This window comes from Diceros bicornis, chromosome 11 (assembly GCF_020826845.1).
Source record: "Diceros bicornis minor isolate mBicDic1 chromosome 11, mDicBic1.mat.cur, whole genome shotgun sequence".
Lineage (NCBI taxonomy): Eukaryota > Metazoa > Chordata > Mammalia > Perissodactyla > Rhinocerotidae > Diceros > Diceros bicornis.
Window position 1 is genome coordinate 81,008,362 of NC_080750.1, and position 71,071 is coordinate 81,079,432.

The window sequence follows — 71,071 nt, forward strand, 5'->3', positions numbered from 1 at the left end:
GGATGCTTTCAGGGTCATGTGAGTTAAGATATGTTCCAGCACAGAGTTTACATTCAGGGTGCAGTCCTTGGCTCAGTAGAAGTGTTCGCCGCTGTTCTTATGATTTTCATTATTTCACGTCCTTATCTTCCTCGTGAGTTCCCTGTCAAACCAACCACGATCCACGGTGTCAGCAGTTTGATTCCAGGTCCCTGCTTCAAGGCCTGCAGAGGGAACCTCGTGCTCATAACCTCCTGTTTTTCTCCCAGTCTCTGGAGGGATGCATTGACCTCTAGCTTGTCTGCACTGAGGCACGGAATGGGGTCCCACACCCAACCCCGCGTCTCCTCCTTTTCATATCTGATGCTTTGGGAAGACTGCTTACTGTTCACTCGGTGGACTATACTCCCTGACATGAGCAACGCACGGGAGAGAGGCGGCAGGAAACACTGATCCATGTAGGGCTCTGAGTTGACCATAACACAGAGTACAGTTGATCAAGGGCCGAGGTAGGGTTCTTTAAGGCAAAGATCTGCCGAGATGAGGGTGTTCTGATGTGACGCCACCTGAAAATAAAGCAAACACATAAAAGCATATGTAGTGGTCAAAGGGAAAGCACGCCACTAAAAGAATTGATCCCATGAAATACACTATTCTATTTGTTTATGTATCAAATGACTGATAGGAAAGAGCCAGGCGTAGAGATAGTAGACTTGATCAATGTCATAGAGAATTCTTTTAACAGTTGTTCATGCCTTGTGTTTTACATCATTGATTAGGGGAGTATTTTCGTCTTTTCCTTTCCTAGTGTCTCCATCTTTCTCAACTTTTCCAGGAGACATATTTACATTATCCTCTAAAATGTTAGGGAAATTTTAAAAAAGTTATGACACATTGGAAGTTGTTGATTTTGTATATGGGAGGAGCACTAGATTGCAAGTGAATTAGTGATCATTAGAGTTTTAGTTTGGTAAAAGACGGTAGTTGGAGTTGATACCAGGATGTTTGTAACCCAGTTTTTACTTCCTTATTTGATGTAGTTTTCCAAATGCCAGAGCCGGTCATTTTTAATGTAATAACTTGTCTCATTTTAGAATATGTGTTCTTGGAGAGGGTGATGCAGGTAAGTAGAAAATAATTTAATGTAGTGACTTGTTTTTCTCCAATGGATCTCTTATAAACCCAACAGCCATATAGCATTCTTTTGTCCAAATGACCTGATGGCACTTTCTTAACTTTTCTTGCTGTGACTCTAGCAATCTAGGGTCACACCGCCTTCTCTCTCCTAGTCATGCTTTCAGTTGTAAGAGTGATATTGTCAATAGTACAGTGAGCAATTGGCACACACTCTACTCTTTTCTTACATGTATATATATGTATATGTGTGTTTGTCTATATTTCTCAACTGCGAACTTTGGTAACATAATTGTTAAGGTGTGAACTATTTGCAGTGCACTTAACAACTGATGGCTACACATGATTGTGTAGTGACATCACGGTTAAAACCCTTCTTTGCAACATGTGGCCCCTTTCAGTTTTATTTTCAAGGAAAGGGTTCAATGACTTTTTTCTTTTGGAAGAAGAAAGACTTGCATTTCCATCTTAGAAAATCGAGAACTGGTTTCTTGCCTTTTTTCTTTTTTTGTCTTCAGCTCCTCGTCCTACTGGTTACTAATTCACATGTCCAGTCACTTCAGATTCATGGTGCTAACCCTTTGCCTTGTTCAAGGCTCTGACTTTAATTATTCCATAATCCCTTCTGTGAAGGAGGTTTCTCTCCACGCTCATCTAGCGAGGAAGGAACCGACCCTCCTTTATGTGAACTTGGAGACAGAGGCCAAGGTGAAGCCTCGGTGCCCCTCCACACCAGTGAGCTGCAGAAGGGCTGCAGAGTCCTGTGAATCTTTGGCTCCCCTCCTGGCTCCCTCCGGAGTTGGCATTGCCTGCACGGAGGAGCCCAGCTCCTTACAATCGAATTGGTGAAGTCTCCTGAAGCCGGCTGAAGGATAAGACTGGCCGGAAAGGACATCAGCAAGCAGTGTGCTCCAAAAGTGGGTGGCAGAAACACTCAGAAGAAGAAAACCTTTCCGTTTCTCTTGTTTTCTCTTTATCTTCTCTCCCTTCCTTTTCCTTTCCTTAGATGGTACAGAGCCTGTCCACCCCCCCATGGTGGCTGTTTTTCTCCTCAGAGCCCCAGGACAGAGCTGTATCTCTTAGTTGTAGGTCAACCCATGGGGGTTCTTTGCCTGGAGTCCCACGGCAGTTTATTCACATCTCTTTCATTCAAATGATTTCAGTAGTGTAATTTATCTGTTTAGGCATATCTGTCTTCCTTGCAGACCCCCAACATTTCAAGACCTTTGGGCACATAGTAGATGCTTAAGTACTTGAGTGAATCCGTGAAGATCTTTTGTTGAATACGATCTAAATAAATACAATACCTACTCAGCACACGAATGCAGGCACTTGAGAGAGAGTTTGGTGTCTGCTGAAGCAGGCTGTGGACCAGCTTAGGGGCTCAGTGCCAAAGTGACCCAATAGATTTAGACAAAATGAACGAGATAATTAACTTCAATTTTGCAATTCATGGAGAACAGGAGCAGGATATCTAGGTGTGAATCGGGACTTGATCATTCTTGTTGCATCTTTGGAAAATCCAGTCCTTTTTCTTTCTATGGAAACGTGACTGGCCAAGAGAGTGAACGGAGGACTGGCTTTTAGAAAGGCAATTTTGTCACAGGAAGTCCTGGAGGAAAATATATGGAAGGAGAGCTGCTAGAAACATGGCAGAGACGTTTTGTGTAGAAACCCTAAAATGTGGGTTTACATGCTGTCTGAAAGAGTTGTAACCCAACTTTTCTCCACTACAGATTTGAGCAGCTTTTAAATATCTAGGTATACAAAAGGATTAGAAAGGAAAATAGATCCAACTGAAAGGAATTTCGGATGGAACAATGAAATGATGCTGAAGTAAGCCAGCGCACTGAAAAGAGTTTCAGAAAGACCTGCAGTCTCTAAAGGCAGTGGGCAATGTATCCATCAGGTTTCAAGTAGAAAGGGAAATGGGAACAATTGTCTGTCATCTCATGTCCAGGAGATGACAAGCAACAGTCTCTCAGAGAAGAAAAAGATTTCTTTCCAACCGGTCGAACCAGCCACCTGGGCCAGGCCCCTTTCAAGTGGACGAGTTCCAGAGGAGAGAGCCCCGGGGCCTGCCCTGCCGCCAAGTTTCCTGGGGCGTGTGCTGGGCCCCCTCAGAGGACCAGGCAGCCTGGCAGCCTGTGTGCCAGAGCTGAGATCTGGCGGCCTCCCACACCCGGTTCCCTGTCCTGCCCCGTCCTCCCGAGGGAGGCCGATGGTCCTGGCAGTGGCGAGTGGGGTGGGGCTGGCTGTGAAGCTTTCCTGGGATGCCCCGGGAGAGGGCGCCGGGGGATGGGCTGCCCCTGGCCAGGTCTGAGGCACTGACCCAGCTCAGGGCTGTCGGGGGCGGAGAGAGAAGCCCCTCCGCCTCTTCCCTGAAGCTTCTTATGGCTGGCCAAATCCTTCACAAGACAGGTTCGCTGGAGAAAATAATACCCAGCTTAAGAACACGTGTACAGGGGAGAAACCCGCGAAACTGAGTCTCTCAACACAATGGCAGAGATTCTCCTCCTATCTCCAGCTGCAGACAAAGGAGGATGTTGGGGGTGCGGTTTGGGCATGTGAGACTGGAGAAGACAATTGTCATGGAGAGGGACATGTAGACGATTGGATTGTCTGAACCGGTTCCCCTGCAGTGGGGTCAGGCCCGGAAGGGACAGCACGGAGGTGACCACGAAGGGGCCTCTCCGTGGTGTGGCTGGCCCCGGGGGGCCGCGCCTGGGGATGGGGATGGAGGGGGGGAAGTGGGATGGCCTGTGAGTTGGCAGCAGTGGTGGATGCAGATACTCAGAGGTCAGGGATCTCTCACTCTTTCCCTGCCTGTCTGTCTGTCTGTCTCTCACTCTCTCTCTCTCTCTCTCTCTCTCTTTCTCTCTCGGGGACCTGAGGAGAAGAGGTGGGCGAGCCCCGCCCGCCTCGCCTACCTGCCTTCCTCTCCCCTGGCCCCTTCTTTCTCCGGCTGCTTTGAGTGCCCTGTGGGCTTGGGTTCAACCCCTGAGGCCAAGGGCGCATGCGCCACCCGCCACCGCCAGGGCCTAGGGCGGGCCTCGGGGGTCCTCAGTGAAGGCCCCGCCCGCCCGCCAGGCCAGGCCAGTCCCAGCTGAAGAAGGAACGCCAACGCCCTGCTGGACTTGGCTTCAGCTGTTGTCTCCCTCCCATCCCCCACTTGCAATCAGCTGGCCGGCCGCTTCCCTTCTTTGGAAGCGGTGGTCTGGACCTGGTGGCCAAAGGCCGACTGGGGTGCCAGGTCAAGGCTCTGCCTCGGCCAGCTGCTTTTGCCCGGGCCTCATTTCTTCCTGGAAAGGCAAAACCACGGCCTCACCCCACGCCCGCACTTGTCGACTCCAGCCAGGTGGAGGAAAGGCTCTGTGGAATCCGAAGGGCCGAGACAGGCTTATGGCCAAGCAGTGAGTGAGGCCCCAGCAGGCCGCCGGCTTGGGGAGCCGCTGCCACACGGGCAGGCCCTTCCGGCGACGGGTCCCAGCATCATCTCTGGAGTCGGGAGGGCCTGGCCTTCCTAGTGCCCAGGCCACGGCTCTGAGGAGAAATCCGCGTTGGAGGGCACGCGTGAGGCCCTCGGCCTGAGGGCGCTGGTGCCACGCCGGGGGCGACTGGAAGGCTGGCTGGGCTCGCCTGCTTTGTCCAAAGGAGGCTGGCCAACCAGCCCAACCGGCCACCTGGGCCAGGCCCCTTTCAAGTGGACAAGATCCGGGGGAAAGGGCCCTGGGGCCTGCCGCCAAGTCCCCTGGGGCGTGTGCTGGGCCCCCTCAGAGGAGGGAGCCACCTGGCAACCTGTGTGCCAGACCTTAGATCTGGCGGCCTGCCACACCCGGCTCCCTGCCCTGCCCACGCCTGCCTCCATCCACTCCACGGAGGACGATGGTGTTGGCAGTGCGAGCGGAGATAGTCGTTAGAGACTTCACTTGGAGTTGTAGTCCAAGAGCATCACAGAGGAGCACTGAGCTTGGGCTCGGCCATTTATCCGCTTTGTAACCTGGCTGAGTTTTCTAGCCACTGTACCCAGTCTCTTCATCTAGCAAATGGTGCAAAGAACAACATTGACTACGTCGGGATGCTTTCAGGGTCATGTGAGTTAAGATATGTTCCAGCACAGAGTTTACATTCAGGGTCCAGTCCTTGGCTCAGTAGAAGTGTTCGCTGCTGTTCTTATGATTTTCATTATTTCACGTCCTTATCTTCCTCGTGAGTTCCCTGTCAAACCAACCACGATCCACGGTGTCAGCAGTTTGATTCCAGGTCCCTGCTTCAAGGCCTGCAGAGGGAACCTCGTGCTCATAACCTCCTGTTTTTCTCCCAGTCTCTGGAGGGATGCATTGACCTCTAGCTTGTCTGCACTGAGGCACGGAATGGGGTCCCACACCCAACCCCGCGTCTCCTCCTTTTCATATCTGATGCTTTGGGAAGACTGCTTACTGTTCACTCGGTGGACTATACTCCCTGACATGAGCAACGCACGGGAGAGAGGCGGCAGGAAACACTGATCCATGTAGGGCTCTGAGTTGACCATAACACAGAGTACAGTTGATCAAGGGCCGAGGTAGGGTTCTTTAAGGCAAAGATCTGCCGAGATGAGGGTGTTCTGATGTGACGCCGCCTGAAAATAAAGCAAACACATAAAAGCATATGTAGTGGTCAAAGGGAAAGCACGCCACTAAAAGAATTGATCCCATGAAATACACTATTCTATTTGTTTATGTATCAAATGACTGATAGGAAAGAGCCAGGCGTAGAGATAGTAGACTTGATCAATGTCATAGAGAATTCTTTTAACAGTTGTTCATGCCTTGTGTTTTACATCATTGATTAGGGGAGTATTTTCGTCTTTTCCTTTCCTAGTGTCTCCATCTTTCTCAACTTTTCCAGGAGACATATTTACATTATCCTCTAAAATGTTAGGGAAATTTTAAAAAAGTTATGACACATTGGAAGTTGTTGATTTTGTATATGGGAGGAGCACTAGATTGCAAGTGAATTAGTGATCATTAGAGTTTTAGTTTGGTAAAAGACGGTAGTTGGAGTTGATACCAGGATGTTTGTAACCCAGTTTTTACTTCCTTATTTGGTGTAGTTTTCCAAATGCCAGAGCCGGTCATTTTTAATGTAATAACTTGTCTCATTTTAGAATATGTGTTCTTGGAGAGGGTGATGCAGGTAAGTAGAAAATAATTTAATGTAGTGACTTGTTTTTCTCCAATGGATCTCTTATAAACCCAACAGCCATATAGCATTCTTTTGTCCAAATGACCTGATGGCACTTTCTTAACTTTTCTTGCTGTGACTCTAGCAATCTAGGGTCACACCGCCTTCTCTCTCCTAGTCATGCTTTCAGTTGTAAGAGTGATATTGTCAATAGTACAGTGAGCAATTGGCACACACTCTACTCTTTTCTTACATGTATATATATGTATATGTGTGTGTGTCTATATTTCTCAACTGCGAACTTTGGTAACATAATTGTTAAGGTGTGAACTATTTGCAGTGCACTTAACAACTGATGGCTACACATGATTGTGTAGTGACATCACGGTTAAAACCCTTCTTTGCAACATGTGGCCCCTTTCAGTTTTATTTTCAAGGAAAGGGTTCAATGACTTTTTTCTTTTGGAAGAAGAAAGACTTGCATTTCCATCTTAGAAAATCGAGAACTGGTTTCTTGCCTTTTTTCTTTTTTTGTCTTCAGCTCCTCGTCCTACTGGTTACTAATTCACATGTCCAGTCACTTCAGATTCATGGTGCTAACCCTTTGCCTTGTTCAAGGCTCTGACTTTAATTATTCCATAATCCCTTCTGTGAAGGAGGTTTCTCTCCACGCTCATCTAGCGAGGAAGGAACCGACCCTCCTTTATGTGAACTTGGAGACAGAGGCCAAGGTGAAGCCTCGGTGCCCCTCCACACCAGTGAGCTGCAGAAGGGCTGCAGAGTCCTGTGAATCTTTGGCTCCCCTCCTGGCTCCCTCCGGAGTTGGCATTGCCTGCACGGAGGAGCCCAGCTCCTTACAATCGAATTGGTGAAGTCTCCTGAAGCCGGCTGAAGGATAAGACTGGCCGGAAAGGACATCAGCAAGCAGTGTGCTCCAAAAGTGGGTGGCAGAAACACTCAGAAGAAGAAAACCTTTCCGTTTCTCTTGTTTTCTCTTTATCTTCTCTCCCTTCCTTTTCCTTTCCTTAGATGGTACAGAGCCTGTCCACCCCCCCATGGTGGCTGTTTTTCTCCTCAGAGCCCCAGGACAGAGCTGTATCTCTTAGTTGTAGGTCAACCCATGGGGGTTCTTTGCCTGGAGTCCCACGGCAGTTTATTCACATCTCTTTCATTCAAATGATTTCAGTAGTGTAATTTATCTGTTTAGGCATATCTGTCTTCCTTGCAGACCCCCAACATTTCAAGACCTTTGGGCACATAGTAGATGCTTAAGTACTTGAGTGAATCCGTGAAGATCTTTTGTTGAATACGATCTAAATAAATACAATACCTACTCAGCACACGAATGCAGGCACTTGAGAGAGAGTTTGGTGTCTGCTGAAGCAGGCTGTGGACCAGCTTAGGGGCTCAGTGCCAAAGTGACCCAATAGATTTAGACAAAATGAACGAGATAATTAACTTCAATTTTGCAATTCATGGAGAACAGGAGCAGGATATCTAGGTGTGAATCGGGACTTGATCATTCTTGTTGCATCTTTGGAAAATCCAGTCCTTTTTCTTTCTATGGAAACGTGACTGGCCAAGAGAGTGAACGGAGGACTGGCTTTTAGAAAGGCAATTTTGTCACAGGAAGTCCTGGAGGAAAATATATGGAAGGAGAGCTGCTAGAAACATGGCAGAGACGTTTTGTGTAGAAACCCTAAAATGTGGGTTTACATGCTGTCTGAAAGAGTTGTAACCCAACTTTTCTCCACTACAGATTTGAGCAGCTTTTAAATATCTAGGTATACAAAAGGATTAGAAAGGAAAATAGATCCAACTGAAAGGAATTTCGGATGGAACAATGAAATGATGCTGAAGTAAGCCAGCGCACTGAAAAGAGTTTCAGAAAGACCTGCAGTCTCTAAAGGCAGTGGGCAATGTATCCATCAGGTTTCAAGTAGAAAGGGAAATGGGAACAATTGTCTGTCATCTCATGTCCAGGAGATGACAAGCAACAGTCTCTCAGAGAAGAAAAAGATTTCTTTCCAACCGGTCGAACCAGCCACCTGGGCCAGGCCCCTTTCAAGTGGACGAGTTCCAGAGGAGAGAGCCCCGGGGCCTGCCCTGCCGCCAAGTTTCCTGGGGCGTGTGCTGGGCCCCCTCAGAGGACCAGGCAGCCTGGCAGCCTGTGTGCCAGAGCTGAGATCTGGCGGCCTCCCACACCCGGTTCCCTGTCCTGCCCCGTCCTCCCGAGGGAGGCCGATGGTCCTGGCAGTGGCGAGTGGGGTGGGGCTGGCTGTGAAGCTTTCCTGGGATGCCCCGGGAGAGGGCGCCGGGGTATGGGCTGCCCCTGGCCAGGTCTGAGGCACTGACCCAGCTCAGGGCTGTCGGGGGCGGAGAGAGAAGCCCCTCCGCCTCTTCCCTGAAGCTTCTTATGGCTGGCCAAATCCTTCACAAGACAGGTTCGCTGGAGAAAATAATACCCAGCTTAAGAACACGTGTACAGGGGAGAAACCCGCGAAACTGAGTCTCTCAACACAATGGCAGAGATTCTCCTCCTATCTCCAGCTGCAGACAAAGGAGGATGTTGGGGGTGCGGTTTGGGCATGTGAGACTGGAGAAGACAATTGTCATGGAGAGGGACATGTAGACGATTGGATTGTCTGAACCGGTTCCCCTGCAGTGGGGTCAGGCCCGGAAGGGACAGCACGGAGGTGACCATGAAGGGGCCTCTCCGTGGTGTGGCTGGCCCCGGGGGGCCGCGCCTGGGGATGGGGATGGAGGGGGGGAAGTGGGATGGCCTGTGAGTTGGCAGCAGTGGTGGATGCAGATACTCAGAGGTCAGGGATCTCTCACTCTTTCCCTGCCTGTCTGTCTGTCTGTCTCTCACTCTCTCTCTCTCTCTCTCTCTCTTTCTCTCTCGGGGACCTGAGGAGAAGAGGTGGGCGAGCCCCGCCCGCCTCGCCTACCTGCCTTCCTCTCCCCTGGCCCCTTCTTTCTCCGGCTGCTTTGAGTGCCCTGTGGGCTTGGGTTCAACCCCTGAGGCCAAGGGCGCATGCGCCACCCGCCACCGCCAGGGCCTAGGGCGGGCCTCGGGGGTCCTCAGTGAAGGCCCCGCCCGCCCGCCAGGCCAGGCCAGTCCCAGCTGAAGAAGGAACGCCAACGCCCTGCTGGACTTGGCTTCAGCTGTTGTCTCCCTCCCATCCCCCACTTGCAATCAGCTGGCCGGCCGCTTCCCTTCTTTGGAAGCGGTGGTCTGGACCTGGTGGCCAAAGGCCGACTGGGGTGCCAGGTCAAGGCTCTGCCTCAGCAAGCTGCTTTTGCCCGGGCCTCATTTCTTCCTGGAAAGGCAAAACCACGGCCTCACCCCACGCCCGCACTTGTCGACTCCAGCCAGGTGGAGGAAAGGCTCTGTGGAATCCGAAGGGCCGAGACAGGCTTATGGCCAAGCAGTGAGTGAGGCCCCAGCAGGCCGCCGGCTTGGGGAGCCGCTGCCACACGGGCAGGCCCTTCCGGCGACGGGTCCCAGCATCATCTCTGGAGTCGGGAGGGCCTGGCCTTCCTAGTGCCCAGGCCACGGCTCTGAGGAGAAATCCGCGTTGGAGGGCACGCGTGAGGCCCTCGGCCTGAGGGCGCTGGTGCCACGCCGGGGGCGACTGGAAGGCTGGCTGGGCTCGCCTGCTTTGTCCAAAGGAGGCTGGCCAACCAGCCCAACCGGCCACCTGGGCCAGGCCCCTTTCAAGTGGACAAGATCCGGGGGAAAGGGCCCTGGGGCCTGCCGCCAAGTCCCCTGGGGCGTGTGCTGGGCCCCCTCAGAGGAGGGAGCCACCTGGCAACCTGTGTGCCAGACCTTAGATCTGGCGGCCTGCCACACCCGGCTCCCTGCCCTGCCCACGCCTGCCTCCATCCACTCCACGGAGGACGATGGTGTTGGCAGTGCGAGCGGAGATAGTCGTTAGAGACTTCACTTGGAGTTGTAGTCCAAGAGCATCACAGAGGAGCACTGAGCTTGGGCTCGGCCATTTATCCGCTTTGTAACCTGGCTGAGTTTTCTAGCCACTGTACCCAGTCTCTTCATCTAGCAAATGGTGCAAAGAACAACATTGACTACGTCGGGATGCTTTCAGGGTCATGTGAGTTAAGATATGTTCCAGCACAGAGTTTACATTCAGGGTGCAGTCCTTGGCTCAGTAGAAGTGTTCGCTGCTGTTCTTATGATTTTCATTATTTCACGTCCTTATCTTCCTCGTGAGTTCCCTGTCAAACCAACCACGATCCACGGTGTCAGCAGTTTGATTCCAGGTCCCTGCTTCAAGGCCTGCAGAGGGAACCTCGTGCTCATAACCTCCTGTTTTTCTCCCAGTCTCTGGAGGGATGCATTGACCTCTAGCTTGTCTGCACTGAGGCACGGAATGGGGTCCCACACCCAACCCCGCGTCTCCTCCTTTTCATATCTGATGCTTTGGGAAGACTGCTTACTGTTCACTCGGTGGACTATACTCCCTGACATGAGCAACGCACGGGAGAGAGGCGGCAGGAAACACTGATCCATGTAGGGCTCTGAGTTGACCATAACACAGAGTACAGTTGATCAAGGGCCGAGGTAGGGTTCTTTAAGGCAAAGATCTGCCGAGATGAGGGTGTTCTGATGTGACGCCGCCTGAAAATAAAGCAAACACATAAAAGCATATGTAGTGGTCAAAGGGAAAGCACGCCACTAAAAGAATTGATCCCATGAAATACACTATTCTATTTGTTTATGTATCAAATGACTGATAGGAAAGAGCCAGGCGTAGAGATAGTAGACTTGATCAATGTCATAGAGAATTCTTTTAACAGTTGTTCATGCCTTGTGTTTTACATCATTGATTAGGGGAGTATTTTCCTCTTTTCCTTTCCTAGTGTCTCCATCTTTCTCAACTTTTCCAGGAGACATATTTACATTATCCTCTAAAATGTTAGGGAAATTTTAAAAAAGTTATGACACATTGGAAGTTGTTGATTTTGTATATGGGAGGAGCACTAGATTGCAAGTGAATTAGTGATCATTAGAGTTTTAGTTTGGTAAAAGACGGTAGTTGGAGTTGATACCAGGATGTTTGTAACCCAGTTTTTACTTCCTTATTTGGTGTAGTTTTCCAAATGCCAGAGCCGGTCATTTTTAATGTAATAACTTGTCTCATTTTAGAATATGTGTTCTTGGAGAGGGTGATGCAGGTAAGTAGAAAATAATTTAATGTAGTGACTTGTTTTTCTCCAATGGATCTCTTATAAACCCAACAGCCATATAGCATTCTTTTGTCCAAATGACCTGATGGCACTTTCTTAACTTTTCTTGCTGTGACTCTAGCAATCTAGGGTCACACCGCCTTCTCTCTCCTAGTCATGCTTTCAGTTGTAAGAGTGATATTGTCAATAGTACAGTGAGCAATTGGCACACACTCTACTCTTTTCTTACATGTATATATATGTATATGTGTGTGTGTCTATATTTCTCAACTGCGAACTTTGGTAACATAATTGTTAAGGTGTGAACTATTTGCAGTGCACTTAACAACTGATGGCTACACATGATTGTGTAGTGACATCACGGTTAAAACCCTTCTTTGCAACATGTGGCCCCTTTCAGTTTTATTTTCAAGGAAAGGGTTCAATGACTTTTTTCTTTTGGAAGAAGAAAGACTTGCATTTCCATCTTAGAAAATCGAGAACTGGTTTCTTGCCTTTTTTCTTTTTTTGTCTTCAGCTCCTCGTCCTACTGGTTACTAATTCACATGTCCAGTCACTTCAGATTCATGGTGCTAACCCTTTGCCGTGTTCAAGGCTCTGACTTTAATTATTCCATAATCCCTTCTGTGAAGGAGGTTTCTCTCCACGCTCATCTAGCGAGGAAGGAACCGACCCTCCTTTATGTGAACTTGGAGACAGAGGCCAAGGTGAAGCCTCGGTGCCCCTCCACACCAGTGAGCTGCAGAAGGGCTGCAGAGTCCTGTGAATCTTTGGCTCCCCTCCTGGCTCCCTCCGGAGTTGGCATTGCCTGCACGGAGGAGCCCAGCTCCTTACAATCGAATTGGTGAAGTCTCCTGAAGCCGGCTGAAGGATAAGACTGGCCGGAAAGGACATCAGCAAGCAGTGTGCTCCAAAAGTGGGTGGCAGAAACACTCAGAAGAAGAAAACCTTTCCGTTTCTCTTGTTTTCTCTTTATCTTCTCTCCCTTCCTTTTCCTTTCCTTAGATGGTACAGAGCCTGTCCACCCCCCCATGGTGGCTGTTTTTCTCCTCAGAGCCCCAGGACAGAGCTGTATCTCTTAGTTGTAGGTCAACCCATGGGGGTTCTTTGCCTGGAGTCCCACGGCAGTTTATTCACATCTCTTTCATTCAAATGATTTCAGTAGTGTAATTTATCTGTTTAGGCATATCTGTCTTCCTTGCAGACCCCCAACATTTCAAGACCTTTGGGCACATAGTAGATGCTTAAGTACTTGAGTGAATCCGTGAAGATCTTTTGTTGAATACGATCTAAATAAATACAATACCTACTCAGCACACGAATGCAGGCACTTGAGAGAGAGTTTGGTGTCTGCTGAAGCAGGCTGTGGACCAGCTTAGGGGCTCAGTGCCAAAGTGACCCAATAGATTTAGACAAAATGAACGAGATAATTAACTTCAATTTTGCAATTCATGGAGAACAGGAGCAGGATATCTAGGTGTGAATCGGGACTTGATCATTCTTGTTGCATCTTTGGAAAATCCAGTCCTTTTTCTTTCTATGGAAACGTGACTGGCCAAGAGAGTGAACGGAGGACTGGCTTTTAGAAAGGCAATTTTGTCACAGGAAGTCCTGGAGGAAAATATATGGAAGGAGAGCTGCTAGAAACATGGCAGAGACGTTTTGTGTAGAAACCCTAAAATGTGGGTTTACATGCTGTCTGAAAGAGTTGTAACCCAACTTTTCTCCACTACAGATTTGAGCAGCTTTTAAATATCTAGGTATACAAAAGGATTAGAAAGGAAAATAGATCCAACTGAAAGGAATTTCGGATGGAACAATGAAATGATGCTGAAGTAAGCCAGCGCACTGAAAAGAGTTTCAGAAAGACCTGCAGTCTCTAAAGGCAGTGGGCAATGTATCCATCAGGTTTCAAGTAGAAAGGGAAATGGGAACAATTGTCTGTCATCTCATGTCCAGGAGATGACAAGCAACAGTCTCTCAGAGAAGAAAAAGATTTCTTTCCAACCGGTCGAACCAGCCACCTGGGCCAGGCCCCTTTCAAGTGGACGAGTTCCAGAGGAGAGAGCCCCGGGGCCTGCCCTGCCGCCAAGTTTCCTGGGGCGTGTGCTGGGCCCCCTCAGAGGACCAGGCAGCCTGGCAGCCTGTGTGCCAGAGCTGAGATCTGGCGGCCTCCCACACCCGGTTCCCTGTCCTGCCCCGTCCTCCCGAGGGAGGCCGATGGTCCTGGCAGTGGCGAGTGGGGTGGGGCTGGCTGTGAAGCTTTCCTGGGATGCCCCGGGAGAGGGCGCCGGGGGATGGGCTGCCCCTGGCCAGGTCTGAGGCACTGACCCAGCTCAGGGCTGTCGGGGGCGGAGAGAGAAGCCCCTCCGCCTCTTCCCTGAAGCTTCTTATGGCTGGCCAAATCCTTCACAAGACAGGTTCGCTGGAGAAAATAATACCCAGCTTAAGAACACGTGTACAGGGGAGAAACCCGCGAAACTGAGTCTCTCAACACAATGGCAGAGATTCTCCTCCTATCTCCAGCTGCAGACAAAGGAGGATGTTGGGGGTGCGGTTTGGGCATGTGAGACTGGAGAAGACAATTGTCATGGAGAGGGACATGTAGACGATTGGATTGTCTGAACCGGTTCCCCTGCAGTGGGGTCAGGCCCGGAAGGGACAGCACGGAGGTGACCATGAAGGGGCCTCTCCGTGGTGTGGCTGGCCCCGGGGGGCCGCGCCTGGGGATGGGGATGGAGGGGGGGAAGTGGGATGGCCTGTGAGTTGGCAGCAGTGGTGGATGCAGATACTCAGAGGTCAGGGATCTCTCACTCTTTCCCTGCCTGTCTGTCTGTCTGTCTCTCACTCTCTCTCTCTCTCTCTCTCTCTTTCTCTCTCGGGGACCTGAGGAGAAGAGGTGGGCGAGCCCCGCCCGCCTCGCCTACCTGCCTTCCTCTCCCCTGGCCCCTTCTTTCTCCGGCTGCTTTGAGTGCCCTGTGGGCTTGGGTTCAACCCCTGAGGCCAAGGGCGCATGCGCCACCCGCCACCGCCAGGGCCTAGGGCGGGCCTCGGGGGTCCTCAGTGAAGGCCCCGCCCGCCCGCCAGGCCAGGCCAGTCCCAGCTGAAGAAGGAACGCCAACGCCCTGCTGGACTTGGCTTCAGCTGTTGTCTCCCTCCCATCCCCCACTTGCAATCAGCTGGCCGGCCGCTTCCCTTCTTTGGAAGCGGTGGTCTGGACCTGGTGGCCAAAGGCCGACTGGGGTGCCAGGTCAAGGCTCTGCCTCGGCCAGCTGCTTTTGCCCGGGCCTCATTTCTTCCTGGAAAGGCAAAACCACGGCCTCACCCCACGCCCGCACTTGTCGACTCCAGCCAGGTGGAGGAAAGGCTCTGTGGAATCCGAAGGGCCGAGACAGGCTTATGGCCAAGCAGTGAGTGAGGCCCCAGCAGGCCGCCGGCTTGGGGAGCCGCTGCCACACGGGCAGGCCCTTCCGGCGACGGGTCCCAGCATCATCTCTGGAGTCGGGAGGGCCTGGCCTTCCTAGTGCCCAGGCCACGGCTCTGAGGAGAAATCCGCGTTGGAGGGCACGCGTGAGGCCCTCGGCCTGAGGGCGCTGGTGCCACGCCGGGGGCGACTGGAAGGCTGGCTGGGCTCGCCTGCTTTGTCCAAAGGAGGCTGGCCAACCAGCCCAACCGGCCACCTGGGCCAGGCCCCTTTCAAGTGGACAAGATCCGGGGGAAAGGGCCCTGGGGCCTGCCGCCAAGTCCCCTGGGGCGTGTGCTGGGGCCCCCTCAGAGGAGGGAGCCACCTGGCAACCTGTGTGCCAGACCTTAGATCTGGCGGCCTGCCACACCCGGCTCCCTGCCCTGCCCACGCCTGCCTCCATCCACTCCACGGAGGACGATGGTGTTGGCAGTGCGAGCGGAGATAGTCGTTAGAGACTTCACTTGGAGTTGTAGTCCAAGAGCATCACAGAGGAGCACTGAGCTTGGGCTCGGCCATTTATCCGCTTTGTAACCTGGCTGAGTTTTCTAGCCACTGTACCCAGTCTCTTCATCTAGCAAATGGTGCAAAGAACAACATTGACTACGTCGGGATGCTTTCAGGGTCATGTGAGTTAAGATATGTTCCAGCACAGAGTTTACATTCAGGGTGCAGTCCTTGGCTCAGTAGAAGTGTTCGCTGCTGTTCTTATGATTTTCATTATTTCACGTCCTTATCTTCCTCGTGAGTTCCCTGTCAAACCAACCACGATCCACGGTGTCAGCAGTTTGATTCCAGGTCCCTGCTTCAAGGCCTGCAGAGGGAACCTCGTGCTCATAACCTCCTGTTTTTCTCCCAGTCTCTGGAGGGATGCATTGACCTCTAGCTTGTCTGCACTGAGGCACGGAATGGGGTCCCACACCCAACCCCGCGTCTCCTCCTTTTCATATCTGATGCTTTGGGAAGACTGCTTACTGTTCACTCGGTGGACTATACTCCCTGACATGAGCAACGCACGGGAGAGAGGCGGCAGGAAACACTGATCCATGTAGGGCTCTGAGTTGACCATAACACAGAGTACAGTTGATCAAGGGCCGAGGTAGGGTTCTTTAAGGCAAAGATCTGCCGAGATGAGGGTGTTCTGATGTGACGCCGCCTGAAAATAAAGCAAACACATAAAAGCATATGTAGTGGTCAAAGGGAAAGCACGCCACTAAAAGAATTGATCCCATGAAATACACTATTCTATTTGTTTATGTATCAAATGACTGATAGGAAAGAGCCAGGCGTAGAGATAGTAGACTTGATCAATGTCATAGAGAATTCTTTTAACAGTTGTTCATGCCTTGTGTTTTACATCATTGATTAGGGGAGTATTTTCGTCTTTTCCTTTCCTAGTGTCTCCATCTTTCTCAACTTTTCCAGGAGACATATTTACATTATCCTCTAAAATGTTAGGGAAATTTTAAAAAAGTTATGACACATTGGAAGTTGTTGATTTTGTATATGGGAGGAGCACTAGATTGCAAGTGAATTAGTGATCATTAGAGTTTTAGTTTGGTAAAAGACGGTAGTTGGAGTTGATACCAGGATGTTTGTAACCCAGTTTTTACTTCCTTATTTGATGTAGTTTTCCAAATGCCAGAGCCGGTCATTTTTAATGTAATAACTTGTCTCATTTTAGAATATGTGTTCTTGGAGAGGGTGATGCAGGTAAGTAGAAAATAATTTAATGTAGTGACTTGTTTTTCTCCAATGGATCTCTTATAAACCCAACAGCTATATAGCATTCTTTTGTCCAAATGACCTGATGGCACTTTCTTAACTTTTCTTGCTGTGACTCTAGCAATCTAGGGTCACACCGCCTTCTCTCTCCTAGTCATGCTTTCAGTTGTAAGAGTGATATTGTCAATAGTACAGTGAGCAATTGGCACACACTCTACTCTTTTCTTACATGTATATATATGTATATGTGTGTGTGTCTATATTTCTCAACTGCGAACTTTGGTAACATAATTGTTAAGGTGTGAACTATTTGCAGTGCACTTAACAACTGATGGCTACACATGATTGTGTAGTGACATCACGGTTAAAACCCTTCTTTGCAACATGTGGCCCCTTTCAGTTTTATTTTCAAGGAAAGGGTTCAATGACTTTTTTCTTTTGGAAGAAGAAAGACTTGCATTTCCATCTTAGAAAATCGAGAACTGGTTTCTTGCCTTTTTTCTTTTTTTGTCTTCAGCTCCTCGTCCTACTGGTTACTAATTCACATGTCCAGTCACTTCAGATTCATGGTGCTAACCCTTTGCCGTGTTCAAGGCTCTGACTTTAATTATTCCATAATCCCTTCTGTGAAGGAGGTTTCTCTCCACGCTCATCTAGCGAGGAAGGAACCGACCCTCCTTTATGTGAACTTGGAGACAGAGGCCAAGGTGAAGCCTCGGTGCCCCTCCACACCAGTGAGCTGCAGAAGGGCTGCAGAGTCCTGTGAATCTTTGGCTCCCCTCCTGGCTCCCTCCGGAGTTGGCATTGCCTGCACGGAGGAGCCCAGCTCCTTACAATCGAATTGGTGAAGTCTCCTGAAGCCGGCTGAAGGATAAGACTGGCCGGAAAGGACATCAGCAAGCAGTGTGCTCCAAAAGTGGGTGGCAGAAACACTCAGAAGAAGAAAACCTTTCCGTTTCTCTTGTTTTCTCTTTATCTTCTCTCCCTTCCTTTTCCTTTCCTTAGATGGTACAGAGCCTGTCCACCCCCCCATGGTGGCTGTTTTTCTCCTCAGAGCCCCAGGACAGAGCTGTATCTCTTAGTTGTAGGTCAACCCATGGGGGTTCTTTGCCTGGAGTCCCACGGCAGTTTATTCACATCTCTTTCATTCAAATGATTTCAGTAGTGTAATTTATCTGTTTAGGCATATCTGTCTTCCTTGCAGACCCCCAACATTTCAAGACCTTTGGGCACATAGTAGATGCTTAAGTACTTGAGTGAATCCGTGAAGATCTTTTGTTGAATACGATCTAAATAAATACAATACCTACTCAGCACACGAATGCAGGCACTTGAGAGAGAGTTTGGTGTCTGCTGAAGCAGGCTGTGGACCAGCTTAGGGGCTCAGTGCCAAAGTGACCCAATAGATTTAGACAAAATGAACGAGATAATTAACTTCAATTTTGCAATTCATGGAGAACAGGAGCAGGATATCTAGGTGTGAATCGGGACTTGATCATTCTTGTTGCATCTTTGGAAAATCCAGTCCTTTTTCTTTCTATGGAAACGTGACTGGCCAAGAGAGTGAACGGAGGACTGGCTTTTAGAAAGGCAATTTTGTCACAGGAAGTCCTGGAGGAAAATATATGGAAGGAGAGCTGCTAGAAACATGGCAGAGACGTTTTGTGTAGAAACCCTAAAATGTGGGTTTACATGCTGTCTGAAAGAGTTGTAACCCAACTTTTCTCCACTACAGATTTGAGCAGCTTTTAAATATCTAGGTATACAAAAGGATTAGAAAGGAAAATAGATCCAACTGAAAGGAATTTCGGATGGAACAATGAAATGATGCTGAAGTAAGCCAGCGCACTGAAAAGAGTTTCAGAAAGACCTGCAGTCTCTAAAGGCAGTGGGCAATGTATCCATCAGGTTTCAAGTAGAAAGGGAAATGGGAACAATTGTCTGTCATCTCATGTCCAGGAGATGACAAGCAACAGTCTCTCAGAGAAGAAAAAGATTTCTTTCCAACCGGTCGAACCAGCCACCTGGGCCAGGCCCCTTTCAAGTGGACGAGTTCCAGAGGAGAGAGCCCCGGGGCCTGCCCTGCCGCCAAGTTTCCTGGGGCGTGTGCTGGGCCCCCTCAGAGGACCAGGCAGCCTGGCAGCCTGTGTGCCAGAGCTGAGATCTGGCGGCCTCCCACACCCGGTTCCCTGTCCTGCCCCGTCCTCCCGAGGGAGGCCGATGGTCCTGGCAGTGGCGAGTGGGGTGGGGCTGGCTGTGAAGCTTTCCTGGGATGCCCCGGGAGAGGGCGCCGGGGGATGGGCTGCCCCTGGCCAGGTCTGAGGCACTGACCCAGCTCAGGGCTGTCGGGGGCGGAGAGAGAAGCCCCTCCGCCTCTTCCCTGAAGCTTCTTATGGCTGGCCAAATCCTTCACAAGACAGGTTCGCTGGAGAAAATAATACCCAGCTTAAGAACACGTGTACAGGGGAGAAACCCGCGAAACTGAGTCTCTCAACACAATGGCAGAGATTCTCCTCCTATCTCCAGCTGCAGACAAAGGAGGATGTTGGGGGTGCGGTTTGGGCATGTGAGACTGGAGAAGACAATTGTCATGGAGAGGGACATGTAGACGATTGGATTGTCTGAACCGGTTCCCCTGCAGTGGGGTCAGGCCCGGAAGGGACAGCACGGAGGTGACCATGAAGGGGCCTCTCCGTGGTGTGGCTGGCCCCGGGGGGCCGCGCCTGGGGATGGGGATGGAGGGGGGGAAGTGGGATGGCCTGTGAGTTGGCAGCAGTGGTGGATGCAGATACTCAGAGGTCAGGGATCTCTCACTCTTTCCCTGCCTGTCTGTCTGTCTGTCTCTCACTCTCTCTCTCTCTCTCTCTCTCTTTCTCTCTCGGGGACCTGAGGAGAAGAGGTGGGCGAGCCCCGCCCGCCTCGCCTACCTGCCTTCCTCTCCCCTGGCCCCTTCTTTCTCCGGCTGCTTTGAGTGCCCTGTGGGCTTGGGTTCAACCCCTGAGGCCAAGGGCGCATGCGCCACCCGCCACCGCCAGGGCCTAGGGCGGGCCTCGGGGGTCCTCAGTGAAGGCCCCGCCCGCCCGCCAGGCCAGGCCAGTCCCAGCTGAAGAAGGAACGCCAACGCCCTGCTGGACTTGGCTTCAGCTGTTGTCTCCCTCCCATCCCCCACTTGCAATCAGCTGGCCGGCCGCTTCCCTTCTTTGGAAGCGGTGGTCTGGACCTGGTGGCCAAAGGCCGACTGGGGTGCCAGGTCAAGGCTCTGCCTCGGCCAGCTGCTTTTGCCCGGGCCTCATTTCTTCCTGGAAAGGCAAAACCACGGCCTCACCCCACGCCCGCACTTGTCGACTCCAGCCAGGTGGAGGAAAGGCTCTGTGGAATCCGAAGGGCCGAGACAGGCTTATGGCCAAGCAGTGAGTGAGGCCCCAGCAGGCCGCCGGCTTGGGGAGCCGCTGCCACACGGGCAGGCCCTTCCGGCGACGGGTCCCAGCATCATCTCTGGAGTCGGGAGGGCCTGGCCTTCCTAGTGCCCAGGCCACGGCTCTGAGGAGAAATCCGCGTTGGAGGGCACGCGTGAGGCCCTCGGCCTGAGGGCGCTGGTGCCACGCCGGGGGCGACTGGAAGGCTGGCTGGGCTCGCCTGCTTTGTCCAAAGGAGGCTGGCCAACCAGCCCAACCGGCCACCTGGGCCAGGCCCCTTTCAAGTGGACAAGATCCGGGGGAAAGGGCCCTGGGGCCTGCCGCCAAGTCCCCTGGGGCGTGTGCTGGGCCCCCTCAGAGGAGGGAGCCACCTGGCAACCTGTGTGCCAGACCTTAGATCTGGCGGCCTGCCACACCCGGCTCCCTGCCCTGCCCACGCCTGCCTCCATCCACTCCACGGAGGACGATGGTGTTGGCAGTGCGAGCGGAGATAGTCGTTAGAGACTTCACTTGGAGTTGTAGTCCAAGAGCATCACAGAGGAGCACTGAGCTTGGGCTCGGCCATTTATCCGCTTTGTAACCTGGCTGAGTTTTCTAGCCACTGTACCCAGTCTCTTCATCTAGCAAATGGTGCAAAGAACAACATTGACTACGTCGGGATGCTTTCAGGGTCATGTGAGTTAAGATATGTTCCAGCACAGAGTTTACATTCAGGGTCCAGTCCTTGGCTCAGTAGAAGTGTTCGCTGCTGTTCTTATGATTTTCATTATTTCACGTCCTTATCTTCCTCGTGAGTTCCCTGTCAAACCAACCACGATCCACGGTGTCAGCAGTTTGATTCCAGGTCCCTGCTTCAAGGCCTGCAGAGGGAACCTCGTGCTCATAACCTCCTGTTTTTCTCCCAGTCTCTGGAGGGATGCATTGACCTCTAGCTTGTCTGCACTGAGGCACGGAATGGGGTCCCACACCCAACCCCGCGTCTCCTCCTTTTCATATCTGATGCTTTGGGAAGACTGCTTACTGTTCACTCGGTGGACTATACTCCCTGACATGAGCAACGCACGGGAGAGAGGCGGCAGGAAACACTGATCCATGTAGGGCTCTGAGTTGACCATAACACAGAGTACAGTTGATCAAGGGCCGAGGTAGGGTTCTTTAAGGCAAAGATCTGCCGAGATGAGGGTGTTCTGATGTGACGCCGCCTGAAAATAAAGCAAACACATAAAAGCATATGTAGTGGTCAAAGGGAAAGCACGCCACTAAAAGAATTGATCCCATGAAATACACTATTCTATTTGTTTATGTATCAAATGACTGATAGGAAAGAGCCAGGCGTAGAGATAGTAGACTTGATCAATGTCATAGAGAATTCTTTTAACAGTTGTTCATGCCTTGTGTTTTACATCATTGATTAGGGGAGTATTTTCGTCTTTTCCTTTCCTAGTGTCTCCATCTTTCTCAACTTTTCCAGGAGACATATTTACATTATCCTCTAAAATGTTAGGGAAATTTTAAAAAAGTTATGACACATTGGAAGTTGTTGATTTTGTATATGGGAGGAGCACTAGATTGCAAGTGAATTAGTGATCATTAGAGTTTTAGTTTGGTAAAAGACGGTAGTTGGAGTTGATACCAGGATGTTTGTAACCCAGTTTTTACTTCCTTATTTGATGTAGTTTTCCAAATGCCAGAGCCGGTCATTTTTAATGTAATAACTTGTCTCATTTTAGAATATGTGTTCTTGGAGAGGGTGATGCAGGTAAGTAGAAAATAATTTAATGTAGTGACTTGTTTTTCTCCAATGGATCTCTTATAAACCCAACAGCCATATAGCATTCTTTTGTCCAAATGACCTGATGGCACTTTCTTAACTTTTCTTGCTGTGACTCTAGCAATCTAGGGTCACACCGCCTTCTCTCTCCTAGTCATGCTTTCAGTTGTAAGAGTGATATTGTCAATAGTACAGTGAGCAATTGGCACACACTCTACTCTTTTCTTACATGTATATATATGTATATGTGTGTGTGTCTATATTTCTCAACTGCGAACTTTGGTAACATAATTGTTAAGGTGTGAACTATTTGCAGTGCACTTAACAACTGATGGCTACACATGATTGTGTAGTGACATCACGGTTAAAACCCTTCTTTGCAACATGTGGCCCCTTTCAGTTTTATTTTCAAGGAAAGGGTTCAATGACTTTTTTCTTTTGGAAGAAGAAAGACTTGCATTTCCATCTTAGAAAATCGAGAACTGGTTTCTTGCCTTTTTTCTTTTTTTGTCTTCAGCTCCTCGTCCTACTGGTTACTAATTCACATGTCCAGTCACTTCAGATTCATGGTGCTAACCCTTTGCCGTGTTCAAGGCTCTGACTTTAATTATTCCATAATCCCTTCTGTGAAGGAGGTTTCTCTCCACGCTCATCTAGCGAGGAAGGAACCGACCCTCCTTTATGTGAACTTGGAGACAGAGGCCAAGGTGAAGCCTCGGTGCCCCTCCACACCAGTGAGCTGCAGAAGGGCTGCAGAGTCCTGTGAATCTTTGGCTCCCCTCCTGGCTCCCTCCGGAGTTGGCATTGCCTGCACGGAGGAGCCCAGCTCCTTACAATCGAATTGGTGAAGTCTCCTGAAGCCGGCTGAAGGATAAGACTGGCCGGAAAGGACATCAGCAAGCAGTGTGCTCCAAAAGTGGGTGGCAGAAACACTCAGAAGAAGAAAACCTTTCCGTTTCTCTTGTTTTCTCTTTATCTTCTCTCCCTTCCTTTTCCTTTCCTTAGATGGTACAGAGCCTGTCCACCCCCCCATGGTGGCTGTTTTTCTCCTCAGAGCCCCAGGACAGAGCTGTATCTCTTAGTTGTAGGTCAACCCATGGGGGTTCTTTGCCTGGAGTCCCACGGCAGTTTATTCACATCTCTTTCATTCAAATGATTTCAGTAGTGTAATTTATCTGTTTAGGCATATCTGTCTTCCTTGCAGACCCCCAACATTTCAAGACCTTTGGGCACATAGTAGATGCTTAAGTACTTGAGTGAATCCGTGAAGATCTTTTGTTGAATACGATCTAAATAAATACAATACCTACTCAGCACACGAATGCAGGCACTTGAGAGAGAGTTTGGTGTCTGCTGAAGCAGGCTGTGGACCAGCTTAGGGGCTCAGTGCCAAAGTGACCCAATAGATTTAGACAAAATGAACGAGATAATTAACTTCAATTTTGCAATTCATGGAGAACAGGAGCAGGATATCTAGGTGTGAATCGGGACTTGATCATTCTTGTTGCATCTTTGGAAAATCCAGTCCTTTTTCTTTCTATGGAAACGTGACTGGCCAAGAGAGTGAACGGAGGACTGGCTTTTAGAAAGGCAATTTTGTCACAGGAAGTCCTGGAGGAAAATATATGGAAGGAGAGCTGCTAGAAACATGGCAGAGACGTTTTGTGTAGAAACCCTAAAATGTGGGTTTACATGCTGTCTGAAAGAGTTGTAACCCAACTTTTCTCCACTACAGATTTGAGCAGCTTTTAAATATCTAGGTATACAAAAGGATTAGAAAGGAAAATAGATCCAACTGAAAGGAATTTCGGATGGAACAATGAAATGATGCTGAAGTAAGCCAGCGCACTGAAAAGAGTTTCAGAAAGACCTGCAGTCTCTAAAGGCAGTGGGCAATGTATCCATCAGGTTTCAAGTAGAAAGGGAAATGGGAACAATTGTCTGTCATCTCATGTCCAGGAGATGACAAGCAACAGTCTCTCAGAGAAGAAAAAGATTTCTTTCCAACCGGTCGAACCAGCCACCTGGGCCAGGCCCCTTTCAAGTGGACGAGTTCCAGAGGAGAGAGCCCCGGGGCCTGCCCTGCCGCCAAGTTTCCTGGGGCGTGTGCTGGGCCCCCTCAGAGGACCAGGCAGCCTGGCAGCCTGTGTGCCAGAGCTGAGATCTGGCGGCCTCCCACACCCGGTTCCCTGTCCTGCCCCGTCCTCCCGAGGGAGGCCGATGGTCCTGGCAGTGGCGAGTGGGGTGGGGCTGGCTGTGAAGCTTTCCTGGGATGCCCCGGGAGAGGGCGCCGGGGGATGGGCTGCCCCTGGCCAGGTCTGAGGCACTGACCCAGCTCAGGGCTGTCGGGGGCGGAGAGAGAAGCCCCTCCGCCTCTTCCCTGAAGCTTCTTATGGCTGGCCAAATCCTTCACAAGACAGGTTCGCTGGAGAAAATAATACCCAGCTTAAGAACACGTGTACAGGGGAGAAACCCGCGAAACTGAGTCTCTCAACACAATGGCAGAGATTCTCCTCCTATCTCCAGCTGCAGACAAAGGAGGATGTTGGGGGTGCGGTTTGGGCATGTGAGACTGGAGAAGACAATTGTCATGGAGAGGGACATGTAGACGATTGGATTGTCTGAACCGGTTCCCCTGCAGTGGGGTCAGGCCCGGAAGGGACAGCACGGAGGTGACCATGAAGGGGCCTCTCCGTGGTGTGGCTGGCCCCGGGGGGCCGCGCCTGGGGATGGGGATGGAGGGGGGGAAGTGGGATGGCCTGTGAGTTGGCAGCAGTGGTGGATGCAGATACTCAGAGGTCAGGGATCTCTCACTCTTTCCCTGCCTGTCTGTCTGTCTGTCTCTCACTCTCTCTCTCTCTCTCTCTCTCTTTCTCTCTCGGGGACCTGAGGAGAAGAGGTGGGCGAGCCCCGCCCGCCTCGCCTACCTGCCTTCCTCTCCCCTGGCCCCTTCTTTCTCCGGCTGCTTTGAGTGCCCTGTGGGCTTGGGTTCAACCCCTGAGGCCAAGGGCGCATGCGCCACCCGCCACCGCCAGGGCCTAGGGCGGGCCTCGGGGGTCCTCAGTGAAGGCCCCGCCCGCCCGCCAGGCCAGGCCAGTCCCAGCTGAAGAAGGAACGCCAACGCCCTGCTGGACTTGGCTTCAGCTGTTGTCTCCCTCCCATCCCCCACTTGCAATCAGCTGGCCGGCCGCTTCCCTTCTTTGGAAGCGGTGGTCTGGACCTGGTGGCCAAAGGCCGACTGGGGTGCCAGGTCAAGGCTCTGCCTCGGCCAGCTGCTTTTGCCCGGGCCTCATTTCTTCCTGGAAAGGCAAAACCACGGCCTCACCCCACGCCCGCACTTGTCGACTCCAGCCAGGTGGAGGAAAGGCTCTGTGGAATCCGAAGGGCCGAGACAGGCTTATGGCCAAGCAGTGAGTGAGGCCCCAGCAGGCCGCCGGCTTGGGGAGCCGCTGCCACACGGGCAGGCCCTTCCGGCGACGGGTCCCAGCATCATCTCTGGAGTCGGGAGGGCCTGGCCTTCCTAGTGCCCAGGCCACGGCTCTGAGGAGAAATCCGCGTTGGAGGGCACGCGTGAGGCCCTCGGCCTGAGGGCGCTGGTGCCACGCCGGGGGCGACTGGAAGGCTGGCTGGGCTCGCCTGCTTTGTCCAAAGGAGGCTGGCCAACCAGCCCAACCGGCCACCTGGGCCAGGCCCCTTTCAAGTGGACAAGATCCGGGGGAAAGGGCCCTGGGGCCTGCCGCCAAGTCCCCTGGGGCGTGTGCTGGGCCCCCTCAGAGGAGGGAGCCACCTGGCAACCTGTGTGCCAGACCTTAGATCTGGCGGCCTGCCACACCCGGCTCCCTGCCCTGCCCACGCCTGCCTCCATCCACTCCACGGAGGACGATGGTGTTGGCAGTGCGAGCGGAGATAGTCGTTAGAGACTTCACTTGGAGTTGTAGTCCAAGAGCATCACAGAGGAGCACTGAGCTTGGGCTCGGCCATTTATCCGCTTTGTAACCTGGCTGAGTTTTCTAGCCACTGTACCCAGTCTCTTCATCTAGCAAATGGTGCAAAGAACAACATTGACTACGTCGGGATGCTTTCAGGGTCATGTGAGTTAAGATATGTTCCAGCACAGAGTTTACATTCAGGGTCCAGTCCTTGGCTCAGTAGAAGTGTTCGCTGCTGTTCTTATGATTTTCATTATTTCACGTCCTTATCTTCCTCGTGAGTTCCCTGTCAAACCAACCACGATCCACGGTGTCAGCAGTTTGATTCCAGGTCCCTGCTTCAAGGCCTGCAGAGGGAACCTCGTGCTCATAACCTCCTGTTTTTCTCCCAGTCTCTGGAGGGATGCATTGACCTCTAGCTTGTCTGCACTGAGGCACGGAATGGGGTCCCACACCCAACCCCGCGTCTCCTCCTTTTCATATCTGATGCTTTGGGAAGACTGCTTACTGTTCACTCGGTGGACTATACTCCCTGACATGAGCAACGCACGGGAGAGAGGCGGCAGGAAACACTGATCCATGTAGGGCTCTGAGTTGACCATAACACAGAGTACAGTTGATCAAGGGCCGAGGTAGGGTTCTTTAAGGCAAAGATCTGCCGAGATGAGGGTGTTCTGATGTGACGCCGCCTGAAAATAAAGCAAACACATAAAAGCATATGTAGTGGTCAAAGGGAAAGCACGCCACTAAAAGAATTGATCCCATGAAATACACTATTCTATTTGTTTATGTATCAAATGACTGATAGGAAAGAGCCAGGCGTAGAGATAGTAGACTTGATCAATGTCATAGAGAATTCTTTTAACAGTTGTTCATGCCTTGTGTTTTACATCATTGATTAGGGGAGTATTTTCGTCTTTTCCTTTCCTAGTGTCTCCATCTTTCTCAACTTTTCCAGGAGACATATTTACATTATCCTCTAAAATGTTAGGGAAATTTTAAAAAAGTTATGACACATTGGAAGTTGTTGATTTTGTATATGGGAGGAGCACTAGATTGCAAGTGAATTAGTGATCATTAGAGTTTTAGTTTGGTAAAAGACGGTAGTTGGAGTTGATACCAGGATGTTTGTAACCCAGTTTTTACTTCCTTATTTGATGTAGTTTTCCAAATGCCAGAGCCGGTCATTTTTAATGTAATAACTTGTCTCATTTTAGAATATGTGTTCTTGGAGAGGGTGATGCAGGTAAGTAGAAAATAATTTAATGTAGTGACTTGTTTTTCTCCAATGGATCTCTTATAAACCCAACAGCCATATAGCATTCTTTTGTCCAAATGACCTGATGGCACTTTCTTAACTTTTCTTGCTGTGACTCTAGCAATCTAGGGTCACACCGCCTTCTCTCTCCTAGTCATGCTTTCAGTTGTAAGAGTGATATTGTCAATAGTACAGTGAGCAATTGGCACACACTCTACTCTTTTCTTACATGTATATATATGTATATGTGTGTGTGTCTATATTTCTCAACTGCGAACTTTGGTAACATAATTGTTAAGGTGTGAACTATTTGCAGTGCACTTAACAACTGATGGCTACACATGATTGTGTAGTGACATCACGGTTAAAACCCTTCTTTGCAACATGTGGCCCCTTTCAGTTTTATTTTCAAGGAAAGGGTTCAATGACTTTTTTCTTTTGGAAGAAGAAAGACTTGCATTTCCATCTTAGAAAATCGAGAACTGGTTTCTTGCCTTTTTTCTTTTTTTGTCTTCAGCTCCTCGTCCTACTGGTTACTAATTCACATGTCCAGTCACTTCAGATTCATGGTGCTAACCCTTTGCCGTGTTCAAGGCTCTGACTTTAATTATTCCATAATCCCTTCTGTGAAGGAGGTTTCTCTCCACGCTCATCTAGCGAGGAAGGAACCGACCCTCCTTTATGTGAACTTGGAGACAGAGGCCAAGGTGAAGCCTCGGTGCCCCTCCACACCAGTGAGCTGCAGAAGGGCTGCAGAGTCCTGTGAATCTTTGGCTCCCCTCCTGGCTCCCTCCGGAGTTGGCATTGCCTGCACGGAGGAGCCCAGCTCCTTACAATCGAATTGGTGAAGTCTCCTGAAGCCGGCTGAAGGATAAGACTGGCCGGAAAGGACATCAGCAAGCAGTGTGCTCCAAAAGTGGGTGGCAGAAACACTCAGAAGAAGAAAACCTTTCCGTTTCTCTTGTTTTCTCTTTATCTTCTCTCCCTTCCTTTTCCTTTCCTTAGATGGTACAGAGCCTGTCCACCCCCCCATGGTGGCTGTTTTTCTCCTCAGAGCCCCAGGACAGAGCTGTATCTCTTAGTTGTAGGTCAACCCATGGGGGTTCTTTGCCTGGAGTCCCACGGCAGTTTATTCACATCTCTTTCATTCAAATGATTTCAGTAGTGTAATTTATCTGTTTAGGCATATCTGTCTTCCTTGCAGACCCCCAACATTTCAAGACCTTTGGGCACATAGTAGATGCTTAAGTACTTGAGTGAATCCGTGAAGATCTTTTGTTGAATACGATCTAAATAAATACAATACCTACTCAGCACACGAATGCAGGCACTTGAGAGAGAGTTTGGTGTCTGCTGAAGCAGGCTGTGGACCAGCTTAGGGGCTCAGTGCCAAAGTGACCCAATAGATTTAGACAAAATGAACGAGATAATTAACTTCAATTTTGCAATTCATGGAGAACAGGAGCAGGATATCTAGGTGTGAATCGGGACTTGATCATTCTTGTTGCATCTTTGGAAAATCCAGTCCTTTTTCTTTCTATGGAAACGTGACTGGCCAAGAGAGTGAACGGAGGACTGGCTTTTAGAAAGGCAATTTTGTCACAGGAAGTCCTGGAGGAAAATATATGGAAGGAGAGCTGCTAGAAACATGGCAGAGACGTTTTGTGTAGAAACCCTAAAATGTGGGTTTACATGCTGTCTGAAAGAGTTGTAACCCAACTTTTCTCCACTACAGATTTGAGCAGCTTTTAAATATCTAGGTATACAAAAGGATTAGAAAGGAAAATAGATCCAACTGAAAGGAATTTCGGATGGAACAATGAAATGATGCTGAAGTAAGCCAGCGCACTGAAAAGAGTTTCAGAAAGACCTGCAGTCTCTAAAGGCAGTGGGCAATGTATCCATCAGGTTTCAAGTAGAAAGGGAAATGGGAACAATTGTCTGTCATCTCATGTCCAGGAGATGACAAGCAACAGTCTCTCAGAGAAGAAAAAGATTTCTTTCCAACCGGTCGAACCAGCCACCTGGGCCAGGCCCCTTTCAAGTGGACGAGTTCCAGAGGAGAGAGCCCCGGGGCCTGCCCTGCCGCCAAGTTTCCTGGGGCGTGTGCTGGGCCCCCTCAGAGGACCAGGCAGCCTGGCAGCCTGTGTGCCAGAGCTGAGATCTGGCGGCCTCCCACACCCGGTTCCCTGTCCTGCCCCGTCCTCCCGAGGGAGGCCGATGGTCCTGGCAGTGGCGAGTGGGGTGGGGCTGGCTGTGAAGCTTTCCTGGGATGCCCCGGGAGAGGGCGCCGGGGTATGGGCTGCCCCTGGCCAGGTCTGAGGCACTGACCCAGCTCAGGGCTGTCGGGGGCGGAGAGAGAAGCCCCTCCGCCTCTTCCCTGAAGCTTCTTATGGCTGGCCAAATCCTTCACAAGACAGGTTCGCTGGAGAAAATAATACCCAGCTTAAGAACACGTGTACAGGGGAGAAACCCGCGAAACTGAGTCTCTCAACACAATGGCAGAGATTCTCCTCCTATCTCCAGCTGCAGACAAAGGAGGATGTTGGGGGTGCGGTTTGGGCATGTGAGACTGGAGAAGACAATTGTCATGGAGAGGGACATGTAGACGATTGGATTGTCTGAACCGGTTCCCCTGCAGTGGGGTCAGGCCCGGAAGGGACAGCACGGAGGTGACCATGAAGGGGCCTCTCCGTGGTGTGGCTGGCCCCGGGGGGCCGCGCCTGGGGATGGGGATGGAGGGGGGGAAGTGGGATGGCCTGTGAGTTGGCAGCAGTGGTGGATGCAGATACTCAGAGGTCAGGGATCTCTCACTCTTTCCCTGCCTGTCTGTCTGTCTGTCTCTCACTCTCTCTCTCTCTCTCTCTCTCTTTCTCTCTCGGGGACCTGAGGAGAAGAGGTGGGCGAGCCCCGCCCGCCTCGCCTACCTGCCTTCCTCTCCCCTGGCCCCTTCTTTCTCCGGCTGCTTTGAGTGCCCTGTGGGCTTGGGTTCAACCCCTGAGGCCAAGGGCGCATGCGCCACCCGCCACCGCCAGGGCCTAGGGCGGGCCTCGGGGGTCCTCAGTGAAGGCCCCGCCCGCCCGCCAGGCCAGGCCAGTCCCAGCTGAAGAAGGAACGCCAACGCCCTGCTGGACTTGGCTTCAGCTGTTGTCTCCCTCCCATCCCCCACTTGCAATCAGCTGGCCGGCCGCTTCCCTTCTTTGGAAGCGGTGGTCTGGACCTGGTGGCCAAAGGCCGACTGGGGTGCCAGGTCAAGGCTCTGCCTCGGCCAGCTGCTTTTGCCCGGGCCTCATTTCTTCCTGGAAAGGCAAAACCACGGCCTCACCCCACGCCCGCACTTGTCGACTCCAGCCAGGTGGAGGAAAGGCTCTGTGGAATCCGAAGGGCCGAGACAGGCTTATGGCCAAGCAGTGAGTGAGGCCCCAGCAGGCCGCCGGCTTGGGGAGCCGCTGCCACACGGGCAGGCCCTTCCGGCGACGGGTCCCAGCATCATCTCTGGAGTCGGGAGGGCCTGGCCTTCCTAGTGCCCAGGCCACGGCTCTGAGGAGAAATCCGCGTTGGAGGGCACGCGTGAGGCCCTCGGCCTGAGGGCGCTGGTGCCACGCCGGGGGCGACTGGAAGGCTGGCTGGGCTCGCCTGCTTTGTCCAAAGGAGGCTGGCCAACCAGCCCAACCGGCCACCTGGGCCAGGCCCCTTTCAAGTGGACAAGATCCGGGGGAAAGGGCCCTGGGGCCTGCCGCCAAGTCCCCTGGGGCGTGTGCTGGGCCCCCTCAGAGGAGGGAGCCACCTGGCAACCTGTGTGCCAGACCTTAGATCTGGCGGCCTGCCACACCCGGCTCCCTGCCCTGCCCACGCCTGCCTCCATCCACTCCACGGAGGACGATGGTGTTGGCAGTGCGAGCGGAGATAGTCGTTAGAGACTTCACTTGGAGTTGTAGTCCAAGAGCATCACAGAGGAGCACTGAGCTTGGGCTCGGCCATTTATCCGCTTTGTAACCTGGCTGAGTTTTCTAGCCACTGTACCCAGTCTCTTCATCTAGCAAATGGTGCAAAGAACAACATTGACTACGTCGGGATGCTTTCAGGGTCATGTGAGTTAAGATATGTTCCAGCACAGAGTTTACATTCAGGGTGCAGTCCTTGGCTCAGTAGAAGTGTTCGCTGCTGTTCTTATGATTTTCATTATTTCACGTCCTTATCTTCCTCGTGAGTTCCCTGTCAAACCAACCACGATCCACGGTGTCAGCAGTTTGATTCCAGGTCCCTGCTTCAAGGCCTGCAGAGGGAACCTCGTGCTCATAACCTCCTGTTTTTCTCCCAGTCTCTGGAGGGATGCATTGACCTCTAGCTTGTCTGCACTGAGGCACGGAATGGGGTCCCACACCCAACCCCGCGTCTCCTCCTTTTCATATCTGATGCTTTGGGAAGACTGCTTACTGTTCACTCGGTGGACTATACTCCCTGACATGAGCAACGCACGGGAGAGAGGCGGCAGGAAACACTGATCCATGTAGGGCTCTGAGTTGACCATAACACAGAGTACAGTTGATCAAGGGCCGAGGTAGGGTTCTTTAAGGCAAAGATCTGCCGAGATGAGGGTGTTCTGATGTGACGCCGCCTGAAAATAAAGCAAACACATAAAAGCATATGTAGTGGTCAAAGGGAAAGCACGCCACTAAAAGAATTGATCCCATGAAATACACTATTCTATTTGTTTATGTATCAAATGACTGATAGGAAAGAGCCAGGCGTAGAGATAGTAGACTTGATCAATGTCATAGAGAATTCTTTTAACAGTTGTTCATGCCTTGTGTTTTACATCATTGATTAGGGGAGTATTTTCGTCTTTTCCTTTCCTAGTGTCTCCATCTTTCTCAACTTTTCCAGGAGACATATTTACATTATCCTCTAAAATGTTAGGGAAATTTTAAAAAAGTTATGACACATTGGAAGTTGTTGATTTTGTATATGGGAGGAGCACTAGATTGCAAGTGAATTAGTGATCATTAGAGTTTTAGTTTGGTAAAAGACGGTAGTTGGAGTTGATACCAGGATGTTTGTAACCCAGTTTTTACTTCCTTATTTGGTGTAGTTTTCCAAATGCCAGAGCCGGTCATTTTTAATGTAATAACTTGTCTCATTTTAGAATATGTGTTCTTGGAGAGGGTGATGCAGGTAAGTAGAAAATAATTTAATGTAGTGACTTGTTTTTCTCCAATGGATCTCTTATAAACCCAACAGCCATATAGCATTCTTTTGTCCAAATGACCTGATGGCACTTTCTTAACTTTTCTTGCTGTGACTCTAGCAATCTAGGGTCACACCGCCTTCTCTCTCCTAGTCATGCTTTCAGTTGTAAGAGTGATATTGTCAATAGTACAGTGAGCAATTGGCACACACTCTACTCTTTTCTTACATGTATATATATGTATATGTGTGTGTGTCTATATTTCTCAACTGCGAACTTTGGTAACATAATTGTTAAGGTGTGAACTATTTGCAGTGCACTTAACAACTGATGGCTACACATGATTGTGTAGTGACATCACGGTTAAAACCCTTCTTTGCAACATGTGGCCCCTTTCAGTTTTATTTTCAAGGAAAGGGTTCAATGACTTTTTTCTTTTGGAAGAAGAAAGACTTGCATTTCCATCTTAGAAAATCGAGAACTGGTTTCTTGCCTTTTTTCTTTTTTTGTCTTCAGCTCCTCGTCCTACTGGTTACTAATTCACATGTCCAGTCACTTCAGATTCATGGTGCTAACCCTTTGCCTTGTTCAAGGCTCTGACTTTAATTATTCCATAATCCCTTCTGTGAAGGAGGTTTCTCTCCACGCTCATCTAGCGAGGAAGGAACCGACCCTCCTTTATGTGAACTTGGAGACAGAGGCCAAGGTGAAGCCTCGGTGCCCCTCCACACCAGTGAGCTGCAGAAGGGCTGCAGAGTCCTGTGAATCTTTGGCTCCCCTCCTGGCTCCCTCCGGAGTTGGCATTGCCTGCACGGAGGAGCCCAGCTCCTTACAATCGAATTGGTGAAGTCTCCTGAAGCCGGCTGAAGGATAAGACTGGCCGGAAAGGACATCAGCAAGCAGTGTGCTCCAAAAGTGGGTGGCAGAAACACTCAGAAGAAGAAAACCTTTCCGTTTCTCTTGTTTTCTCTTTATCTTCTCTCCCTTCCTTTTCCTTTCCTTAGATGGTACAGAGCCTGTCCACCCCCCCATGGTGGCTGTTTTTCTCCTCAGAGCCCCAGGACAGAGCTGTATCTCTTAGTTGTAGGTCAACCCATGGGGGTTCTTTGCCTGGAGTCCCACGGCAGTTTATTCACATCTCTTTCATTCAAATGATTTCAGTAGTGTAATTTATCTGTTTAGGCATATCTGTCTTCCTTGCAGACCCCCAACATTTCAAGACCTTTGGGCACATAGTAGATGCTTAAGTACTTGAGTGAATCCGTGAAGATCTTTTGTTGAATACGATCTAAATAAATACAATACCTACTCAGCACACGAATGCAGGCACTTGAGAGAGAGTTTGGTGTCTGCTGAAGCAGGCTGTGGACCAGCTTAGGGGCTCAGTGCCAAAGTGACCCAATAGATTTAGACAAAATGAACGAGATAATTAACTTCAATTTTGCAATTCATGGAGAACAGGAGCAGGATATCTAGGTGTGAATCGGGACTTGATCATTCTTGTTGCATCTTTGGAAAATCCAGTCCTTTTTCTTTCTATGGAAACGTGACTGGCCAAGAGAGTGAACGGAGGACTGGCTTTTAGAAAGGCAATTTTGTCACAGGAAGTCCTGGAGGAAAATATATGGAAGGAGAGCTGCTAGAAACATGGCAGAGACGTTTTGTGTAGAAACCCTAAAATGTGGGTTTACATGCTGTCTGAAAGAGTTGTAACCCAACTTTTCTCCACTACAGATTTGAGCAGCTTTTAAATATCTAGGTATACAAAAGGATTAGAAAGGAAAATAGATCCAACTGAAAGGAATTTCGGATGGAACAATGAAATGATGCTGAAGTAAGCCAGCGCACTGAAAAGAGTTTCAGAAAGACCTGCAGTCTCTAAAGGCAGTGGGCAATGTATCCATCAGGTTTCAAGTAGAAAGGGAAATGGGAACAATTGTCTGTCATCTCATGTCCAGGAGATGACAAGCAACAGTCTCTCAGAGAAGAAAAAGATTTCTTTCCAACCGGTCGAACCAGCCACCTGGGCCAGGCCCCTTTCAAGTGGACGAGTTCCAGAGGAGAGAGCCCCGGGGCCTGCCCTGCCGCCAAGTTTCCTGGGGCGTGTGCTGGGCCCCCTCAGAGGACCAGGCAGCCTGGCAGCCTGTGTGCCAGAGCTGAGATCTGGCGGCCTCCCACACCCGGTTCCCTGTCCTGCCCCGTCCTCCCGAGGGAGGCCGATGGTCCTGGCAGTGGCGAGTGGGGTGGGGCTGGCTGTGAAGCTTTCCTGGGATGCCCCGGGAGAGGGCGCCGGGGGATGGGCTGCCCCTGGCCAGGTCTGAGGCACTGACCCAGCTCAGGGCTGTCGGGGGCGGAGAGAGAAGCCCCTCCGCCTCTTCCCTGAAGCTTCTTATGGCTGGCCAAATCCTTCACAAGACAGGTTCGCTGGAGAAAATAATACCCAGCTTAAGAACACGTGTACAGGGGAGAAACCCGCGAAACTGAGTCTCTCAACACAATGGCAGAGATTCTCCTCCTATCTCCAGCTGCAGACAAAGGAGGATGTTGGGGGTGCGGTTTGGGCATGTGAGACTGGAGAAGACAATTGTCATGGAGAGGGACATGTAGACGATTGGATTGTCTGAACCGGTTCCCCTGCAGTGGGGTCAGGCCCGGAAGGGACAGCACGGAGGTGACCATGAAGGGGCCTCTCCGTGGTGTGGCTGGCCCCGGGGGGCCGCGCCTGGGGATGGGGATGGAGGGGGGGAAGTGGGATGGCCTGTGAGTTGGCAGCAGTGGTGGATGCAGATACTCAGAGGTCAGGGATCTCTCACTCTTTCCCTGCCTGTCTGTCTGTCTGTCTCTCACTCTCTCTCTCTCTCTCTCTCTCTCTTTCTCTCTCGGGGACCTGAGGAGAAGAGGTGGGCGAGCCCCGCCCGCCTCGCCTACCTGCCTTCCTCTCCCCTGGCCCCTTCTTTCTCCGGCTGCTTTGAGTGCCCTGTGGGCTTGGGTTCAACCCCTGAGGCCAAGGGCGCATGCGCCACCCGCCACCGCCAGGGCCTAGGGCGGGCCTCGGGGGTCCTCAGTGAAGGCCCCGCCCGCCCGCCAGGCCAGGCCAGTCCCAGCTGAAGAAGGAACGCCAACGCCCTGCTGGACTTGGCTTCAGCTGTTGTCTCCCTCCCATCCCCCACTTGCAATCAGCTGGCCGGCCGCTTCCCTTCTTTGGAAGCGGTGGTCTGGACCTGGTGGCCAAAGGCCGACTGGGGTGCCAGGTCAAGGCTCTGCCTCGGCCAGCTGCTTTTGCCCGGGCCTCATTTCTTCCTGGAAAGGCAAAACCACGGCCTCACCCCACGCCCGCACTTGTCGACTCCAGCCAGGTGGAGGAAAGGCTCTGTGGAATCCGAAGGGCCGAGACAGGCTTATGGCCAAGCAGTGAGTGAGGCCCCAGCAGGCCGCCGGCTTGGGGAGCCGCTGCCACACGGGCAGGCCCTTCCGGCGACGGGTCCCAGCATCATCTCTGGAGTCGGGAGGGCCTGGCCTTCCTAGTGCCCAGGCCACGGCTCTGAGGAGAAATCCGCGTTGGAGGGCACGCGTGAGGCCCTCGGCCTGAGGGCGCTGGTGCCACGCCGGGGGCGACTGGAAGGCTGGCTGGGCTCGCCTGCTTTGTCCAAAGGAGGCTGGCCAACCAGCCCAACCGGCCACCTGGGCCAGGCCCCTTTCAAGTGGACAAGATCCGGGGGAAAGGGCCCTGGGGCCTGCCGCCAAGTCCCCTGGGGCGTGTGCTGGGCCCCCTCAGAGGAGGGAGCCACCTGGCAACCTGTGTGCCAGACCTTAGATCTGGCGGCCTGCCACACCCGGCTCCCTGCCCTGCCCACGCCTGCCTCCATCCACTCCACGGAGGACGATGGTGTTGGCAGTGCGAGCGGAGATAGTCGTTAGAGACTTCACTTGGAGTTGTAGTCCAAGAGCATCACAGAGGAGCACTGAGCTTGGGCTCGGCCATTTATCCGCTTTGTAACCTGGCTGAGTTTTCTAGCCACTGTACCCAGTCTCTTCATCTAGCAAATGGTGCAAAGAACAACATTGACTACGTCGGGATGCTTTCAGGGTCATGTGAGTTAAGATATGTTCCAGCACAGAGTTTACATTCAGGGTCCAGTCCTTGGCTCAGTAGAAGTGTTCGCTGCTGTTCTTATGATTTTCATTATTTCACGTCCTTATCTTCCTCGTGAGTTCCCTGTCAAACCAACCACGATCCACGGTGTCAGCAGTTTGATTCCAGGTCCCTGCTTCAAGGCCTGCAGAGGGAACCTCGTGCTCATAACCTCCTGTTTTTCTCCCAGTCTCTGGAGGGATGCATTGACCTCTAGCTTGTCTGCACTGAGGCACGGAATGGGGTCCCACACCCAACCCCGCGTCTCCTCCTTTTCATATCTGATGCTTTGGGAAGACTGCTTACTGTTCACTCGGTGGACTATACTCCCTGACATGAGCAACGCACGGGAGAGAGGCGGCAGGAAACACTGATCCATGTAGGGCTCTGAGTTGACCATAACACAGAGTACAGTTGATCAAGGGCCGAGGTAGGGTTCTTTAAGGCAAAGATCTGCCGAGATGAGGGTGTTCTGATGTGACGCCGCCTGAAAATAAAGCAAACACATAAAAGCATATGTAGTGGTCAAAGGGAAAGCACGCCACTAAAAGAATTGATCCCATGAAATACACTATTCTATTTGTTTATGTATCAAATGACTGATAGGAAAGAGCCAGGCGTAGAGATAGTAGACTTGATCAATGTCATAGAGAATTCTTTTAACAGTTGTTCATGCCTTGTGTTTTACATCATTGATTAGGGGAGTATTTTCGTCTTTTCCTTTCCTAGTGTCTCCATCTTTCTCAACTTTTCCAGGAGACATATTTACATTATCCTCTAAAATGTTAGGGAAATTTTAAAAAAGTTATGACACATTGGAAGTTGTTGATTTTGTATATGGGAGGAGCACTAGATTGCAAGTGAATTAGTGATCATTAGAGTTTTAGTTTGGTAAAAGACGGTAGTTGGAGTTGATACCAGGATGTTTGTAACCCAGTTTTTACTTCCTTATTTGGTGTAGTTTTCCAAATGCCAGAGCCGGTCATTTTTAATGTAATAACTTGTCTCATTTTAGAATATGTGTTCTTGGAGAGGGTGATGCAGGTAAGTAGAAAATAATTTAATGTAGTGACTTGTTTTTCTCCAATGGATCTCTTATAAACCCAACAGCCATATAGCATTCTTTTGTCCAAATGACCTGATGGCACTTTCTTAACTTTTCTTGCTGTGACTCTAGCAATCTAGGGTCACACCGCCTTCTCTCTCCTAGTCATGCTTTCAGTTGTAAGAGTGATATTGTCAATAGTACAGTGAGCAATTGGCACACACTCTACTCTTTTCTTACATGTATATATATGTATATGTGTGTGTGTCTATATTTCTCAACTGCGAACTTTGGTAACATAATTGTTAAGGTGTGAACTATTTGCAGTGCACTTAACAACTGATGGCTACACATGATTGTGTAGTGACATCACGGTTAAAACCCTTCTTTGCAACATGTGGCCCCTTTCAGTTTTATTTTCAAGGAAAGGGTTCAATGACTTTTTTCTTTTGGAAGAAGAAAGACTTGCATTTCCATCTTAGAAAATCGAGAACTGGTTTCTTGCCTTTTTTCTTTTTTTGTCTTCAGCTCCTCGTCCTACTGGTTACTAATTCACATGTCCAGTCACTTCAGATTCATGGTGCTAACCCTTTGCCTTGTTCAAGGCTCTGACTTTAATTATTCCATAATCCCTTCTGTGAAGGAGGTTTCTCTCCACGCTCATCTAGCGAGGAAGGAACCGACCCTCCTTTATGTGAACTTGGAGACAGAGGCCAAGGTGAAGCCTCGGTGCCCCTCCACACCAGTGAGCTGCAGAAGGGCTGCAGAGTCCTGTGAATCTTTGGCTCCCCTCCTGGCTCCCTCCGGAGTTGGCATTGCCTGCACGGAGGAGCCCAGCTCCTTACAATCGAATTGGTGAAGTCTCCTGAAGCCGGCTGAAGGATAAGACTGGCCGGAAAGGACATCAGCAAGCAGTGTGCTCCAAAAGTGGGTGGCAGAAACACTCAGAAGAAGAAAACCTTTCCGTTTCTCTTGTTTTCTCTTTATCTTCTCTCCCTTCCTTTTCCTTTCCTTAGATGGTACAGAGCCTGTCCACCCCCCCATGGTGGCTGTTTTTCTCCTCAGAGCCCCAGGACAGAGCTGTATCTCTTAGTTGTAGGTCAACCCATGGGGGTTCTTTGCCTGGAGTCCCACGGCAGTTTATTCACATCTCTTTCATTCAAATGATTTCAGTAGTGTAATTTATCTGTTTAGGCATATCTGTCTTCCTTGCAGACCCCCAACATTTCAAGACCTTTGGGCACATAGTAGATGCTTAAGTACTTGAGTGAATCCGTGAAGATCTTTTGTTGAATACGATCTAAATAAATACAATACCTACTCAGCACACGAATGCAGGCACTTGAGAGAGAGTTTGGTGTCTGCTGAAGCAGGCTGTGGACCAGCTTAGGGGCTCAGTGCCAAAGTGACCCAATAGATTTAGACAAAATGAACGAGATAATTAACTTCAATTTTGCAATTCATGGAGAACAGGAGCAGGATATCTAGGTGTGAATCGGGACTTGATCATTCTTGTTGCATCTTTGGAAAATCCAGTCCTTTTTCTTTCTATGGAAACGTGACTGGCCAAGAGAGTGAACGGAGGACTGGCTTTTAGAAAGGCAATTTTGTCACAGGAAGTCCTGGAGGAAAATATATGGAAGGAGAGCTGCTAGAAACATGGCAGAGACGTTTTGTGTAGAAACCCTAAAATGTGGGTTTACATGCTGTCTGAAAGAGTTGTAACCCAACTTTTCTCCACTACAGATTTGAGCAGCTTTTAAATATCTAGGTATACAAAAGGATTAGAAAGGAAAATAGATCCAACTGAAAGGAATTTCGGATGGAACAATGAAATGATGCTGAAGTAAGCCAGCGCACTGAAAAGAGTTTCAGAAAGACCTGCAGTCTCTAAAGGCAGTGGGCAATGTATCCATCAGGTTTCAAGTAGAAAGGGAAATGGGAACAATTGTCTGTCATCTCATGTCCAGGAGATGACAAGCAACAGTCTCTCAGAGAAGAAAAAGATTTCTTTCCAACCGGTCGAACCAGCCACCTGGGCCAGGCCCCTTTCAAGTGGACGAGTTCCAGAGGAGAGAGCCCCGGGGCCTGCCCTGCCGCCAAGTTTCCTGGGGCGTGTGCTGGGCCCCCTCAGAGGACCAGGCAGCCTGGCAGCCTGTGTGCCAGAGCTGAGATCTGGCGGCCTCCCACACCCGGTTCCCTGTCCTGCCCCGTCCTCCCGAGGGAGGCCGATGGTCCTGGCAGTGGCGAGTGGGGTGGGGCTGGCTGTGAAGCTTTCCTGGGATGCCCCGGGAGAGGGCGCCGGGGTATGGGCTGCCCCTGGCCAGGTCTGAGGCACTGACCCAGCTCAGGGCTGTCGGGGGCGGAGAGAGAAGCCCCTCCGCCTCTTCCCTGAAGCTTCTTATGGCTGGCCAAATCCTTCACAAGACAGGTTCGCTGGAGAAAATAATACCCAGCTTAAGAACACGTGTACAGGGGAGAAACCCGCGAAACTGAGTCTCTCAACACAATGGCAGAGATTCTCCTCCTATCTCCAGCTGCAGACAAAGGAGGATGTTGGGGGTGCGGTTTGGGCATGTGAGACTGGAGAAGACAATTGTCATGGAGAGGGACATGTAGACGATTGGATTGTCTGAACCGGTTCCCCTGCAGTGGGGTCAGGCCCGGAAGGGACAGCACGGAGGTGACCATGAAGGGGCCTCTCCGTGGTGTGGCTGGCCCCGGGGGGCCGCGCCTGGGGATGGGGATGGAGGGGGGGAAGTGGGATGGCCTGTGAGTTGGCAGCAGTGGTGGATGCAGATACTCAGAGGTCAGGGATCTCTCACTCTTTCCCTGCCTGTCTGTCTGTCTGTCTCTCACTCTCTCTCTCTCTCTCTCTCTCTTTCTCTCTCGGGGACCTGAGGAGAAGAGGTGGGCGAGCCCCGCCCGCCTCGCCTACCTGCCTTCCTCTCCCCTGGCCCCTTCTTTCTCCGGCTGCTTTGAGTGCCCTGTGGGCTTGGGTTCAACCCCTGAGGCCAAGGGCGCATGCGCCACCCGCCACCGCCAGGGCCTAGGGCGGGCCTCGGGGGTCCTCAGTGAAGGCCCCGCCCGCCCGCCAGGCCAGGCCAGTCCCAGCTGAAGAAGGAACGCCAACGCCCTGCTGGACTTGGCTTCAGCTGTTGTCTCCCTCCCATCCCCCACTTGCAATCAGCTGGCCGGCCGCTTCCCTTCTTTGGAAGCGGTGGTCTGGACCTGGTGGCCAAAGGCCGACTGGGGTGCCAGGTCAAGGCTCTGCCTCGGCCAGCTGCTTTTGCCCGGGCCTCATTTCTTCCTGGAAAGGCAAAACCACGGCCTCACCCCACGCCCGCACTTGTCGACTCCAGCCAGGTGGAGGAAAGGCTCTGTGGAATCCGAAGGGCCGAGACAGGCTTATGGCCAAGCAGTGAGTGAGGCCCCAGCAGGCCGCCGGCTTGGGGAGCCGCTGCCACACGGGCAGGCCCTTCCGGCGACGGGTCCCAGCATCATCTCTGGAGTCGGGAGGGCCTGGCCTTCCTAGTGCCCAGGCCACGGCTCTGAGGAGAAATCCGCGTTGGAGGGCACGCGTGAGGCCCTCGGCCTGAGGGCGCTGGTGCCACGCCGGGGGCGACTGGAAGGCTGGCTGGGCTCGCCTGCTTTGTCCAAAGGAGGCTGGCCAACCAGCCCAACCGGCCACCTGGGCCAGGCCCCTTTCAAGTGGACAAGATCCGGGGGAAAGGGCCCTGGGGCCTGCCGCCAAGTCCCCTGGGGCGTGTGCTGGGCCCCCTCAGAGGAGGGAGCCACCTGGCAACCTGTGTGCCAGACCTTAGATCTGGCGGCCTGCCACACCCGGCTCCCTGCCCTGCCCACGCCTGCCTCCATCCACTCCACGGAGGACGATGGTGTTGGCAGTGCGAGCGGAGATAGTCGTTAGAGACTTCACTTGGAGTTGTAGTCCAAGAGCATCACAGAGGAGCACTGAGCTTGGGCTCGGCCATTTATCCGCTTTGTAACCTGGCTGAGTTTTCTAGCCACTGTACCCAGTCTCTTCATCTAGCAAATGGTGCAAAGAACAACATTGACTACGTCGGGATGCTTTCAGGGTCATGTGAGTTAAGATATGTTCCAGCACAGAGTTTACATTCAGGGTCCAGTCCTTGGCTCAGTAGAAGTGTTCGCTGCTGTTCTTATGATTTTCATTATTTCACGTCCTTATCTTCCTCGTGAGTTCCCTGTCAAACCAACCACGATCCACGGTGTCAGCAGTTTGATTCCAGGTCCCTGCTTCAAGGCCTGCAGAGGGAACCTCGTGCTCATAACCTCCTGTTTTTCTCCCAGTCTCTGGAGGGATGCATTGACCTCTAGCTTGTCTGCACTGAGGCACGGAATGGGGTCCCACACCCAACCCCGCGTCTCCTCCTTTTCATATCTGATGCTTTGGGAAGACTGCTTACTGTTCACTCGGTGGACTATACTCCCTGACATGAGCAACGCACGGGAGAGAGGCGGCAGGAAACACTGATCCATGTAGGGCTCTGAGTTGACCATAACACAGAGTACAGTTGATCAAGGGCCGAGGTAGGGTTCTTTAAGGCAAAGATCTGCCGAGATGAGGGTGTTCTGATGTGACGCCGCCTGAAAATAAAGCAAACACATAAAAGCATATGTAGTGGTCAAAGGGAAAGCACGCCACTAAAAGAATTGATCCCATGAAATACACTATTCTATTTGTTTATGTATCAAATGACTGATAGGAAAGAGCCAGGCGTAGAGATAGTAGACTTGATCAATGTCATAGAGAATTCTTTTAACAGTTGTTCATGCCTTGTGTTTTACATCATTGATTAGGGGAGTATTTTCGTCTTTTCCTTTCCTAGTGTCTCCATCTTTCTCAACTTTTCCAGGAGACATATTTACATTATCCTCTAAAATGTTAGGGAAATTTTAAAAAAGTTATGACACATTGGAAGTTGTTGATTTTGTATATGGGAGGAGCACTAGATTGCAAGTGAATTAGTGATCATTAGAGTTTTAGTTTGGTAAAAGACGGTAGTTGGAGTTGATACCAGGATGTTTGTAACCCAGTTTTTACTTCCTTATTTGATGTAGTTTTCCAAATGCCAGAGCCGGTCATTTTTAATGTAATAACTTGTCTCATTTTAGAATATGTGTTCTTGGAGAGGGTGATGCAGGTAAGTAGAAAATAATTTAATGTAGTGACTTGTTTTTCTCCAATGGATCTCTTATAAACCCAACAGCCATATAGCATTCTTTTGTCCAAATGACCTGATGGCACTTTCTTAACTTTTCTTGCTGTGACTCTAGCAATCTAGGGTCACACCGCCTTCTCTCTCCTAGTCATGCTTTCAGTTGTAAGAGTGATATTGTCAATAGTACAGTGAGCAATTGGCACACACTCTACTCTTTTCTTACATGTATATATATGTATATGTGTGTGTGTCTATATTTCTCAACTGCGAACTTTGGTAACATAATTGTTAAGGTGTGAACTATTTGCAGTGCACTTAACAACTGATGGCTACACATGATTGTGTAGTGACATCACGGTTAAAACCCTTCTTTGCAACATGTGGCCCCTTTCAGTTTTATTTTCAAGGAAAGGGTTCAATGACTTTTTTCTTTTGGAAGAAGAAAGACTTGCATTTCCATCTTAGAAAATCGAGAACTGGTTTCTTGCCTTTTTTCTTTTTTTGTCTTCAGCTCCTCGTCCTACTGGTTACTAATTCACATGTCCAGTCACTTCAGATTCATGGTGCTAACCCTTTGCCTTGTTCAAGGCTCTGACTTTAATTATTCCATAATCCCTTCTGTGAAGGAGGTTTCTCTCCACGCTCATCTAGCGAGGAAGGAACCGACCCTCCTTTATGTGAACTTGGAGACAGAGGCCAAGGTGAAGCCTCGGTGCCCCTCCACACCAGTGAGCTGCAGAAGGGCTGCAGAGTCCTGTGAATCTTTGGCTCCCCTCCTGGCTCCCTCCGGAGTTGGCATTGCCTGCACGGAGGAGCCCAGCTCCTTACAATCGAATTGGTGAAGTCTCCTGAAGCCGGCTGAAGGATAAGACTGGCCGGAAAGGACATCAGCAAGCAGTGTGCTCCAAAAGTGGGTGGCAGAAACACTCAGAAGAAGAAAACCTTTCCGTTTCTCTTGTTTTCTCTTTATCTTCTCTCCCTTCCTTTTCCTTTCCTTAGATGGTACAGAGCCTGTCCACCCCCCCATGGTGGCTGTTTTTCTCCTCAGAGCCCCAGGACAGAGCTGTATCTCTTAGTTGTAGGTCAACCCATGGGGGTTCTTTGCCTGGAGTCCCACGGCAGTTTATTCACATCTCTTTCATTCAAATGATTTCAGTAGTGTAATTTATCTGTTTAGGCATATCTGTCTTCCTTGCAGACCCCCAACATTTCAAGACCTTTGGGCACATAGTAGATGCTTAAGTACTTGAGTGAATCCGTGAAGATCTTTTGTTGAATACGATCTAAATAAATACAATACCTACTCAGCACACGAATGCAGGCACTTGAGAGAGAGTTTGGTGTCTGCTGAAGCAGGCTGTGGACCAGCTTAGGGGCTCAGTGCCAAAGTGACCCAATAGATTTAGACAAAATGAACGAGATAATTAACTTCAATTTTGCAATTCATGGAGAACAGGAGCAGGATATCTAGGTGTGAATCGGGACTTGATCATTCTTGTTGCATCTTTGGAAAATCCAGTCCTTTTTCTTTCTATGGAAACGTGACTGGCCAAGAGAGTGAACGGAGGACTGGCTTTTAGAAAGGCAATTTTGTCACAGGAAGTCCTGGAGGAAAATATATGGAAGGAGAGCTGCTAGAAACATGGCAGAGACGTTTTGTGTAGAAACCCTAAAATGTGGGTTTACATGCTGTCTGAAAGAGTTGTAACCCAACTTTTCTCCACTACAGATTTGAGCAGCTTTTAAATATCTAGGTATACAAAAGGATTAGAAAGGAAAATAGATCCAACTGAAAGGAATTTCGGATGGAACAATGAAATGATGCTGAAGTAAGCCAGCGCACTGAAAAGAGTTTCAGAAAGACCTGCAGTCTCTAAAGGCAGTGGGCAATGTATCCATCAGGTTTCAAGTAGAAAGGGAAATGGGAACAATTGTCTGTCATCTCATGTCCAGGAGATGACAAGCAACAGTCTCTCAGAGAAGAAAAAGATTTCTTTCCAACCGGTCGAACCAGCCACCTGGGCCAGGCCCCTTTCAAGTGGACGAGTTCCAGAGGAGAGAGCCCCGGGGCCTGCCCTGCCGCCAAGTTTCCTGGGGCGTGTGCTGGGCCCCCTCAGAGGACCAGGCAGCCTGGCAGCCTGTGTGCCAGAGCTGAGATCTGGCGGCCTCCCACACCCGGTTCCCTGTCCTGCCCCGTCCTCCCGAGGGAGGCCGATGGTCCTGGCAGTGGCGAGTGGGGTGGGGCTGGCTGTGAAGCTTTCCTGGGATGCCCCGGGAGAGGGCGCCGGGGGATGGGCTGCCCCTGGCCAGGTCTGAGGCACTGACCCAGCTCAGGGCTGTCGGGGGCGGAGAGAGAAGCCCCTCCGCCTCTTCCCTGAAGCTTCTTATGGCTGGCCAAATCCTTCACAAGACAGGTTCGCTGGAGAAAATAATACCCAGCTTAAGAACACGTGTACAGGGGAGAAACCCGCGAAACTGAGTCTCTCAACACAATGGCAGAGATTCTCCTCCTATCTCCAGCTGCAGACAAAGGAGGATGTTGGGGGTGCGGTTTGGGCATGTGAGACTGGAGAAGACAATTGTCATGGAGAGGGACATGTAGACGATTGGATTGTCTGAACCGGTTCCCCTGCAGTGGGGTCAGGCCCGGAAGGGACAGCACGGAGGTGACCATGAAGGGGCCTCTCCGTGGTGTGGCTGGCCCCGGGGGGCCGCGCCTGGGGATGGGGATGGAGGGGGGGAAGTGGGATGGCCTGTGAGTTGGCAGCAGTGGTGGATGCAGATACTCAGAGGTCAGGGATCTCTCACTCTTTCCCTGCCTGTCTGTCTGTCTGTCTCTCACTCTCTCTCTCTCTCTCTCTCTCTTTCTCTCTCGGGGACCTGAGGAGAAGAGGTGGGCGAGCCCCGCCCGCCTCGCCTACCTGCCTTCCTCTCCCCTGGCCCCTTCTTTCTCCGGCTGCTTTGAGTGCCCTGTGGGCTTGGGTTCAACCCCTGAGGCCAAGGGCGCATGCGCCACCCGCCACCGCCAGGGCCTAGGGCGGGCCTCGGGGGTCCTCAGTGAAGGCCCCGCCCGCCCGCCAGGCCAGGCCAGTCCCAGCTGAAGAAGGAACGCCAACGCCCTGCTGGACTTGGCTTCAGCTGTTGTCTCCCTCCCATCCCCCACTTGCAATCAGCTGGCCGGCCGCTTCCCTTCTTTGGAAGCGGTGGTCTGGACCTGGTGGCCAAAGGCCGACTGGGGTGCCAGGTCAAGGCTCTGCCTCGGCCAGCTGCTTTTGCCCGGGCCTCATTTCTTCCTGGAAAGGCAAAACCACGGCCTCACCCCACGCCCGCACTTGTCGACTCCAGCCAGGTGGAGGAAAGGCTCTGTGGAATCCGAAGGGCCGAGACAGGCTTATGGCCAAGCAGTGAGTGAGGCCCCAGCAGGCCGCCGGCTTGGGGAGCCGCTGCCACACGGGCAGGCCCTTCCGGCGACGGGTCCCAGCATCATCTCTGGAGTCGGGAGGGCCTGGCCTTCCTAGTGCCCAGGCCACGGCTCTGAGGAGAAATCCGCGTTGGAGGGCACGCGTGAGGCCCTCGGCCTGAGGGCGCTGGTGCCACGCCGGGGGCGACTGGAAGGCTGGCTGGGCTCGCCTGCTTTGTCCAAAGGAGGCTGGCCAACCAGCCCAACCGGCCACCTGGGCCAGGCCCCTTTCAAGTGGACAAGATCCGGGGGAAAGGGCCCTGGGGCCTGCCGCCAAGTCCCCTGGGGCGTGTGCTGGGCCCCCTCAGAGGAGGGAGCCACCTGGCAACCTGTGTGCCAGACCTTAGATCTGGCGGCCTGCCACACCCGGCTCCCTGCCCTGCCCACGCCTGCCTCCATCCACTCCACGGAGGACGATGGTGTTGGCAGTGCGAGCGGAGATAGTCGTTAGAGACTTCACTTGGAGTTGTAGTCCAAGAGCATCACAGAGGAGCACTGAGCTTGGGCTCGGCCATTTATCCGCTTTGTAACCTGGCTGAGTTTTCTAGCCACTGTACCCAGTCTCTTCATCTAGCAAATGGTGCAAAGAACAACATTGACTACGTCGGGATGCTTTCAGGGTCATGTGAGTTAAGATATGTTCCAGCACAGAGTTTACATTCAGGGTGCAGTCCTTGGCTCAGTAGAAGTGTTCGCTGCTGTTCTTATGATTTTCATTATTTCACGTCCTTATCTTCCTCGTGAGTTCCCTGTCAAACCAACCACGATCCACGGTGTCAGCAGTTTGATTCCAGGTCCCTGCTTCAAGGCCTGCAGAGGGAACCTCGTGCTCATAACCTCCTGTTTTTCTCCCAGTCTCTGGAGGGATGCATTGACCTCTAGCTTGTCTGCACTGAGGCACGGAATGGGGTCCCACACCCAACCCCGCGTCTCCTCCTTTTCATATCTGATGCTTTGGGAAGACTGCTTACTGTTCACTCGGTGGACTATACTCCCTGACATGAGCAACGCACGGGAGAGAGGCGGTAGGAAACACTGATCCATGTAGGGCTCTGAGTTGACCATAACACAGAGTACAGTTGATCAAGGGCCGAGGTAGGGTTCCTTAAGGCAAAGATCTGCCGAGATGAGGGTGTTCTGATGTGACGCCGCCTGAAAATAAAGCAAACACATAAAAGCATATGTAGTGGTCAAAGGGAAAGCACGCCACTAAAAGAATTGATCCCATGAAATACACTATTCTATTTGTTTATGTATCAAATGACTGATAGGAAAGAGCCAGGCGTAGAGATAGTAGACTTGATCAATGTCATAGAGAATTCTTTTAACAGTTGTTCATGCCTTGTGTTTTACATCATTGATTAGGGGAGTATTTTCGTCTTTTCCTTTCCTAGTGTCTCCATCTTTCTCAACTTTTCCAGGAGACATATTTACATTATCCTCTAAAATGTTAGGGAAACTTTAAAAAAGTTATGACACATTGGAAGTTGTTGATTTTGTATATGGGAGGAGCACTAGATTGCAAGTGAATTAGTGATCATTAGAGTTTTAGTTTGGTAAAAGACGGTAGTTGGAGTTGATACCAGGATGTTTGTAACCCAGTTTTTACTTCCTTATTTGATGTAGTTTTCCAAATGCCAGAGCCGGTCATTTTTAATGTAATAACTTGTCTCATTTTAGAATATGTGTTCTTGGAGAGGGTGATGCAGGTAAGTAGAAAATAATTTAATGTAGTGACTTGTTTTTCTCCAATGGATCTCTTATAAACCCAACAGCCATATAGCATTCTTTTGTCCAAATGACCTGATGGCACTTTCTTAACTTTTCTTGCTGTGACTCTAGCAATCTAGGGTCACACCGCCTTCTCTCTCCTAGTCATGCTTTCAGTTGTAAGAGTGATATTGTCAATAGTACAGTGAGCAATTGGCACACACTCTACTCTTTTCTTACATGTATATATATGTATATGTGTGTGTGTCTATATTTCTCAACTGCGAACTTTGGTAACATAATTGTTAAGGTGTGAACTATTTGCAGTGCACTTAACAACTGATGGCTACACATGATTGTGTAGTGACATCACGGTTAAAACCCTTCTTTGCAACATGTGGCCCCTTTCAGTTTTATTTTCAAGGAAAGGGTTCAATGACTTTTTTCTTTTGGAAGAAGAAAGACTTGCATTTCCATCTTAGAAAATCGAGAACTGGTTTCTTGCCTTTTTTCTTTTTTTGTCTTCAGCTCCTCGTCCTACTGGTTACTAATTCACATGTCCAGTCACTTCAGATTCATGGTGCTAACCCTTTGCCTTGTTCAAGGCTCTGACTTTAATTATTCCATAATCCCTTCTGTGAAGGAGGTTTCTCTCCACGCTCATCTAGCGAGGAAGGAACCGACCCTCCTTTATGTGAACTTGGAGACAGAGGCCAAGGTGAAGCCTCGGTGCCCCTCCACACCAGTGAGCTGCAGAAGGGCTGCAGAGTCCTGTGAATCTTTGGCTCCCCTCCTGGCTCCCTCCGGAGTTGGCATTGCCTGCACGGAGGAGCCCAGCTCCTTACAATCGAATTGGTGAAGTCTCCTGAAGCCGGCTGAAGGATAAGACTGGCCGGAAAGGACATCAGCAAGCAGTGTGCTCCAAAAGTGGGTGGCAGAAACACTCAGAAGAAGAAAACCTTTCCGTTTCTCTTGTTTTCTCTTTATCTTCTCTCCCTTCCTTTTCCTTTCCTTAGATGGTACAGAGCCTGTCCACCCCCCCATGGTGGCTGTTTTTCTCCTCAGAGCCCCAGGACAGAGCTGTATCTCTTAGTTGTAGGTCAACCCATGGGGGTTCTTTGCCTGGAGTCCCACGGCAGTTTATTCACATCTCTTTCATTCAAATGATTTCAGTAGTGTAATTTATCTGTTTAGGCATATCTGTCTTCCTTGCAGACCCCCAACATTTCAAGACCTTTGGGCACATAGTAGATGCTTAAGTACTTGAGTGAATCCGTGAAGATCTTTTGTTGAATACGATCTAAATAAATACAATACCTACTCAGCACACGAATGCAGGCACTTGAGAGAGAGTTTGGTGTCTGCTGAAGCAGGCTGTGGACCAGCTTAGGGGCTCAGTGCCAAAGTGACCCAATAGATTTAGACAAAATGAACGAGATAATTAACTTCAATTTTGCAATTCATGGAGAACAGGAGCAGGATATCTAGGTGTGAATCGGGACTTGATCATTCTTGTTGCATCTTTGGAAAATCCAGTCCTTTTTCTTTCTATGGAAACGTGACTGGCCAAGAGAGTGAACGGAGGACTGGCTTTTAGAAAGGCAATTTTGTCACAGGAAGTCCTGGAGGAAAATATATGGAAGGAGAGCTGCTAGAAACATGGCAGAGACGTTTTGTGTAGAAACCCTAAAATGTGGGTTTACATGCTGTCTGAAAGAGTTGTAACCCAACTTTTCTCCACTACAGATTTGAGCAGCTTTTAAATATCTAGGTATACAAAAGGATTAGAAAGGAAAATAGATCCAACTGAAAGGAATTTCGGATGGAACAATGAAATGATGCTGAAGTAAGCCAGCGCACTGAAAAGAGTTTCAGAAAGACCTGCAGTCTCTAAAGGCAGTGGGCAATGTATCCATCAGGTTTCAAGTAGAAAGGGAAATGGGAACAATTGTCTGTCATCTCATGTCCAGGAGATGACAAGCAACAGTCTCTCAGAGAAGAAAAAGATTTCTTTCCAACCGGTCGAACCAGCCACCTGGGCCAGGCCCCTTTCAAGTGGACGAGTTCCAGAGGAGAGAGCCCCGGGGCCTGCCCTGCCGCCAAGTTTCCTGGGGCGTGTGCTGGGCCCCCTCAGAGGACCAGGCAGCCTGGCAGCCTGTGTGCCAGAGCTGAGATCTGGCGGCCTCCCACACCCGGTTCCCTGTCCTGCCCCGTCCTCCCGAGGGAGGCCGATGGTCCTGGCAGTGGCGAGTGGGGTGGGGCTGGCTGTGAAGCTTTCCTGGGATGCCCCGGGAGAGGGCGCCGGGGGATGGGCTGCCCCTGGCCAGGTCTGAGGCACTGACCCAGCTCAGGGCTGTCGGGGGCGGAGAGAGAAGCCCCTCCGCCTCTTCCCTGAAGCTTCTTATGGCTGGCCAAATCCTTCACAAGACAGGTTCGCTGGAGAAAATAATACCCAGCTTAAGAACACGTGTACAGGGGAGAAACCCGCGAAACTGAGTCTCTCAACACAATGGCAGAGATTCTCCTCCTATCTCCAGCTGCAGACAAAGGAGGATGTTGGGGGTGCGGTTTGGGCATGTGAGACTGGAGAAGACAATTGTCATGGAGAGGGACATGTAGACGATTGGATTGTCTGAACCGGTTCCCCTGCAGTGGGGTCAGGCCCGGAAGGGACAGCACGGAGGTGACCATGAAGGGGCCTCTCCGTGGTGTGGCTGGCCCCGGGGGGCCGCGCCTGGGGATGGGGATGGAGGGGGGGAAGTGGGATGGCCTGTGAGTTGGCAGCAGTGGTGGATGCAGATACTCAGAGGTCAGGGATCTCTCACTCTTTCCCTGCCTGTCTGTCTGTCTGTCTCTCACTCTCTCTCTCTCTCTCTCTCTCTTTCTCTCTCGGGGACCTGAGGAGAAGAGGTGGGCGAGCCCCGCCCGCCTCGCCTACCTGCCTTCCTCTCCCCTGGCCCCTTCTTTCTCCGGCTGCTTTGAGTGCCCTGTGGGCTTGGGTTCAACCCCTGAGGCCAAGGGCGCATGCGCCACCCGCCACCGCCAGGGCCTAGGGCGGGCCTCGGGGGTCCTCAGTGAAGGCCCCGCCCGCCCGCCAGGCCAGGCCAGTCCCAGCTGAAGAAGGAACGCCAACGCCCTGCTGGACTTGGCTTCAGCTGTTGTCTCCCTCCCATCCCCCACTTGCAATCAGCTGGCCGGCCGCTTCCCTTCTTTGGAAGCGGTGGTCTGGACCTGGTGGCCAAAGGCCGACTGGGGTGCCAGGTCAAGGCTCTGCCTCGGCCAGCTGCTTTTGCCCGGGCCTCATTTCTTCCTGGAAAGGCAAAACCACGGCCTCACCCCACGCCCGCACTTGTCGACTCCAGCCAGGTGGAGGAAAGGCTCTGTGGAATCCGAAGGGCCGAGACAGGCTTATGGTCAAGCAGTGAGTGAGGCCCCAGCAGGCCGCCGGCTTGGGGAGCCGCTGCCACACGGGCAGGCCCTTCCGGCGACGGGTCCCAGCATCATCTCTGGAGTCGGGAGGGCCTGGCCTTCCTAGTGCCCAGGCCACGGCTCTGAGGAGAAATCCGCGTTGGAGGGCACGCGTGAGGCCCTCGGCCTGAGGGCGCTGGTGCCACGCCGGGGGCGACTGGAAGGCTGGCTGGGCTCGCCTGCTTTGTCCAAAGGAGGCTGGCCAACCAGCCCAACCGGCCACCTGGGCCAGGCCCCTTTCAAGTGGACAAGATCCGGGGGAAAGGGCCCTGGGGCCTGCCGCCAAGTCCCCTGGGGCGTGTGCTGGGCCCCCTCAGAGGAGGGAGCCACCTGGCAACCTGTGTGCCAGACCTTAGATCTGGCGGCCTGCCACACCCGGCTCCCTGCCCTGCCCACGCCTGCCTCCATCCACTCCACGGAGGACGATGGTGTTGGCAGTGCGAGCGGAGATAGTCGTTAGAGACTTCACTTGGAGTTGTAGTCCAAGAGCATCACAGAGGAGCACTGAGCTTGGGCTCGGCCATTTATCCGCTTTGTAACCTGGCTGAGTTTTCTAGCCACTGTACCCAGTCTCTTCATCTAGCAAATGGTGCAAAGAACAACATTGACTACGTCGGGATGCTTTCAGGGTCATGTGAGTTAAGATATGTTCCAGCACAGAGTTTACATTCAGGGTCCAGTCCTTGGCTCAGTAGAAGTGTTCGCTGCTGTTCTTATGATTTTCATTATTTCACGTCCTTATCTTCCTCGTGAGTTCCCTGTCAAACCAACCACGATCCACGGTGTCAGCAGTTTGATTCCAGGTCCCTGCTTCAAGGCCTGCAGAGGGAACCTCGTGCTCATAACCTCCTGTTTTTCTCCCAGTCTCTGGAGGGATGCATTGACCTCTAGCTTGTCTGCACTGAGGCACGGAATGGGGTCCCACACCCAACCCCGCGTCTCCTCCTTTTCATATCTGATGCTTTGGGAAGACTGCTTACTGTTCACTCGGTGGACTATACTCCCTGACATGAGCAACGCACGGGAGAGAGGCGGCAGGAAACACTGATCCATGTAGGGCTCTGAGTTGACCATAACACAGAGTACAGTTGATCAAGGGCCGAGGTAGGGTTCTTTAAGGCAAAGATCTGCCGAGATGAGGGTGTTCTGATGTGACGCCGCCTGAAAATAAAGCAAACACATAAAAGCATATGTAGTGGTCAAAGGGAAAGCACGCCACTAAAAGAATTGATCCCATGAAATACACTATTCTATTTGTTTATGTATCAAATGACTGATAGGAAAGAGCCAGGCGTAGAGATAGTAGACTTGATCAATGTCATAGAGAATTCTTTTAACAGTTGTTCATGCCTTGTGTTTTACATCATTGATTAGGGGAGTATTTTCGTCTTTTCCTTTCCTAGTGTCTCCATCTTTCTCAACTTTTCCAGGAGACATATTTACATTATCCTCTAAAATGTTAGGGAAATTTTAAAAAAGTTATGACACATTGGAAGTTGTTGATTTTGTATATGGGAGGAGCACTAGATTGCAAGTGAATTAGTGATCATTAGAGTTTTAGTTTGGTAAAAGACGGTAGTTGGAGTTGATACCAGGATGTTTGTAACCCAGTTTTTACTTCCTTATTTGGTGTAGTTTTCCAAATGCCAGAGCCGGTCATTTTTAATGTAATAACTTGTCTCATTTTAGAATATGTGTTCTTGGAGAGGGTGATGCAGGTAAGTAGAAAATAATTTAATGTAGTGACTTGTTTTTCTCCAATGGATCTCTTATAAACCCAACAGCCATATAGCATTCTTTTGTCCAAATGACCTGATGGCACTTTCTTAACTTTTCTTGCTGTGACTCTAGCAATCTAGGGTCACACCGCCTTCTCTCTCCTAGTCATGCTTTCAGTTGTAAGAGTGATATTGTCAATAGTACAGTGAGCAATTGGCACACACTCTACTCTTTTCTTACATGTATATATATGTATATGTGTGTGTGTCTATATTTCTCAACTGCGAACTTTGGTAACATAATTGTTAAGGTGTGAACTATTTGCAGTGCACTTAACAACTGATGGCTACACATGATTGTGTAGTGACATCACGGTTAAAACCCTTCTTTGCAACATGTGGCCCCTTTCAGTTTTATTTTCAAGGAAAGGGTTCAATGACTTTTTTCTTTTGGAAGAAGAAAGACTTGCATTTCCATCTTAGAAAATCGAGAACTGGTTTCTTGCCTTTTTTCTTTTTTTGTCTTCAGCTCCTCGTCCTACTGGTTACTAATTCACATGTCCAGTCACTTCAGATTCATGGTGCTAACCCTTTGCCTTGTTCAAGGCTCTGACTTTAATTATTCCATAATCCCTTCTGTGAAGGAGGTTTCTCTCCACGCTCATCTAGCGAGGAAGGAACCGACCCTCCTTTATGTGAACTTGGAGACAGAGGCCAAGGTGAAGCCTCGGTGCCCCTCCACACCAGTGAGCTGCAGAAGGGCTGCAGAGTCCTGTGAATCTTTGGCTCCCCTCCTGGCTCCCTCCGGAGTTGGCATTGCCTGCACGGAGGAGCCCAGCTCCTTACAATCGAATTGGTGAAGTCTCCTGAAGCCGGCTGAAGGATAAGACTGGCCGGAAAGGACATCAGCAAGCAGTGTGCTCCAAAAGTGGGTGGCAGAAACACTCAGAAGAAGAAAACCTTTCCGTTTCTCTTGTTTTCTCTTTATCTTCTCTCCCTTCCTTTTCCTTTCCTTAGATGGTACAGAGCCTGTCCACCCCCCCATGGTGGCTGTTTTTCTCCTCAGAGCCCCAGGACAGAGCTGTATCTCTTAGTTGTAGGTCAACCCATGGGGGTTCTTTGCCTGGAGTCCCACGGCAGTTTATTCACATCTCTTTCATTCAAATGATTTCAGTAGTGTAATTTATCTGTTTAGGCATATCTGTCTTCCTTGCAGACCCCCAACATTTCAAGACCTTTGGGCACATAGTAGATGCTTAAGTACTTGAGTGAATCCGTGAAGATCTTTTGTTGAATACGATCTAAATAAATACAATACCTACTCAGCACACGAATGCAGGCACTTGAGAGAGAGTTTGGTGTCTGCTGAAGCAGGCTGTGGACCAGCTTAGGGGCTCAGTGCCAAAGTGACCCAATAGATTTAGACAAAATGAACGAGATAATTAACTTCAATTTTGCAATTCATGGAGAACAGGAGCAGGATATCTAGGTGTGAATCGGGACTTGATCATTCTTGTTGCATCTTTGGAAAATCCAGTCCTTTTTCTTTCTATGGAAACGTGACTGGCCAAGAGAGTGAACGGAGGACTGGCTTTTAGAAAGGCAATTTTGTCACAGGAAGTCCTGGAGGAAAATATATGGAAGGAGAGCTGCTAGAAACATGGCAGAGACGTTTTGTGTAGAAACCCTAAAATGTGGGTTTACATGCTGTCTGAAAGAGTTGTAACCCAACTTTTCTCCACTACAGATTTGAGCAGCTTTTAAATATCTAGGTATACAAAAGGATTAGAAAGGAAAATAGATCCAACTGAAAGGAATTTCGGATGGAACAATGAAATGATGCTGAAGTAAGCCAGCGCACTGAAAAGAGTTTCAGAAAGACCTGCAGTCTCTAAAGGCAGTGGGCAATGTATCCATCAGGTTTCAAGTAGAAAGGGAAATGGGAACAATTGTCTGTCATCTCATGTCCAGGAGATGACAAGCAACAGTCTCTCAGAGAAGAAAAAGATTTCTTTCCAACCGGTCGAACCAGCCACCTGGGCCAGGCCCCTTTCAAGTGGACGAGTTCCAGAGGAGAGAGCCCCGGGGCCTGCCCTGCCGCCAAGTTTCCTGGGGCGTGTGCTGGGCCCCCTCAGAGGACCAGGCAGCCTGGCAGCCTGTGTGCCAGAGCTGAGATCTGGCGGCCTCCCACACCCGGTTCCCTGTCCTGCCCCGTCCTCCCGAGGGAGGCCGATGGTCCTGGCAGTGGCGAGTGGGGTGGGGCTGGCTGTGAAGCTTTCCTGGGATGCCCCGGGAGAGGGCGCCGGGGGATGGGCTGCCCCTGGCCAGGTCTGAGGCACTGACCCAGCTCAGGGCTGTCGGGGGCGGAGAGAGAAGCCCCTCCGCCTCTTCCCTGAAGCTTCTTATGGCTGGCCAAATCCTTCACAAGACAGGTTCGCTGGAGAAAATAATACCCAGCTTAAGAACACGTGTACAGGGGAGAAACCCGCGAAACTGAGTCTCTCAACACAATGGCAGAGATTCTCCTCCTATCTCCAGCTGCAGACAAAGGAGGATGTTGGGGGTGCGGTTTGGGCATGTGAGACTGGAGAAGACAATTGTCATGGAGAGGGACATGTAGACGATTGGATTGTCTGAACCGGTTCCCCTGCAGTGGGGTCAGGCCCGGAAGGGACAGCACGGAGGTGACCATGAAGGGGCCTCTCCGTGGTGTGGCTGGCCCCGGGGGGCCGCGCCTGGGGATGGGGATGGAGGGGGGGAAGTGGGATGGCCTGTGAGTTGGCAGCAGTGGTGGATGCAGATACTCAGAGGTCAGGGATCTCTCACTCTTTCCCTGCCTGTCTGTCTGTCTGTCTCTCACTCTCTCTCTCTCTCTCTCTCTCTTTCTCTCTCGGGGACCTGAGGAGAAGAGGTGGGCGAGCCCCGCCCGCCTCGCCTACCTGCCTTCCTCTCCCCTGGCCCCTTCTTTCTCCGGCTGCTTTGAGTGCCCTGTGGGCTTGGGTTCAACCCCTGAGGCCAAGGGCGCATGCGCCACCCGCCACCGCCAGGGCCTAGGGCGGGCCTCGGGGGTCCTCAGTGAAGGCCCCGCCCGCCCGCCAGGCCAGGCCAGTCCCAGCTGAAGAAGGAACGCCAACGCCCTGCTGGACTTGGCTTCAGCTGTTGTCTCCCTCCCATCCCCCACTTGCAATCAGCTGGCCGGCCGCTTCCCTTCTTTGGAAGCGGTGGTCTGGACCTGGTGGCCAAAGGCCGACTGGGGTGCCAGGTCAAGGCTCTGCCTCGGCCAGCTGCTTTTGCCCGGGCCTCATTTCTTCCTGGAAAGGCAAAACCACGGCCTCACCCCACGCCCGCACTTGTCGACTCCAGCCAGGTGGAGGAAAGGCTCTGTGGAATCCGAAGGGCCGAGACAGGCTTATGGCCAAGCAGTGAGTGAGGCCCCAGCAGGCCGCCGGCTTGGGGAGCCGCTGCCACACGGGCAGGCCCTTCCGGCGACGGGTCCCAGCATCATCTCTGGAGTCGGGAGGGCCTGGCCTTCCTAGTGCCCAGGCCACGGCTCTGAGGAGAAATCCGCGTTGGAGGGCACGCGTGAGGCCCTCGGCCTGAGGGCGCTGGTGCCACGCCGGGGGCGACTGGAAGGCTGGCTGGGCTCGCCTGCTTTGTCCAAAGGAGGCTGGCCAACCAGCCCAACCGGCCACCTGGGCCAGGCCCCTTTCAAGTGGACAAGATCCGGGGGAAAGGGCCCTGGGGCCTGCCGCCAAGTCCCCTGGGGCGTGTGCTGGGCCCCCTCAGAGGAGGGAGCCACCTGGCAACCTGTGTGCCAGACCTTAGATCTGGCGGCCTGCCACACCCGGCTCCCTGCCCTGCCCACGCCTGCCTCCATCCACTCCACGGAGGACGATGGTGTTGGCAGTGCGAGCGGAGATAGTCGTTAGAGACTTCACTTGGAGTTGTAGTCCAAGAGCATCACAGAGGAGCACTGAGCTTGGGCTCGGCCATTTATCCGCTTTGTAACCTGGCTGAGTTTTCTAGCCACTGTACCCAGTCTCTTCATCTAGCAAATGGTGCAAAGAACAACATTGACTACGTCGGGATGCTTTCAGGGTCATGTGAGTTAAGATATGTTCCAGCACAGAGTTTACATTCAGGGTCCAGTCCTTGGCTCAGTAGAAGTGTTCGCTGCTGTTCTTATGATTTTCATTATTTCACGTCCTTATCTTCCTCGTGAGTTCCCTGTCAAACCAACCACGATCCACGGTGTCAGCAGTTTGATTCCAGGTCCCTGCTTCAAGGCCTGCAGAGGGAACCTCGTGCTCATAACCTCCTGTTTTTCTCCCAGTCTCTGGAGGGATGCATTGACCTCTAGCTTGTCTGCACTGAGGCACGGAATGGGGTCCCACACCCAACCCCGCGTCTCCTCCTTTTCATATCTGATGCTTTGGGAAGACTGCTTACTGTTCACTCGGTGGACTATACTCCCTGACATGAGCAACGCACGGGAGAGAGGCGGCAGGAAACACTGATCCATGTAGGGCTCTGAGTTGACCATAACACAGAGTACAGTTGATCAAGGGCCGAGGTAGGGTTCTTTAAGGCAAAGATCTGCCGAGATGAGGGTGTTCTGATGTGACGCCGCCTGAAAATAAAGCAAACACATAAAAGCATATGTAGTGGTCAAAGGGAAAGCACGCCACTAAAAGAATTGATCCCATGAAATACACTATTCTATTTGTTTATGTATCAAATGACTGATAGGAAAGAGCCAGGCGTAGAGATAGTAGACTTGATCAATGTCATAGAGAATTCTTTTAACAGTTGTTCATGCCTTGTGTTTTACATCATTGATTAGGGGAGTATTTTCGTCTTTTCCTTTCCTAGTGTCTCCATCTTTCTCAACTTTTCCAGGAGACATATTTACATTATCCTCTAAAATGTTAGGGAAATTTTAAAAAAGTTATGACACATTGGAAGTTGTTGATTTTGTATATGGGAGGAGCACTAGATTGCAAGTGAATTAGTGATCATTAGAGTTTTAGTTTGGTAAAAGACGGTAGTTGGAGTTGATACCAGGATGTTTGTAACCCAGTTTTTACTTCCTTATTTGATGTAGTTTTCCAAATGCCAGAGCCGGTCATTTTTAATGTAATAACTTGTCTCATTTTAGAATATGTGTTCTTGGAGAGGGTGATGCAGGTAAGTAGAAAATAATTTAATGTAGTGACTTGTTTTTCTCCAATGGATCTCTTATAAACCCAACAGCCATATAGCATTCTTTTGTCCAAATGACCTGATGGCACTTTCTTAACTTTTCTTGCTGTGACTCTAGCAATCTAGGGTCACACCGCCTTCTCTCTCCTAGTCATGCTTTCAGTTGTAAGAGTGATATTGTCAATAGTACAGTGAGCAATTGGCACACACTCTACTCTTTTCTTACATGTATATATATGTATATGTGTGTGTGTCTATATTTCTCAACTGCGAACTTTGGTAACATAATTGTTAAGGTGTGAACTATTTGCAGTGCACTTAACAACTGATGGCTACACATGATTGTGTAGTGACATCACGGTTAAAACCCTTCTTTGCAACATGTGGCCCCTTTCAGTTTTATTTTCAAGGAAAGGGTTCAATGACTTTTTTCTTTTGGAAGAAGAAAGACTTGCATTTCCATCTTAGAAAATCGAGAACTGGTTTCTTGCCTTTTTTCTTTTTTTGTCTTCAGCTCCTCGTCCTACTGGTTACTAATTCACATGTCCAGTCACTTCAGATTCATGGTGCTAACCCTTTGCCTTGTTCAAGGCTCTGACTTTAATTATTCCATAATCCCTTCTGTGAAGGAGGTTTCTCTCCACGCTCATCTAGCGAGGAAGGAACCGACCCTCCTTTATGTGAACTTGGAGACAGAGGCCAAGGTGAAGCCTCGGTGCCCCTCCACACCAGTGAGCTGCAGAAGGGCTGCAGAGTCCTGTGAATCTTTGGCTCCCCTCCTGGCTCCCTCCGGAGTTGGCATTGCCTGCACGGAGGAGCCCAGCTCCTTACAATCGAATTGGTGAAGTCTCCTGAAGCCGGCTGAAGGATAAGACTGGCCGGAAAGGACATCAGCAAGCAGTGTGCTCCAAAAGTGGGTGGCAGAAACACTCAGAAGAAGAAAACCTTTCCGTTTCTCTTGTTTTCTCTTTATCTTCTCTCCCTTCCTTTTCCTTTCCTTAGATGGTACAGAGCCTGTCCACCCCCCCATGGTGGCTGTTTTTCTCCTCAGAGCCCCAGGACAGAGCTGTATCTCTTAGTTGTAGGTCAACCCATGGGGGTTCTTTGCCTGGAGTCCCACGGCAGTTTATTCACATCTCTTTCATTCAAATGATTTCAGTAGTGTAATTTATCTGTTTAGGCATATCTGTCTTCCTTGCAGACCCCCAACATTTCAAGACCTTTGGGCACATAGTAGATGCTTAAGTACTTGAGTGAATCCGTGAAGATCTTTTGTTGAATACGATCTAAATAAATACAATACCTACTCAGCACACGAATGCAGGCACTTGAGAGAGAGTTTGGTGTCTGCTGAAGCAGGCTGTGGACCAGCTTAGGGGCTCAGTGCCAAAGTGACCCAATAGATTTAGACAAAATGAACGAGATAATTAACTTCAATTTTGCAATTCATGGAGAACAGGAGCAGGATATCTAGGTGTGAATCGGGACTTGATCATTCTTGTTGCATCTTTGGAAAATCCAGTCCTTTTTCTTTCTATGGAAACGTGACTGGCCAAGAGAGTGAACGGAGGACTGGCTTTTAGAAAGGCAATTTTGTCACAGGAAGTCCTGGAGGAAAATATATGGAAGGAGAGCTGCTAGAAACATGGCAGAGACGTTTTGTGTAGAAACCCTAAAATGTGGGTTTACATGCTGTCTGAAAGAGTTGTAACCCAACTTTTCTCCACTACAGATTTGAGCAGCTTTTAAATATCTAGGTATACAAAAGGATTAGAAAGGAAAATAGATCCAACTGAAAGGAATTTCGGATGGAACAATGAAATGATGCTGAAGTAAGCCAGCGCACTGAAAAGAGTTTCAGAAAGACCTGCAGTCTCTAAAGGCAGTGGGCAATGTATCCATCAGGTTTCAAGTAGAAAGGGAAATGGGAACAATTGTCTGTCATCTCATGTCCAGGAGATGACAAGCAACAGTCTCTCAGAGAAGAAAAAGATTTCTTTCCAACCGGTCGAACCAGCCACCTGGGCCAGGCCCCTTTCAAGTGGACGAGTTCCAGAGGAGAGAGCCCCGGGGCCTGCCCTGCCGCCAAGTTTCCTGGGGCGTGTGCTGGGCCCCCTCAGAGGACCAGGCAGCCTGGCAGCCTGTGTGCCAGAGCTGAGATCTGGCGGCCTCCCACACCCGGTTCCCTGTCCTGCCCCGTCCTCCCGAGGGAGGCCGATGGTCCTGGCAGTGGCGAGTGGGGTGGGGCTGGCTGTGAAGCTTTCCTGGGATGCCCCGGGAGAGGGCGCCGGGGGATGGGCTGCCCCTGGCCAGGTCTGAGGCACTGACCCAGCTCAGGGCTGTCGGGGGCGGAGAGAGAAGCCCCTCCGCCTCTTCCCTGAAGCTTCTTATGGCTGGCCAAATCCTTCACAAGACAGGTTCGCTGGAGAAAATAATACCCAGCTTAAGAACACGTGTACAGGGGAGAAACCCGCGAAACTGAGTCTCTCAACACAATGGCAGAGATTCTCCTCCTATCTCCAGCTGCAGACAAAGGAGGATGTTGGGGGTGCGGTTTGGGCATGTGAGACTGGAGAAGACAATTGTCATGGAGAGGGACATGTAGACGATTGGATTGTCTGAACCGGTTCCCCTGCAGTGGGGTCAGGCCCGGAAGGGACAGCACGGAGGTGACCATGAAGGGGCCTCTCCGTGGTGTGGCTGGCCCCGGGGGGCCGCGCCTGGGGATGGGGATGGAGGGGGGGAAGTGGGATGGCCTGTGAGTTGGCAGCAGTGGTGGATGCAGATACTCAGAGGTCAGGGATCTCTCACTCTTTCCCTGCCTGTCTGTCTGTCTGTCTCTCACTCTCTCTCTCTCTCTCTCTCTCTCTTTCTCTCTCGGGGACCTGAGGAGAAGAGGTGGGCGAGCCCCGCCCGCCTCGCCTACCTGCCTTCCTCTCCCCTGGCCCCTTCTTTCTCCGGCTGCTTTGAGTGCCCTGTGGGCTTGGGTTCAACCCCTGAGGCCAAGGGCGCATGCGCCACCCGCCACCGCCAGGGCCTAGGGCGGGCCTCGGGGGTCCTCAGTGAAGGCCCCGCCCGCCCGCCAGGCCAGGCCAGTCCCAGCTGAAGAAGGAACGCCAACGCCCTGCTGGACTTGGCTTCAGCTGTTGTCTCCCTCCCATCCCCCACTTGCAATCAGCTGGCCGGCCGCTTCCCTTCTTTGGAAGCGGTGGTCTGGACCTGGTGGCCAAAGGCCGACTGGGGTGCCAGGTCAAGGCTCTGCCTCGGCCAGCTGCTTTTGCCCGGGCCTCATTTCTTCCTGGAAAGGCAAAACCACGGCCTCACCCCACGCCCGCACTTGTCGACTCCAGCCAGGTGGAGGAAAGGCTCTGTGGAATCCGAAGGGCCGAGACAGGCTTATGGCCAAGCAGTGAGTGAGGCCCCAGCAGGCCGCCGGCTTGGGGAGCCGCTGCCACACGGGCAGGCCCTTCCGGCGACGGGTCCCAGCATCATCTCTGGAGTCGGGAGGGCCTGGCCTTCCTAGTGCCCAGGCCACGGCTCTGAGGAGAAATCCGCGTTGGAGGGCACGCGTGAGGCCCTCGGCCTGAGGGCGCTGGTGCCACGCCGGGGGCGACTGGAAGGCTGGCTGGGCTCGCCTGCTTTGTCCAAAGGAGGCTGGCCAACCAGCCCAACCGGCCACCTGGGCCAGGCCCCTTTCAAGTGGACAAGATCCGGGGGAAAGGGCCCTGGGGCCTGCCGCCAAGTCCCCTGGGGCGTGTGCTGGGCCCCCTCAGAGGAGGGAGCCACCTGGCAACCTGTGTGCCAGACCTTAGATCTGGCGGCCTGCCACACCCGGCTCCCTGCCCTGCCCACGCCTGCCTCCATCCACTCCACGGAGGACGATGGTGTTGGCAGTGCGAGCGGAGATAGTCGTTAGAGACTTCACTTGGAGTTGTAGTCCAAGAGCATCACAGAGGAGCACTGAGCTTGGGCTCGGCCATTTATCCGCTTTGTAACCTGGCTGAGTTTTCTAGCCACTGTACCCAGTCTCTTCATCTAGCAAATGGTGCAAAGAACAACATTGACTACGTCGGGATGCTTTCAGGGTCATGTGAGTTAAGATATGTTCCAGCACAGAGTTTACATTCAGGGTCCAGTCCTTGGCTCAGTAGAAGTGTTCGCTGCTGTTCTTATGATTTTCATTATTTCACGTCCTTATCTTCCTCGTGAGTTCCCTGTCAAACCAACCACGATCCACGGTGTCAGCAGTTTGATTCCAGGTCCCTGCTTCAAGGCCTGCAGAGGGAACCTCGTGCTCATAACCTCCTGTTTTTCTCCCAGTCTCTGGAGGGATGCATTGACCTCTAGCTTGTCTGCACTGAGGCACGGAATGGGGTCCCACACCCAACCCCGCGTCTCCTCCTTTTCATATCTGATGCTTTGGGAAGACTGCTTACTGTTCACTCGGTGGACTATACTCCCTGACATGAGCAACGCACGGGAGAGAGGCGGCAGGAAACACTGATCCATGTAGGGCTCTGAGTTGACCATAACACAGAGTACAGTTGATCAAGGGCCGAGGTAGGGTTCTTTAAGGCAAAGATCTGCCGAGATGAGGGTGTTCTGATGTGACGCCGCCTGAAAATAAAGCAAACACATAAAAGCATATGTAGTGGTCAAAGGGAAAGCACGCCACTAAAAGAATTGATCCCATGAAATACACTATTCTATTTGTTTATGTATCAAATGACTGATAGGAAAGAGCCAGGCGTAGAGATAGTAGACTTGATCAATGTCATAGAGAATTCTTTTAACAGTTGTTCATGCCTTGTGTTTTACATCATTGATTAGGGGAGTATTTTCGTCTTTTCCTTTCCTAGTGTCTCCATCTTTCTCAACTTTTCCAGGAGACATATTTACATTATCCTCTAAAATGTTAGGGAAATTTTAAAAAAGTTATGACACATTGGAAGTTGTTGATTTTGTATATGGGAGGAGCACTAGATTGCAAGTGAATTAGTGATCATTAGAGTTTTAGTTTGGTAAAAGACGGTAGTTGGAGTTGATACCAGGATGTTTGTAACCCAGTTTTTACTTCCTTATTTGGTGTAGTTTTCCAAATGCCAGAGCCGGTCATTTTTAATGTAATAACTTGTCTCATTTTAGAATATGTGTTCTTGGAGAGGGTGATGCAGGTAAGTAGAAAATAATTTAATGTAGTGACTTGTTTTTCTCCAATGGATCTCTTATAAACCCAACAGCCATATAGCATTCTTTTGTCCAAATGACCTGATGGCACTTTCTTAACTTTTCTTGCTGTGACTCTAGCAATCTAGGGTCACACCGCCTTCTCTCTCCTAGTCATGCTTTCAGTTGTAAGAGTGATATTGTCAATAGTACAGTGAGCAATTGGCACACACTCTACTCTTTTCTTACATGTATATATATGTATATGTGTGTGTGTCTATATTTCTCAACTGCGAACTTTGGTAACATAATTGTTAAGGTGTGAACTATTTGCAGTGCACTTAACAACTGATGGCTACACATGATTGTGTAGTGACATCACGGTTAAAACCCTTCTTTGCAACATGTGGCCCCTTTCAGTTTTATTTTCAAGGAAAGGGTTCAATGACTTTTTTCTTTTGGAAGAAGAAAGACTTGCATTTCCATCTTAGAAAATCGAGAACTGGTTTCTTGCCTTTTTTCTTTTTTTGTCTTCAGCTCCTCGTCCTACTGGTTACTAATTCACATGTCCAGTCACTTCAGATTCATGGTGCTAACCCTTTGCCTTGTTCAAGGCTCTGACTTTAATTATTCCATAATCCCTTCTGTGAAGGAGGTTTCTCTCCACGCTCATCTAGCGAGGAAGGAACCGACCCTCCTTTATGTGAACTTGGAGACAGAGGCCAAGGTGAAGCCTCGGTGCCCCTCCACACCAGTGAGCTGCAGAAGGGCTGCAGAGTCCTGTGAATCTTTGGCTCCCCTCCTGGCTCCCTCCGGAGTTGGCATTGCCTGCACGGAGGAGCCCAGCTCCTTACAATCGAATTGGTGAAGTCTCCTGAAGCCGGCTGAAGGATAAGACTGGCCGGAAAGGACATCAGCAAGCAGTGTGCTCCAAAAGTGGGTGGCAGAAACACTCAGAAGAAGAAAACCTTTCCGTTTCTCTTGTTTTCTCTTTATCTTCTCTCCCTTCCTTTTCCTTTCCTTAGATGGTACAGAGCCTGTCCACCCCCCCATGGTGGCTGTTTTTCTCCTCAGAGCCCCAGGACAGAGCTGTATCTCTTAGTTGTAGGTCAACCCATGGGGGTTCTTTGCCTGGAGTCCCACGGCAGTTTATTCACATCTCTTTCATTCAAATGATTTCAGTAGTGTAATTTATCTGTTTAGGCATATCTGTCTTCCTTGCAGACCCCCAACATTTCAAGACCTTTGGGCACATAGTAGATGCTTAAGTACTTGAGTGAATCCGTGAAGATCTTTTGTTGAATACGATCTAAATAAATACAATACCTACTCAGCACACGAATGCAGGCACTTGAGAGAGAGTTTGGTGTCTGCTGAAGCAGGCTGTGGACCAGCTTAGGGGCTCAGTGCCAAAGTGACCCAATAGATTTAGACAAAATGAACGAGATAATTAACTTCAATTTTGCAATTCATGGAGAACAGGAGCAGGATATCTAGGTGTGAATCGGGACTTGATCATTCTTGTTGCATCTTTGGAAAATCCAGTCCTTTTTCTTTCTATGGAAACGTGACTGGCCAAGAGAGTGAACGGAGGACTGGCTTTTAGAAAGGCAATTTTGTCACAGGAAGTCCTGGAGGAAAATATATGGAAGGAGAGCTGCTAGAAACATGGCAGAGACGTTTTGTGTAGAAACCCTAAAATGTGGGTTTACATGCTGTCTGAAAGAGTTGTAACCCAACTTTTCTCCACTACAGATTTGAGCAGCTTTTAAATATCTAGGTATACAAAAGGATTAGAAAGGAAAATAGATCCAACTGAAAGGAATTTCGGATGGAACAATGAAATGATGCTGAAGTAAGCCAGCGCACTGAAAAGAGTTTCAGAAAGACCTGCAGTCTCTAAAGGCAGTGGGCAATGTATCCATCAGGTTTCAAGTAGAAAGGGAAATGGGAACAATTGTCTGTCATCTCATGTCCAGGAGATGACAAGCAACAGTCTCTCAGAGAAGAAAAAGATTTCTTTCCAACCGGTCGAACCAGCCACCTGGGCCAGGCCCCTTTCAAGTGGACGAGTTCCAGAGGAGAGAGCCCCGGGGCCTGCCCTGCCGCCAAGTTTCCTGGGGCGTGTGCTGGGCCCCCTCAGAGGACCAGGCAGCCTGGCAGCCTGTGTGCCAGAGCTGAGATCTGGCGGCCTCCCACACCCGGTTCCCTGTCCTGCCCCGTCCTCCCGAGGGAGGCCGATGGTCCTGGCAGTGGCGAGTGGGGTGGGGCTGGCTGTGAAGCTTTCCTGGGATGCCCCGGGAGAGGGCGCCGGGGTATGGGCTGCCCCTGGCCAGGTCTGAGGCACTGACCCAGCTCAGGGCTGTCGGGGGCGGAGAGAGAAGCCCCTCCGCCTCTTCCCTGAAGCTTCTTATGGCTGGCCAAATCCTTCACAAGACAGGTTCGCTGGAGAAAATAATACCCAGCTTAAGAACACGTGTACAGGGGAGAAACCCGCGAAACTGAGTCTCTCAACACAATGGCAGAGATTCTCCTCCTATCTCCAGCTGCAGACAAAGGAGGATGTTGGGGGTGCGGTTTGGGCATGTGAGACTGGAGAAGACAATTGTCATGGAGAGGGACATGTAGACGATTGGATTGTCTGAACCGGTTCCCCTGCAGTGGGGTCAGGCCCGGAAGGGACAGCACGGAGGTGACCATGAAGGGGCCTCTCCGTGGTGTGGCTGGCCCCGGGGGGCCGCGCCTGGGGATGGGGATGGAGGGGGGGAAGTGGGATGGCCTGTGAGTTGGCAGCAGTGGTGGATGCAGATACTCAGAGGTCAGGGATCTCTCACTCTTTCCCTGCCTGTCTGTCTGTCTGTCTCTCACTCTCTCTCTCTCTCTCTCTCTCTTTCTCTCTCGGGGACCTGAGGAGAAGAGGTGGGCGAGCCCCGCCCGCCTCGCCTACCTGCCTTCCTCTCCCCTGGCCCCTTCTTTCTCCGGCTGCTTTGAGTGCCCTGTGGGCTTGGGTTCAACCCCTGAGGCCAAGGGCGCATGCGCCACCCGCCACCGCCAGGGCCTAGGGCGGGCCTCGGGGGTCCTCAGTGAAGGCCCCGCCCGCCCGCCAGGCCAGGCCAGTCCCAGCTGAAGAAGGAACGCCAACGCCCTGCTGGACTTGGCTTCAGCTGTTGTCTCCCTCCCATCCCCCACTTGCAATCAGCTGGCCGGCCGCTTCCCTTCTTTGGAAGCGGTGGTCTGGACCTGGTGGCCAAAGGCCGACTGGGGTGCCAGGTCAAGGCTCTGCCTCGGCCAGCTGCTTTTGCCCGGGCCTCATTTCTTCCTGGAAAGGCAAAACCACGGCCTCACCCCACGCCCGCACTTGTCGACTCCAGCCAGGTGGAGGAAAGGCTCTGTGGAATCCGAAGGGCCGAGACAGGCTTATGGCCAAGCAGTGAGTGAGGCCCCAGCAGGCCGCCGGCTTGGGGAGCCGCTGCCACACGGGCAGGCCCTTCCGGCGACGGGTCCCAGCATCATCTCTGGAGTCGGGAGGGCCTGGCCTTCCTAGTGCCCAGGCCACGGCTCTGAGGAGAAATCCGCGTTGGAGGGCACGCGTGAGGCCCTCGGCCTGAGGGCGCTGGTGCCACGCCGGGGGCGACTGGAAGGCTGGCTGGGCTCGCCTGCTTTGTCCAAAGGAGGCTGGCCAACCAGCCCAACCGGCCACCTGGGCCAGGCCCCTTTCAAGTGGACAAGATCCGGGGGAAAGGGCCCTGGGGCCTGCCGCCAAGTCCCCTGGGGCGTGTGCTGGGCCCCCTCAGAGGAGGGAGCCACCTGGCAACCTGTGTGCCAGACCTTAGATCTGGCGGCCTGCCACACCCGGCTCCCTGCCCTGCCCACGCCTGCCTCCATCCACTCCACGGAGGACGATGGTGTTGGCAGTGCGAGCGGAGATAGTCGTTAGAGACTTCACTTGGAGTTGTAGTCCAAGAGCATCACAGAGGAGCACTGAGCTTGGGCTCGGCCATTTATCCGCTTTGTAACCTGGCTGAGTTTTCTAGCCACTGTACCCAGTCTCTTCATCTAGCAAATGGTGCAAAGAACAACATTGACTACGTCGGGATGCTTTCAGGGTCATGTGAGTTAAGATATGTTCCAGCACAGAGTTTACATTCAGGGTCCAGTCCTTGGCTCAGTAGAAGTGTTCGCTGCTGTTCTTATGATTTTCATTATTTCACGTCCTTATCTTCCTCGTGAGTTCCCTGTCAAACCAACCACGATCCACGGTGTCAGCAGTTTGATTCCAGGTCCCTGCTTCAAGGCCTGCAGAGGGAACCTCGTGCTCATAACCTCCTGTTTTTCTCCCAGTCTCTGGAGGGATGCATTGACCTCTAGCTTGTCTGCACTGAGGCACGGAATGGGGTCCCACACCCAACCCCGCGTCTCCTCCTTTTCATATCTGATGCTTTGGGAAGACTGCTTACTGTTCACTCGGTGGACTATACTCCCTGACATGAGCAACGCACGGGAGAGAGGCGGCAGGAAACACTGATCCATGTAGGGCTCTGAGTTGACCATAACACAGAGTACAGTTGATCAAGGGCCGAGGTAGGGTTCTTTAAGGCAAAGATCTGCCGAGATGAGGGTGTTCTGATGTGACGCCGCCTGAAAATAAAGCAAACACATAAAAGCATATGTAGTGGTCAAAGGGAAAGCACGCCACTAAAAGAATTGATCCCATGAAATACACTATTCTATTTGTTTATGTATCAAATGACTGATAGGAAAGAGCCAGGCGTAGAGATAGTAGACTTGATCAATGTCATAGAGAATTCTTTTAACAGTTGTTCATGCCTTGTGTTTTACATCATTGATTAGGGGAGTATTTTCGTCTTTTCCTTTCCTAGTGTCTCCATCTTTCTCAACTTTTCCAGGAGACATATTTACATTATCCTCTAAAATGTTAGGGAAATTTTAAAAAAGTTATGACACATTGGAAGTTGTTGATTTTGTATATGGGAGGAGCACTAGATTGCAAGTGAATTAGTGATCATTAGAGTTTTAGTTTGGTAAAAGACGGTAGTTGGAGTTGATACCAGGATGTTTGTAACCCAGTTTTTACTTCCTTATTTGATGTAGTTTTCCAAATGCCAGAGCCGGTCATTTTTAATGTAATAACTTGTCTCATTTTAGAATATGTGTTCTTGGAGAGGGTGATGCAGGTAAGTAGAAAATAATTTAATGTAGTGACTTGTTTTTCTCCAATGGATCTCTTATAAACCCAACAGCCATATAGCATTCTTTTGTCCAAATGACCTGATGGCACTTTCTTAACTTTTCTTGCTGTGACTCTAGCAATCTAGGGTCACACCGCCTTCTCTCTCCTAGTCATGCTTTCAGTTGTAAGAGTGATATTGTCAATAGTACAGTGAGCAATTGGCACACACTCTACTCTTTTCTTACATGTATATATATGTATATGTGTGTGTGTCTATATTTCTCAACTGCGAACTTTGGTAACATAATTGTTAAGGTGTGAACTATTTGCAGTGCACTTAACAACTGATGGCTACACATGATTGTGTAGTGACATCACGGTTAAAACCCTTCTTTGCAACATGTGGCCCCTTTCAGTTTTATTTTCAAGGAAAGGGTTCAATGACTTTTTTCTTTTGGAAGAAGAAAGACTTGCATTTCCATCTTAGAAAATCGAGAACTGGTTTCTTGCCTTTTTTCTTTTTTTGTCTTCAGCTCCTCGTCCTACTGGTTACTAATTCACATGTCCAGTCACTTCAGATTCATGGTGCTAACCCTTTGCCTTGTTCAAGGCTCTGACTTTAATTATTCCATAATCCCTTCTGTGAAGGAGGTTTCTCTCCACGCTCATCTAGCGAGGAAGGAACCGACCCTCCTTTATGTGAACTTGGAGACAGAGGCCAAGGTGAAGCCTCGGTGCCCCTCCACACCAGTGAGCTGCAGAAGGGCTGCAGAGTCCTGTGAATCTTTGGCTCCCCTCCTGGCTCCCTCCGGAGTTGGCATTGCCTGCACGGAGGAGCCCAGCTCCTTACAATCGAATTGGTGAAGTCTCCTGAAGCCGGCTGAAGGATAAGACTGGCCGGAAAGGACATCAGCAAGCAGTGTGCTCCAAAAGTGGGTGGCAGAAACACTCAGAAGAAGAAAACCTTTCCGTTTCTCTTGTTTTCTCTTTATCTTCTCTCCCTTCCTTTTCCTTTCCTTAGATGGTACAGAGCCTGTCCACCCCCCCATGGTGGCTGTTTTTCTCCTCAGAGCCCCAGGACAGAGCTGTATCTCTTAGTTGTAGGTCAACCCATGGGGGTTCTTTGCCTGGAGTCCCACGGCAGTTTATTCACATCTCTTTCATTCAAATGATTTCAGTAGTGTAATTTATCTGTTTAGGCATATCTGTCTTCCTTGCAGACCCCCAACATTTCAAGACCTTTGGGCACATAGTAGATGCTTAAGTACTTGAGTGAATCCGTGAAGATCTTTTGTTGAATACGATCTAAATAAATACAATACCTACTCAGCACACGAATGCAGGCACTTGAGAGAGAGTTTGGTGTCTGCTGAAGCAGGCTGTGGACCAGCTTAGGGGCTCAGTGCCAAAGTGACCCAATAGATTTAGACAAAATGAACGAGATAATTAACTTCAATTTTGCAATTCATGGAGAACAGGAGCAGGATATCTAGGTGTGAATCGGGACTTGATCATTCTTGTTGCATCTTTGGAAAATCCAGTCCTTTTTCTTTCTATGGAAACGTGACTGGCCAAGAGAGTGAACGGAGGACTGGCTTTTAGAAAGGCAATTTTGTCACAGGAAGTCCTGGAGGAAAATATATGGAAGGAGAGCTGCTAGAAACATGGCAGAGACGTTTTGTGTAGAAACCCTAAAATGTGGGTTTACATGCTGTCTGAAAGAGTTGTAACCCAACTTTTCTCCACTACAGATTTGAGCAGCTTTTAAATATCTAGGTATACAAAAGGATTAGAAAGGAAAATAGATCCAACTGAAAGGAATTTCGGATGGAACAATGAAATGATGCTGAAGTAAGCCAGCGCACTGAAAAGAGTTTCAGAAAGACCTGCAGTCTCTAAAGGCAGTGGGCAATGTATCCATCAGGTTTCAAGTAGAAAGGGAAATGGGAACAATTGTCTGTCATCTCATGTCCAGGAGATGACAAGCAACAGTCTCTCAGAGAAGAAAAAGATTTCTTTCCAACCGGTCGAACCAGCCACCTGGGCCAGGCCCCTTTCAAGTGGACGAGTTCCAGAGGAGAGAGCCCCGGGGCCTGCCCTGCCGCCAAGTTTCCTGGGGCGTGTGCTGGGCCCCCTCAGAGGACCAGGCAGCCTGGCAGCCTGTGTGCCAGAGCTGAGATCTGGCGGCCTCCCACACCCGGTTCCCTGTCCTGCCCCGTCCTCCCGAGGGAGGCCGATGGTCCTGGCAGTGGCGAGTGGGGTGGGGCTGGCTGTGAAGCTTTCCTGGGATGCCCCGGGAGAGGGCGCCGGGGGATGGGCTGCCCCTGGCCAGGTCTGAGGCACTGACCCAGCTCAGGGCTGTCGGGGGCGGAGAGAGAAGCCCCTCCGCCTCTTCCCTGAAGCTTCTTATGGCTGGCCAAATCCTTCACAAGACAGGTTCGCTGGAGAAAATAATACCCAGCTTAAGAACACGTGTACAGGGGAGAAACCCGCGAAACTGAGTCTCTCAACACAATGGCAGAGATTCTCCTCCTA